General features: G+C 37.1%; 3 protein-coding genes across 3 annotated transcripts; 1 reads left to right on the forward strand and 2 right to left on the reverse strand.

The window, feature by feature from the left end:
- Nucleotides 1-33979: 33979 nt before the first annotated feature.
- Nucleotides 33980-38590, forward strand: LOC149153912 (uncharacterized). The gene is made up of 6 exons (XM_089443975.1): nt 33980-35266; nt 35477-35824; nt 36347-36421; nt 36596-36804; nt 36964-38341; nt 38477-38590. Exons 1-6 carry the CDS (start codon nt 33980-33982, stop codon nt 38588-38590), a joined length of 3411 nt encoding a protein of 1136 aa, XP_089300101.1.
- An 836-nt stretch (nt 38591-39426) lies between these two features.
- LOC149153913 (uncharacterized) lies at nt 39427-40336 on the reverse strand. Its single transcript, XM_089443976.1, has 5 exons — nt 40283-40336; nt 40006-40215; nt 39866-39922; nt 39739-39791; nt 39427-39629 (listed from the first exon to the last, which is right to left on the reverse strand). Exons 1-5 carry the CDS (start codon nt 40334-40336, stop codon nt 39539-39541), a joined length of 465 nt encoding a protein of 154 aa, XP_089300102.1. The 3' UTR covers nt 39427-39538.
- Nucleotides 40337-65616: 25280 nt separating this feature from the next.
- Nucleotides 65617-70806, reverse strand: LOC149153914 (uncharacterized). The gene is made up of 2 exons (XM_089443977.1): nt 70311-70806; nt 65617-65801 (listed from the first exon to the last, which is right to left on the reverse strand). Exons 1-2 carry the CDS (start codon nt 70804-70806, stop codon nt 65617-65619), a joined length of 681 nt encoding a protein of 226 aa, XP_089300103.1.
- Nucleotides 70807-72089: the final 1283 nt, after the last annotated feature.

Below are 72089 nucleotides of genomic sequence, written 5' to 3' on the forward strand. Positions count from 1 at the left end.
AGAGAGAGAAGAGAAACACTAAACACACAATAAATCACGTGTTATATTCTTTATTGATCACAATGGTTACATATAAAATATTTACATCACTAACTTTCACAAATCTAGATCCTAATAAAGTAAATCTAGATAGCTACTACAACTCACACATAGGAAAACAACTACTTCTAGATTGACACCTAGGGACTTACAATGACAACTCACGACAAGCTAAACCACATGGAAGAATTACTTCCAACACCCTCCATTAATGCTTACATGTAACAAATATATAGAATACACATTGCAACAAAAAGAATGAGCTTTGTCTCATTGGTCTTTATCAACACTCACATCCACTCTGGAATCTCACAAACACCACTCTTTCTTCACCACCACATCTTCGAGTTATTGCTTGACCTCCATTTAATACATAACTTCTTCAGGCCATCATTGTCGTACTTTGTAGAATTGATGCTTCTCAACCTCCCAGAGTGCTACGAGTCAATCTCGATACTGAACCATCCTATGGAGATGCCACCATATGTTGAAACCACGACCCTCCACAACCTTCATCAGTTATCTAGGAGAGAATTCTGGGTACATAATGTCTTCAGTAGACAATTTTACAACTTAACCTTATAAAACATCATGTATTGATGCTCCTGGAGCACGAAGGGTCACATCAGCTTGACCTTATTAAGAACTACCTGTGACTAATGCTCCCATAGCATGATGGATCATATTAGTCTATATAATAGTTTTCATGTTCTTTGTGGTTCTACATCATTTAGTTTTTTATTTTTTCTACACACCAAAATAATTTTGCAACCCACACCACACAATCTACAATTGATAAAACACTAATAAAACATCCACAAACATCAAAAAAAATTCACACACTATTTTCTCAACACAGTCAGTTGTCAGAATTATTAAAGGTCTCCTATGTAGCTCATAAAATAGTGAAACCGAACACTTTGTATGTCTTGGTGTGAATAGTGAAACATGTTATAAAACTCGCGCCCAATTAATTGAATGAGTCAAACCATTGGAATCAAAGGCTTGAATTTAAAAAAAAAAACACCTTATAAATAACTCCACCCAATTCCTATGGATGTCATGTGAAGAGTATAAAGTTTTTTATGAGCTTTCACGCCCCTCCTCACGATCCACAATTATATGCCACAAATAATCATAGCACTGGTCACCACTCTACAAGCATGGTCCAAGACTGATCAACCTACAAAATTTTGGGGCAACAACGGATCTCCTTATAATCAGAGTTGATTGACCCTGCAAATTTTTTGGGGAGCAGCAGATCTCCTTATAATCACAATTGATTGACATTTAGGGAAAGATACAAGAACGAGGGCCATAATATTTTTTCTACAAATCCAATTTTCGGGACATTTTCTTCCTCAATTGCAGGATTGAAGCCTACCCAGGGTAATGATGACAATGAGTTCTCTTTAAAAAAAAGGCAGGTAGGATAATGACAATCTTCAATTTATATTTTCTCTTAAATCTAAAATCAAATTCCACCATCTTTCCATTCTGAATGCTATTTTCACATTGGAATCAGATACCATGATCCATAAGTTAATAGTATTGTGGAGAACCGGTCATAAAACACCAAATAGAATACCAAAAAAAAACTATGCACTTTACACAAAGGACTATAATGACCATTGTAATGTTGCATCCATGATAGGAATGACCAACCCTCTAACTCCGATCTCATCTCGCACTCCTTGGATTTATTCATTAAAACCAATGATTGGTGAAGTAAGTTTTAGTACTTGGCCCCAATTATTGGATTACTTTGACAGAAGTAGGTGCACAATATTTAGGCAGCGATTTCACACTTCGTTTGCTTCTCACAATCAAGACCAACAATCTTTCTTGAACTCCAAATCTACACATAGAAATTAGATTTCCACAAGAAATAAATGTTCACATAGAAACACGGAAATCAAACACTAAAATAATCTATGTACAGAGGATTACCTCGGATCTCACATCTTCCTGGCCTTCCCATTAGGGAATCAAGCCAAAATAATCTCTGATACCATGTTAGAAAAATTGAGAGAGAGTAGAGAGAGAGAGATTAAACACAGAAAAAATCACACACTATATTATTTATTGATCACAATGGTTACATATATAGGATTTACATCACTAAGTTCAACAACTCTAGATCCTAAGAAAGTAGATCCAGATAACTAATGCAACTCACACATAGGAAATAACTACTTCTAGATTGACACCTAGGGACATACAATGACAACTCACAACAACCTAAAACACATGGGAGAATTACTTCCAACATCTTCCTAGAGGGTATCAAACTCATTGACTAGATTTTAGTTATCTTCTATCAAGCAACCCATTGTTCAGAAAACAAGCTTGTCCAAAAAACAAGCTTCTTTTCTTCAGGAAAAACCACAGGAATTTTGTGATCTAAACACTTAGGTTGAAGTGATCTGTCATTTGTCACACAAATCATAATTATTTTCTGTCTTGGTGAGTACCATTCAACATTTGTTTCCTTCACATCCCCGTCTAACGGTGATAATAGTTGTTCTGAAGAGGTTCTTCGCTCATGATCATGTACCAAAATCTTCTATGATTCAATTCTCACTCTATATTCCAAAAACTTAGCAGCTAATGAAAATATAAGTGGGAGACCACTCTCTCTTTCTATTACACCAAGGTTCAAAGTTTGTAGGCAATCTAGACATCCAAATTTTGGTGTTAGGAACCCTATAAGACCATGGTAGATTATAGGCACCAACAATAGGGAATTGATAGTACTGACAAATGTTGTTTCAATATTCTTGGTGATACTTCCACTAGGCATAAACTCTATTACGATACTTGGTGGTTTTGTGGAAGAACCTAATTTGGACTCTATTCCTGTGTTAAACCTTCCTCAAATTTAACATTTCTTCAATAACATCCTTACCCCTATAAGAACTAGGAGCCACTTTATAATAAGACTTTTCCTTAATTTCCTCAATTTGCATTGATTTTATGAAATAAGTGTCCAATGGATTGATAATATATCTACATATTATTTATTTCCTATGGGTGAAATTTTTCCTAGATCTTCTTTAATACTTTGATTATTGACTTCGTGTTCAACCTTTGTCTTACTTGCATTTTCACCATGGTTGAGAGGATTTTCTTCAACAGTGGTGCTAGTGAGGCTAATCATTTTATGTAGTAATTATTCCACAAACGTTGTATAAAAGAATAATCATTTGTCTGGCTTGCTCCATAAGAACTTGCAATAATTTAATGACTATTGCTACAATGCAATGCATATATTGTAGCATATGGGAAAAGAATATCATATAACCTGACCAAAATAACAATAAACGCATAGTTCATTCCTTATGTCAAAATACCCAGGTTGTGACTAGAGATTATGAGCTCCACCATTATGTAAAATAGTACCAAGAACACTAAAAGATACGCTTGGCCTACCAATTGCAGTTGTTTTATCACCACTAATAATACAATGCCTCCCATCATTACCTTTCTTTATCTTATGGAAATCATCAATAGGAAAAATGTTGGAAGTTAACTTCTCTGATGGAATAGACTAAGACGATTATGTTATGCGAGGAAGAATGTCCAAACCTTTTAGCCATGGATTTTCACCCCACGAACTCATTAATTGTGGTTGCAATATTCAGTGATTCAAAATCATCCCACAAGGTATATGCTAACTAATCCTTCAATGTTATGATTGTACATTAGTAATTAGTTGATAGTTTTACTTTTCCATTAATAAGTTACCAAGACAAAATTGTTTGGTACCTACATTACACATGTATAAGTGTATACTTTTAGTTTGAACGAATCAAGTTTCCATTGTGGATTTTATTTCTCCTTGTGTACAGTGGTATCAGAGCGCTAATGAAGACTTAAAGTCCATGTTTTTTAAGATTAGTTTGCATTTGTCAACAGTCCAGAAATTTTGTACAATTGCGTGGAGTGCTAAATGTTGTGTGAAAGAGGTTGAGAACTACGTGAAATATCCAATGAATCGAAGAATTGAGAGACAGGTTCCAAGTGTTAGGTAAGTTTAACTATTCATTAACTATTTTTTTTATTAAAGTGTGGGGGTTTATGGATCATTATAAGAAAGTTTGAATGGATCCACCATCTATCATTTGCTCTGTGAGGTCACCCTTTCAAGCATGACTTCCCATCACTTTTGTCATGCTCTTATGCCATGACATCCTTGTTTTATTGGTCACTCGAGTGGAAGTTCTAATTCAAGATATGTGAGGGAAGAACTCAAAAAATATGCATAGTCGCATTATCTACACAAATCTACACAAAACGTCAACCTTAAACAAAAATGTAACATTGATCAAGTATCCCTTGCCAAAGTGGTGTGTCAGATGGCATTGACAGGTCTTCTACCTTCAAATTCAAATTATCCACAACTGGGAAGTTTTTCCACTTAATCAATCTAGAAAGTAACGGTTGTTTGTCTTGAAGAAATTATTTGTGATTAGTGAAACCAATGTGTGTGGTCATGACTGTTTTCTGTCTACGCGTATTATTTATCATTGCATTCTATCTACGTGTAAGGATTTGGCTGATAGTTCTATCTTCGGTAAGACTTTCTCATGCGGTCTCTCATTACACATATTTGTTTTGTCCACAATAAAATGTTTGCATGCGAGTTTCAATAAATATGTTGTTTTCCTTCTCTGTGTTGTGCTGCTTGAATTGGTGATGTGGTTATAATTTTTTGATGATATTTTTTAAAAATTGAAGAAAAAGAAAAAGAGAAATAGTGGGGCTTGAACCTTGACTTCCACTGAGTTATTTTTGGAGCTAACCAATGAACCACTAAGCCAATATTTAAAATAAAAGGAAAAGCGGGCCTATTTATTTTTAAAGATTATTGTAGACAACTCATATTTTAAAGTTTGAAGAGGATTTGTTTCAAGAGATTTTTTGGTTGCAAAAAATCATGACTTAACTGATATCAATATATAGTTAGAGTTGTTCTTAACCGAAAGAAGAATTATCAAGAATGGATTATAAATATTAAAAGTGCATTTATTTTTAATGATTTGTGGGAAGGATTTTGTCAAGGAAAGAAAGACATATATGATAAAGAAATTACATCTGAGCCACATGATGACCAAAATCAATGTGTAATTTGGGAGACAAAATTAAGAAGGCATATGCATTAATTACTTCATCAATGATAGAGGAGGTAAGGATATTTGTTATTTCTTGTGATAATAAATTTGAAGCATTACAGAGGTTGAAGGAACTTTATGATTCACATTTAGAACTCTAAATTATTCAGTTGTTGTTGAATTTGTTTAATTTGGAGATGAAAGACAATGATCCTTTGAAGATGGCCTATGAAATAAAAGTTCTTTTTCATGACATAAAAGATACTAGTGTTGAAGTATATTTGCAACTTAATGCTTTTATTAAATCTATTCACACTACTTCGAATCTTTCCAAACTAGTGGATAATTGAAAGATATTACTTTAGATAAAATAGTGAACAAAATTGTTGAGAGAGAAAAGGTGTTTGGGAAGAAGCAACCTCCACAAAATTATATCGTAGAAACTTTATGCCTTGCACAGAAAGATCAGAAGTATCATGGTGAAGCTTCTATGGGTGATAAAAGTATTAGAGGTCGTGGTAGAAGAAATTATAGAGGGGGGGGGGGGGGGGGAATAATCAGGAAGACATACAACAAAATGATAGACAATAAAGAAATTTTAATGATAAACCAGTTATCAAATGTTTTAGATGTGGTAAAATTGGTCACATTGTTGCTAATTGTATAATTCCTTGGGAGAAAGTCAGTGAAAGGAGAGAAACGTTGAATGAAAAGAAAGACCAGCCACCACAAGACAAGGGAAAATCATCAGAGTTTGCACATTACATTGTTTCTCATTGCAATTTTAATATTAATGATGTTTCTAGTACTTCATTTTCTTCATTGAAAGATAGTTAGATTTTAGATTCAGGAGCTACATGTCATAAGGATTTTAGGATAGATTTTTTTGAAACATTCAGTGACCAAGTTGATGGAATAGTACATTTTTCTGATAAATCCCAAATTAAGACTTCATGAATTGGATCCATTTGGTTGAAGATACCAAAACTTGTAGATTATGTTGTACAGGATGTCCTTTGTATTCGACAATTTCAAAGAAATCTAATGTCTCTTATACATATTCGACAACAAGGGCACTCCATACATATCTTCGATGGAATTATTGACATATATAGAGCATCTGATCATGCAATCATTATTATTTATGTTGAAGAAGGTACACTTTTAGAACTGAATGGCACATCATCTACTATAAATTCTCATGGCAGTTCTACTCTTTTAGCAAAACGAAGTGACACTATATCTTCCAGTTTATTATGACGTACACATTTTTCTCACATTAATTATGACAACATGAAAATCATGAGATGGAAAGGTATCAAAGGATTTCCTACAATTATGTGAAATATGACACCATATGATGCTTGTATTTTTGGAAAACATTGTAAGCAACCTTTTCAGAGTTCTTCTTCTAGAGCTTGCAGAAAATTAGGTCTCATTCATTCAAATTTATGTGGACCTATGCTTTTAGCAACTAGCAATGGAAATAAATATGTGATGAGATTTATTGATGATTATTTTAAAATGTGTTGGGTGTATTTGTTGAAAGATAAGTCACAAGTATTTGATGGCATTAAAATTTTCCGTTTGATGATTAAAAATGAAACTCAACATAATCTAGACATTCTCAGAACTAATAATGTTGGTGAATATACTTCTAATGATTTTGCAAAATATTTAAAGGATAATGGAATCAAACATCAGAATACCATACCTTATAATCCACAATAGAATGGGTTGCAGAATGTATGAATAGAACTTTTCTTAATATGGTTATATCTATGATGTTTTTTAAGAATGTGAAGTTAATGTTTTGGGTAGAAGCAATGTTTTGTGCAGCATATATTAGAAATAATTGTCCTTCATATCTTATTTACAACAAAACTCCTTATGAACATTGGTATAATACACTCAAAACTATTCAACATTTCAGAGTTTTTGGATCTAAATATTATGCTTTAATTCCTAAGAAACAACAAAATAAATTAGGTGCAAGGAGTCGAAAATGCATATTTTTGGTTTATTCTAATACTTCCAATGCATACATATTGTATGATGAAGAAAATAAGAAGTTCATTCTTTCCATAGATGTTATTTTTCTTGAATTAGATAAAGATAATTCTACTGTTGACAGGCAGCTGACTCATTTGGAGAAATTTGCATCCAAAAAGTTATACTTTGAATTTGATAATGATGTTCCACATATTGAAGGGGGGGTTACCATTATGGATCAATCTATGGTTCTTCCATATGTGACTCATGAGAATGATACTGCTGAATAAAATTTGGATGATAGTAATGTTTCTGCACGATCATAAATTTCTCTTGAAGATCTTGTTCTTGAGCCTATCTTTCAAGATGAATTACCATCACAACCACTTGAACAACCTTTACAAATCTCCATAAGTGTTTCAAGATTTCCAACTAAGTATGATGAATTTGAAATAGGAATTTCTTCTAAAGGTGATGTTACTTTGAGTTGAAGTGGTGTTTCTCATGACTGCGAATTCAATCATTCTACTATTAGTGAACCCAATTGTTTTGAAGAAGTTGTTGATTATGATGAATGGAAGGTTGTAATGAAAAAGGAGTATGTTGCACTTATTTAGAATGAAACTTGGAGGTTAGTGGATCGTCCTACTGGAATCAAACCTATTGGTTGCAGATGGGTGTATAAGATCAAGTATAAGGCAGATGGTTTGCTTGATAAATGTAAGGAAAGGCTTGGAGAAAAAGGCTACGCTCTAAAGGAAGGTGTTGACTACACAGTGAAGTTTTCTCCTATAGAAAAATGGGGAAAAATTAGAACTTCATTTTCTCTTGTAGCTCAAAATAGCTGTAATATACACCATATGGATATAGAAACAACTTTTTTGAATGGCAATTTGAAGGAGGATGTTTGTATGTTTCAGTTAGAAGGTTTTGTTATCAAATGAAAAGAGAGAAAGGTATGTAAGTTGGTGAATGACTTGTATGGATTGAAATAGACGTATCACGCATTGTATGAAAAATTAATTGAACATCTTCTCAAGTTGAATTATAAGATATTTAATATGGATGATGCAACTAGTTTTGTTACAGGAAATATTGATGACTACAGGAAATATTGATTTGATGATTACAGGAAATATTGATGACTATATAGAATTCGTTAAAAGAGAGTTAATGAAAATTTTTGACTTGACAACATTATGTTTATTGCATTATTATTTAGGGATTGAAGTTGATCGTAAACCAAAATATATTTTTATTTTTCAGAAGAAGTATATTGGAAAACTATTGGACATATTTGGGATGTTAGATTTTAACCCTATTGCTACTCCAATGGAGCAAAATATGAAGCTTACTTCCACTGAAGGAAGTACGTTTAAAGATCTAACAAGGTACAGGTAAGTTGTTGGAAGTTTGAATTTTCTAACTACTACTCAACATAAGAGAACTTTTTTGTAGTGATACTTTCCAAATTTATGCATTAGCCATGTGAAGGTCATTGGAATACAAAAAAGTGAGTGCTCAACTATTTTAAAGACACTCAAACATATGGAATCAAATATTCGAAAGTTGCAGATTTCCATGTCACCGAGTATTCAAATTCTGATTTTGATGGAGATAAGGAGAATGGGGTCTCTACTTCTGGTTATTTGATGAATCTTAGATAAAAAAAACCATCAGTTGAATATCACACAATAAATGTGTTCTTACTGATTCTACTATCAAAGTTGAATATTTTGCAACAACTCAAGCTACAAAATAAATCAATTGGATTCGCAAAATACTTGAAGACTTGCAGGAGAAACAAAAGGCTTCAACTCCACTACTTAATGAAAACTCTTTTGCAATTGAATTTTCCAATCATCCTAAGTTTCATGATCAAATCAAGCATATTAACACCAAATATCAAGTAATTTGACATTACCTAGAGGCCAAAGTTATTCATATGACACATTGTCCCATTTCATAGCAGATCAAAAACATATTTACAGAGGCATTAGGACATGAAAGTTTGAAAATTTTAGAATGATACTTGGCATGTCAGATGTCCCTTCAGATTAAGGGGGGAATTTTAACTAATCCTTCAAAATTATTACTGCACATTAGTAATTAATTGATATTTTTACTTTTATGTTAACAAGTTACCGAGACAAAACTATCTCGTGCCTTCTTTACACATGTATAAATGTATACTTTAAGTTTGAATGAATCAAGTTTCCATTGTGGAATTTATTCAACGTTGTGTATAACATACAAGTGGATAGCACTAGAAAGAAACTTTTGGCTATGAAAAGGAGCATCTTTAGTCAATGATTTCCGAGAATCCTTTGAAATTCCTATGTTTGTACCTACTATTGATCCTAGAAGTTCATGATCGAATCAGAAATATCCCTTGATGAATTACTTAATGGGATTCATCATTCCATCAACCAGTTCCATCTCATTATCCAGATCTCGAAACTATGATACAACAAGTGCATACAATGTCCATGACATAGGGCTTTCCCAGTAATACCATCTCCACCATAGGAATTTTCAATCATGGAATCAAAACATTGAAGAAGAGGTTCCAAGCTGACAAAATAATAACAGATATGTTATGGTTGTGTATCAAAGACATGTTCAACATTCCATAATAAGTGAAATATAAGAAGGTGAAGAATGAAAAGAATGGATATGAGACGAATTTGGCCATGTCCCATTAAAAACCATCATGGCATACACCATGATGTTGTAAATATAAGATTGGAAGAACAAATATTGAATCTCTATGGTAGTCTATGAAAAGGCGTAAGGTAAAGTAGAATGCATTTTGATAACCTTCTATATGTTAAAAATAGTTCATTCAATTTCATTTCACCAAGGAGGAATAGTTTACCTCGATGAATAATATCTCCACATATATTGAACCCATTGCATTTAATATATGAAACTTCTGAGTTGTCTTATTACCACCATGAAAAAACACGATACTAAACATTAAGCCACAAACAAATGTAAAAAAGAACCACACAATAATATTCTATGGATTATGCCAGTAAGACAATCCCTATTTCTAGAATCATGCAGAACACCATGAAAAGAATGGCTAGTAATACAACATATGAAAGTAAAGGTTCATTTACCTTGGAGTAGGCATGCTCAATTCTTTTATGAGAGCTTTATTCCACTAGAGTAACCTTGGGTTTTTATAATTTTTTGAAAAATTGATTATTAGATGGTTTTCAGCTGTGACAAAAGAGACCTCTAACACCCATGTAGCAAGGTTGTACCCTTGAGTTATTTTAGGTACTCCATCACCTGAATCAAAGTATTCAACTACTTTATGAGTGACAAATCATATCACTCTTGCTAGATTCTTCTTCCATATCTAAGTCACCATTAACCTTAGGGCTCACTTCAATTTCTAATTTATGGTCTTTAGCTATTGCTTTATTGACTTCACAGAGCTTTCCCATTCATTGATTTAAGATCTCCATGATCTTTTGCACTATCATCCCTCTTCTTTTCATTAAAATCAATTGTTAGCTTAAGTTCCCATGCTTCAATCTGATCTATGATTCTTTTGAGGTTCATATTATATTCTTCAATTTTTTAAAATAATTGTGTGAATAATTACTCTTGTTGATTTGGAACCTTTTTCAAATAAACCCTTGAAGTTAGCAGGAAAACCAACTATGACACCACTATAATATTCCCTTATTTATTAAACTAAAAATTCAAAGAAATTAAATTCATAAATTGCAACATAATTTTCTTGCCAAGAACTTAAATGAAAATGCATCTCAAAATTGCAAAATCGTAGATAATAATTAATGCAAGAAATCCAATTTTTTATTAACAAATTTTAGGAGGATATTGCATGAAAATCATATAATATACACTAGGTTCCTGGCTCTTGGACTTCTATAATTTGATCCTTAGCAAGTCATCCCACCAATTGTACCCTTCTAAAGTATAGTAGTTTGTCCCTACTGAGATATTAATCCAACCCTCTTAAAAGCAAAACTACTCGAGCCTCTCCGTGGATGTATAAAATAACATGTTGCTATACTATTTCAATATACCTGTAAGAGTATTGATTGGCTGGGGTCATTTTACAATCACCAAAAGTAACGACCACCAGTTACAGTGACTTTACAACCACCAAAACAATAGCCACCAACTATGGTGTATACTTCAACACTAAACTTAAGAAATATATCGAGATTTTTTTGTCTCAAACTATAAGATACTAGAGCTCTCAAAATAACTATCAAAATACTAATACTAAACACATACCCTCAATGAACTCTCATCTTTATTTTTATCATATTTTTCACATCAAACACCATGGATCACTCAAATACCATGGTCAATACCATGGGTGATCAAAATACCATGGTATTTATCTTTATAACCCATTCTAATTTAATTATTCGTTTCACTTTTTTATGTTTCTTTTTCTATCCAAATGGAAAGGAACAAATAAAGTAATCTTCTTGGAAAGGGATATTACATATACTCGACAAAACTTGAAGTATAAAAGGGTTGGAATATTTATAAATCAAGACATTATTCCAAAAGATAGAGTTGATTGAAGGAAATAATTTCTTAAAGTATAGGAAGCCAATAAGGGAAGAAAATGGACAATAATTAGGAAAAAAAACTATTTTGAAGGGTTAGAAACCAAAAAAATAAAATAAATAGGAATTTGGGACACTCTAGATGCTTTGTTAGAATTTTTATTGATTTCCATGGAGAAAATTGTGGTGTCTTAACTTGGATATTGAGTGACATTGAGATTATATTACTTATTGAAACTTGGGAACATGAAGAATCTAAGGTCCCTAACATATAATATTTTAATATTTGGTTGGTATGGAGCAAGAGATCCTACCATAGAAGACCATACAGGGGTTGAAGACAAAGCTTGTTACATAAAAAAGAGTTTTCCTCTTTACATTACGATCCATAAACAAAAATATTTCAATCAACACATATGGGTGGAGATATTAGCTATTGATATAAAGAAGGTTTACATGGAGATATTTTATTTGGTTCCTATTAATTATACCTTCTATAAGAAATTCTAGAAAGAAAATACATTACAATATCTTAGAGTAAGATATATATGGTATGAGAAATGATGGTAGTATCCTCTTTTTAGGATACTTTCCCAGTAAAATGTTAATTAATAAACTCTCATTTTAAGAAATTATTCTAATTCTATTCCTCTATGGTTAAATGAAGATCTTGTTTTAGCTAGTAATTATAAAATAAACTCTAAAGACATGGATAAGAAATTATTTGGCACTGATCCAATCAATCTCTATCGTTCTTGTTCTATCGCCAAGTTGTCCCATTATTCATGATTCTAAATAACCATTTTCAGTCGTTTTATCGCACTTCATCATCCATCTGTTACCCCTCTTGTTGTGTTTCTTCATGAATGTTCCACAATAATCTTACAAAGTTAATGTAGTTAATTATCATTATTTTATTTTATTTTTGTAAATTATAAATGATTATTGTTGGTTTTGTTGATGATGGTTTTCTTAGAGTTGTTCCGATGATTCCCATGCAGTAACTGTAACAAGCACTCATGATTGGCATATCTAAATATCTCTAGGAGGAATTACGGAAACTGCATCTTATTACCAGGGATGTTGACATGGATTTAAATTACCTAACTCATATCCAAGTTAAATTCATTAGGTTCAAGCTCATGATTTATATTTTAAACAACTCATGTTAGGCACAATGAGGTGACCAAATTTGGACATGATATGTGGACAAATCACTTGGTAGTCCGAAACTTTGGGTTCATAAAACTCTATAATAGGTCATTCCTCCTCTATTTAAAAAAAATCAAGACAAATCTGAAAAGTATATGACATGGGTTTTTCTTAGACCATCCCGATTAGGCGACTGTTAATCAGTTTCTCTAAAACATTCGTATATTTACATATACATGTGGTTATTACAAAATGTTCTTTCTTGTTGCGGTCATTGACAGACTACGTCCGAAATAGAGAAACCGATTATCGAATGTAATAGCTTCAGCCTATTCTAATATGATTATGTGTTATAGTAATCTAATGTAATCATATAACAAGTTGTTTTCCAAAAAATATCTTCCAAGGAAAGTCAAGCATAATATCTAGTAAATCTGTCCATGACTTTAACAGCCTAGATTTGGGGAAATTGGTTCTAAATCGCCCCCTTCTCTTTTCTTGTATAAATAAATGGAGAGAGAGAAGGTTAGAAGAAAATATAGTGTTATAAGTTAGGTTAGAAGGGAGAGGCATCATCATTATTATACTATGCATATTGTAATTCCATTTCCAAAGCTAATGCAATCTCTCGAAGTTTGAGGCTTATCTTTGAGTTTCTAGTTTGTGAGATGTGAATCAATAACCCCCTTCTAGTGAGGAAGGGTCCTCCTCTTTAAGAAGGGTTTTTATGTCAGTCGAGGTAGATAATAATTTCATATTAATTTATCTGTAGGTTATGATAATTCAGTTCTTATTATATTTCATTCATCATTGTTATAGATTCTTGTTGTTATATTGATGTTACTATTGGATAATTTAGCTTGCAAAATATTAATGTAGATTAGTCAAGTGTTAGCATATTTACTCCCAGGTTGATACCTACTAATTATCTATTACTACCTTTCAATTATTCCTATAGATTTGTAATTCATTGCTGATACATAATAGTATTTAATTGTCATTACATCTGATACAATGGGTTATGAAAATTGATTTTGATTAACTTGATTATTTTGTGGTTGTGATTGAATGGTTTTTCGCAATTGATTCAATGTGTGCTTTTTATTTTCAATGCAAGTGTGATTTCATTTCTAGAATTGTGTCCAGAGTGTTATTCTTATGCAAGTGAGGGTTTGACAACAATATTGATTTCCATTCCTACAAGTGTGAAGAGTGATAGCTTTGATTTGATTGTGTGTTAGTTCTTGTAGGAGAAATCGTAGCATTGGGAATTAGCCAATGCAAGTTAGCACTTGTTACCTACATATACTTTTCACAATAACCTTGAAATAAGAAGAATTACCCTAGTCATTCATTTATGTCTAATATAATTCATTGGTTTTATCAAGACAATCAATTTTCCCAATAGTTCTCAAGATCTAATGATTTCCAATGGTTTGGTGAAGTGGCTAGAATCCAACTACATGACCTATATTTATTGGCTTGGTAGATATGTTGTATACTATATGATATATAATATCTCCATATACAACCAAATTTTGAATTTTTACCTCTTACATGAGAATGAGCATGAATTTGGTCGTAGACTTTTAATCCTAACCCTAATCTTTTGATGAAAAAATTCCCCTTTAAAGAGAATTATGATAACCAATGTACTTGATTGTTAACAAAAATAAAAGATGTTCTTTTTATATAGTATTTAAATAATTAACTAAATATCCTACCAAAAAATAGCACCATTGATGATCTATCATAATTTTCTAATGATCATATTTATTCCCATAAATAGGTACTTTGTCAAGGTGTGCGTAAAAATGAAAATATGATGACCAACCCTCGATATCATAAAGAATGTAAGGTTGTTATAAAATATATTAGGGATGCTTCTAATGAGTTCTTAAATTATGGAAAGGTAAATATATACAAACTCCTAATGAAAAAGAAAAATAAATGGTACTATATGAATATAAAACAACAAAAGCATTTACACCGACCTAACCTAAATCCTAATAAATTCTAGGGAAAAAATCAAACATATAAAATTAAAGAAATTAATATGATTCCATTAAGAGATTGGAATTTCTATCTTAGAAGTATTTATGAGTCCCTTAATGTCATGGACAACATTCAAATGATTTTTGCAATGGAAGAAGATTTCCCAATAGATGAAATAGACTTTCAAGTTTAGCAATTTCTCAAAGGGAAAGCTATGTATGTAAAAAGTTACCAAGAATAAATCCTAAAAAGTACAGGCCATGTCCTCATTCTTCAAAAATCTACAACTGCTTCTATTTAGCACTAAATAAATTATTCCATAGATGCTAAACTCAAAGCATTATTTTACCTATTTTTAAAAATTGATATAAAAACAATCCATCTAACTATAAGACCATTATTATTAACCTCCTTTTAACCAAATCATATGGAATTATTTTTGAGTAGAATATTAGAATACGGGTAGAACATCATGAAAATAACACTAAACGATAAGCTAGATTTAGGATTTGTCTTTCATTTTTGCACCACCTTGTTCCGCTTAGGATTGTTGCATATGGCTGTTGCAATAAAAAAACTAGTCTACTATGTTTTTTCCTTAAATTTAAAAAAAAAAGTCTAAACAAAGTACCTATGAAAAACATTTGGAATAGGTTAGAAGAGCTAAAATTTCATTTCTAATTGAGATATTTTGTGATAAGGTTATATGAGAATGCTATTTCCATGCTTCAGAACATTGAGGGGTGGTTAGAACAAAATAAATATAATATAAATGTTTAGAAAAAAATTCCCCATCCCCTGCCTATTTTGGTATACACGGTGACAAGAAATATGATTTTAAATTCCGAATACAGAAGTTTATGTTTCACAACTCTCACTAGTATAATCATTGCCTTTCAACTTTACATTCAAAATATTGTTCTTATGTAAAGGAGTCCCTTTGATCATGATAAGAAACTCAAAATTCTCAATAATTTATGCTCTACTATTGTTGTGATAATTATTGCTAATAAAATGAAGGTTATGATGATTAAATCCAAGGATATCACTTATTCTAATTTCATTTATGAAAACAATAGCTTGGAGGAAATGAATCAACAAAAATATCTTGGAATCAACCTTTAATACAAGCTTAACTACAACTATAACATTCAAACAAAAATAAAATGAGGGTTGAAAGGTTATTATAGATTTTTAAACAACTCTAAATAAATGGACCCTTAGATATATGATCAGAAGAAACTCCTCTTTGAAACTATCTCCATTTCTATTATCTTACATGTATGTGAAGTTTAGGGTTGCAATGTCTCTAGATAATCATGGAGAAAGATAGAGAAAATCTAGAATTGTTTTATAAATTATAATACAAAAATAATGTAAATAGGCCATATTCAATACTAAGCATAGAAGCAATCATTTCATCCACTGAGAAAATGACTATGATTAGATAAGTACAAGAACAAGATATAAATCCTGGCAAACAAGAGGCCTCCTGAGATTGCTTCTAACTCTAGTCAAAACCACCTACAACTCAAGGAGGGGTTCCATAAAGATATCAATTCTTGGCTAAATCATCAGTGAATAACGAAAGAGGTTACTGTATCGAATAAGGATCATATAAATAATATTATTACATATGGAGTTAAGGAGAAATTGTGATGCAATAAAGAGTTAGAAAATAAAATAAAATAAAATGAAGATACTATAAGGATTTGATCAACCTTAATTTAGAGGAATAATAGTATCTACCTATTATGATTAGCACAAGGAAGAAAATCCTCATTGCTAAAATAAAAACAAACTCTTTTAGTTTACATAGTGAAGCAAGGCAATGGAATATTCCTAAAATGTCACGGGCCAGAAAAAATTGTCATCTTTACAACACTAAGACGGCTAAAGATGAAAATAACTCTCTTACAATTTCCTCCATACAAACAAATTACATCTAAATTTCAAAACACAATATCAACCTTCCCAATCTTTTAGATCATCACAATTATGATGATTTAGGGATAGTTGTTTTAAATATTTTCAAGCAAAAATAAAATTCTAAAGTAAATAATGCAATTCATTTTTTAAAGTTTGACCAATCAAGCTTAATCATTATAAATGTTAACCATTATCAATAGAATTACTTAACATACTAAATTAATTATTATGCAATATTACTTTTAAAAATATGCTTATTTATATTGGACACAATTTCTAATGACCTGTCTATAGAATATCAATATGCATTTCACATTTGACAAATCCCTTCATTCCCATTATAGATGTCTAATCACCCATGAAGAAGAATATATCACTTCTCTTCAAATTCACTTAACCTCTAATATCATGTGAATTGATAAATTGAAGGGAAACTTTTTGAGGAGGATGAATGCTTCACATACTTTAAAATATGAAAAATAAGGTTGTATAGCTAGCGCTCCTGCCGCTTAGTTTAATTATTGAATTTTGAAAAGTATGAACCAAGTCTCACATTTGAACAAGGGCTACAGTGTAGCTACTCTGGCTTAGTTTCAATATAGTTAAATTAGTGTAAAAAACAATAAAGACATACAATTTTATATTAATAAAAATTACAATTAAAATAGCAAGATAATTGATGATTGCATTGTCTCTAGGCACACAGATATGATAATAACTCTATTTTTGGATGGTTTTTTTAATAAACTTTAATATCGTATTTGTTTATTTTAATCTATTATTTGTATAGATTTGTCTGGAAAATCCATAATTTTTTAGACAAATTCCATCCATGCACGTGAATGGAAGATTATGCAAAGATGGAGACGAACTTTTATAACAACCATGCGAGGCTATTGGTATTGAATGGTATTGTAAATAAATTCAAGCAAAAGATACATTAATGCCTCAAACACAATCATAATATACATATTACATTAACATAAATTTAAATCATAATAATCTTGGTCCGATTTGAAACGTCCATCATCAAATTATGATGATGTGATTATTCCTATACAAACAATTAAGTGAATCAAGGTTGTAGTTTTTATGCGGTACATAGATCACTAGATGTTGTACGAGTTTTTGTGAACTAACAAGGATTGTACAATGATTATCATTGCAGAATACCAATCAAAATTTAAATAAAATAAATTATCATATTAAAAAAATAATTTATTTCCTTTTAATAATGTAAACTTTGTACATTGCAACCTATTTTTTTGTTAAAATGTCAATTAATTGAGAGTCAATGCAATATCCAATGTGCTATACCTGCTAGTTACAGGATAATAACAAAGACCCATATTTCCAATATTTTTAGTAAAATTTAATAATTCACATGGAAAAAATAAATGAATAAAAATGAAATAAATGAATAAGAATGAATTTTTTGTTTTTTGTTTTTTTTAGAATGAAACATTGGTTAAAAATATTCAAAACTACCCACCCACATCAAAATCAAGAACAATAATTTTAGTCACATTTTATATAATATTAATGATTAATATATTTATTTTTTTAAAATACTAATGATTAACATATTTATTATACATTTACTCTAATAAAATTATTTCTAATTATAATAAAAATGAGATGAAATAATAATTTCAAAAAAGAAAATAGAAATTATTAATATAAAATATGATTGAAATTATTTTCAAAAAAATATATATTTATTTTATATTTTTTTTTTTGGATAAAGACTATTCTATTAAAAAAGATAAAAATATTTACAGAGAGGATTAAACCTCTGAGGGGGCCGTAGCCTGCCCATCACCAAAGAGACTTATGCATATAGCAAACTTCAGTCCTTTTACATAATTGAGAGTTTTTGAAGCAAGAATTGAAGTAAGCTTGAGAGACAAAAAACTAGACTGTCCTATAGTTGATCTATGCTTCAGAGGTAGCTGTTCACTTACAGAAATACTATCTTTTAAAGCTTCTATTACAAAAAGATCCAAAACCAGGCTTCTGACCTGAAGACTGTAACAATTCATGCTGATATCAAAAAGAAGCCTGAGACATGCACAGATAGGACAAAAGAGAACCATGGAAGCATAACTTGAGTACCATATATCAGAAGAGGGACTGCTGTCATGGCATTTAAGCCAGAAGTCTTTAATCATGCGGAGGAGAGCCTGTCGCGTCCACGTTTGCCTGGTTGGGGGAGCCAATCCAGGTCACCATTTCATTATCTTCAGCGCCCATCATACTGCCATCTGGGGGAATAACGAGATTCAGAACGCTTCCAGAAAAGCGCACTGGTTCACAAGCAAGAATTTGCTCTTGTGAAGATGCTGGCTGGGGTTGAGGGGCTTCCTGAAGTCCATCCTCATTCTGCTTGAAGTTGTCATTGAGTACTACTCCAGCCATCTCACCCTGAAATTCGCTCGTATTCTGAGACTGAGACTGAGCCCTGGAGATGTCGTCCGAGCTCGTAAGCTCATCTTCCTCCTCCGAAAAAATTACAGTGATAGTGGCAGAGATTAAAGGCTTATTGAGCCTACTCCTGAACCTGAACCGGGTAGTTTGAAAGGAACTATTCAGAGAGGGCCGAGAATGATCAGAAGGCGGAGAGGATGGAGAGGCAGAGGCTAAAGGAGTGATGTTCTGAGGGGCAGAGCCACCACGACGCCGAGAAACGCCACGAGTACCAGAATTGCTTCCACGACGGGGGACGCCGCGACGTCGAGCCATAGCAGGGTGCACAGGGAGCTTAGGTAAATAGGATGACCGGAACTGGAGGGAAGGCGACCAGACACAGGCGGAATAAACCAAATTAAGAAACCAGAGGGGCTTCCATACACCCTGAACAGAGCATGGGTGCGGAAAGCATAGCGAGCAGAGGAGGACAGGATTGCGAATATCAGCTGCAAACACCAGAGAGCGCGCCATGGTTAAATCGCTTGGCTGAGGATCTCGAACCGGATGCACATTGAATGCTATAACCAGAGCCTTAATTCCACATTCTTCTCCTTTCATATCAACTGATGACGAAGTGTGTGGACTGCCGGATCCGTCCAAGTGTTTAGACAGCTGCCGCGGTTGCATGCAATTTGATTAACAGGCAATAATTGCACCCGCATCCGGGGATATATTTATTTTATATTAAAATATAATTATTATTTTATTATTTTTACAATGTAAAATAAACATTAATTTATTTTTTATATTTTTTATAATAAATACAAATTTATTAATATTTGTTTTCTTTAAGTGTCGTTACATACCTTTTAAGAAATATCATTTAAAACAAAATCATTACCAAGGATGTCAAACATTGATCTTCATTGAAACGTTTACGTCAGAAATTGTACAAATGTATTCCACATATTGCACAAATAAGTGAATAAGGCTGTAGTTTTTATGCATAGATCTATCGATTTTGTGCGACTTTTTATGAACTAACCAGTACTATACACTCCTATCGTGGCATAATAAAAACAAAACTAATTAAACCAATCAAAACACTATACACTCTTATCCTGGCATAATAAAAACAAAACTAATTAAACCAATCAAAATGTAAATAATTAAAATTATTATATTAAAAAAAATTAAGTAATATAAACTTTATAGGCTGCAATTCAATTTTTTATCAAAATGCCAATTAATTGATAATCAACGCCTTATCCCTGCAAGTGGCAATTAATTGAGAATCAACGCCTTCTACCTGCAAGTGGCAGGGTAATAAATCGAATATCATTTGCAACAAATTTAGCAACAAGGTTTGTCACATCGAATAAAAAAGCAATAGAAAGAAGAGTAACGAAGGCCCACTTCGGCTAGGAGTCTTGTTTATGGCACTTCGGATGGGAATCGCAATATTACAATATTTAAGTTCTGGTCTAATATTTAGTTCTTGTAATTTTGTTAAGGATTATAGCATTTATTTCATGTTCAATTTTTTGTGATTGAGTTTTTATGATGTTTTTTTTAGTAATTTTAATTGAAGTTTTGGGAAAATGCTAAATATTTTTATTTTTATATAAATTAAAAAATAATTTTGTAATTGTTGGAAATCTTATTTCTAATAATTTATTGGTCGAGCAAACCTTGATATGACATAATTTTTTCTAGTTGAATGAAATTTATTTTCAATGACATAATTCCTTTGGTTGAAGGAAGTTTATATTCGGTATTTGTCAGTGCATAACAAATATATATATATATATATATATATATATATATATATAAGTGGTCATTGCATCTATGAGTGCTTTAACACTAACAATGACGCTATTATGCCTTACACTACTATTAATTTTCCAAATAATATAAGAACTAATGAGATGGGTCTTAACTACTATTAGTCTTCCCAATAATACTAAAACTAATAGGGTGGTAGGTCCCTTACAGGGATAGAGGAAATGGGAAGGGCTAAAAAAATAGAAAACCCTGAACAAAATGCATAACAAGTAAAACATTATCCAATCACAGAAATAGATATATGGAATAATAAGTGTATAAAAATAAAAATATATTCCACATTTTTCAAAAATGATCTCCTTCTATACCTCCACATCCCTGCACCTGTACACTCTGGTAGCTCTACTATCACGCCCCCAACTCTTTTTCCACGAGTTAAGGTACGTGCAGAACCAGCCAAACACTTAAACATTTTCTTTTCTAAGTTATTTCCCGAACTACGCCTAACATTCACATAATTCACCATTTTACTTTATTAATGTGTGGAATAACATTAATACACTTTAAACCATGCAAGAGACAAAATTACACAAGTATGCATATAAATCTTTTATATTTGTTGTTTTTATAAAAGTCCCCGAGAGTAATCACTCAACCGAGTTTAGAGATTTTTACAATGGATAGTTGTCGTGCAGTTCAGCTGGTCGACCTGACTCGGCCGCTGCACCGTGCAAGCTTGCCCGACCCAACACACACCACCGTATTTCAAACTCATCACTGTCCATTCTGTTCATCGAACACCGTTCAATAGTGTCGCGGGTGCACTGCCCACCTAGGTCGCCTACCTGGCTCGTGCACATTTTCTGCGGGTGCACCGCCCACTGGGGCCGCCCTTCCCAGCTCGCCACTACACTGTCCACCCGCTACACATCTCCGTCGTGCTGACCGCCCTGCATGCCTGCCTTAGCTCATTCGCCCGCCCGTCAAGCTACCCGCAGGTCGTCCACCCACTTGTCAAGCTACCCGCGGGTCGTCTGCCGGCCTACCTTCTGCCTGCGGCTCACATGGCCATCTGCCTATTTGTAGCTCGTCCGCCTACCTGTCAACCTGTGGTGCGATGACCCAACTCGTTCACACTGCTGCACTGTTCTGCCCGATCTAGGGTCGCATTCCCTGCACCTCGCTTGGGATGTTTGCCCCTTAACTAAGGACTCCCTTGCTTGGATGTATGGAGAATGACTTGCCTCCTTCCAACACCAATCTGTCATTCCTTTATATGCTATCTCACCCATGGGTGGGGGCTTGCTTGTAACCAAGCCGATCCCTCCATTTGACACTTGACCATTTTCAAGCGTTGACCCAAGTGTAGGGCGCCCACATATGAGGTCGCCTGCCCATATAAAATCACCAACATCGCCCCTTCCACACTTAGTTGATTTTTCATCATGACTTCGTGAGAGTGCCCTTGGCTCGCTCGATTGGTCCAAATCGTTGTTCAGGCGCGCCCTCCAACTCGCCCGTTAAACACGACCAACTCGTCTCGCCCATCGCGTGCCCATCCGGACTTGTGCCAACTCATTGGTTCAAAGCACCCGCCTGACATGCTCGACTCGCCAACGTGTGATGATGACTCGGGGGCTTTACATCCTCCCCTAACTAAAGTCATTGTCATCCTCGACAATCCGCCTATCATCCGTAGCTTCCTGTCGTACTTCGCAATCTTTTTCTTCCACCTCCACAGTGAGTCCTCCGTCTCCCAGCTATCCTCCTCCAGTGCATCCTTCCATCTAATGAGGAATTCTCATCGCATGTTACTTCTAAGGCCTATCGTTCGAAGATCCAGGATCTTCTCCAAAACAAGGTTCGGTCTGTCAACAATCATGGGCGGTCCTCTCGGTGGATCTGTCGTATCTGGATGGTCTGCATCAACTTGACACTTCTTCAACTGATAGATATGAAAAACAAGATGTTTTGAATGCATGTGGTTTGGAAGCTCCAACTCATATGCAACTTCTCCCACTCGCTTCTTCACTCGAAATGGCTCTTCATACTTCCTCGTTAAAGATCTCTCAGTCCCCTTAGGTGGATGGAACTCATCTCCGGTAATCCTAAGAAAAACCATATCTCCCACACTAAAATGTGCATCCTACCTATCCTTATCTACCCATTTCTTCATCCTCCTTGCAGCCTCATGCAAGTGCAACCATGCCAACTCCAAGGTCTCCTCCCATGTTGTCATGAATCTCTTCGCATGAGGACTCCTCATGAAACCTCTCATCAATAAGGCATGAGGAGCAACTGGAAACTGCCCATTCACCAGCGCAAATGGGCTATACCCCGTTGCAGAACTCTTCTGCATGTTGTGTCTAAACTGAGCTACATCCAAGAGGTCAGGCCAATTCTTCTGATCAGCCATCACATAATGTCTCAAGTAGTCCTCCAGCAATGCAGTGATTCATTTAGTTTGCCCATTGTCTATGGATGGTAACTCAAACTCATCAACAATTCGGTCCCAAATAGCTTGAACAATGTGGTCCAAAATCTGCCTGTAAATCACAGATCTCGGTCTGACAAAATTATCAATGGAATTCCCCAATACTTCACTATGTTCTTGAAGAACAACTCCGCAGTCTTATCGGCTCCACAAGGTATCTTCATTGGAATGAAGACAACATACTTGGAAAAATGATCAACCACGACCATAATCCCGTTATACCTGTGCACCTGCGGTAACTGAATAATGAAGTCCATCAAAACACTCATCCAAGGTCTCTCTGGAATCGATAAAGGCTGTAACAATCCTCCCTGCCTCTGGGTGTCTAATTTGTCCTGCTAAAAAATAACACGTGTGCACATACTCCTCTACCTCCTCCCTCATCTTCTCCCAAAAGAATCCTCTCTCCAACAATGCCAAAAAACGATGCTGCCCTGGGTAGCCAGCCCATGGAGAACATGGCACTCCTTCAAAGGGTGTCTCCTAAGTCCAAATGTCTTCAGAACATAGAGTCGGTTCCCAAAGAATAAGAGCCCATCTCGGAGAAAAAACTTCTGTGTCTTCCCCTCCTTTATCTGCTTCACAATACTCTACGCCTGAGTATTGGTCTCAATACTCTCCTTAAGCTTATTTTCCATCCCCTCGGTCATCAGTACTTGACTCCTACTTCGTGCTACCCGATCTTCCTCCTCCTCCAATGCTACTAACTATCCCTTCCTACTAAGGGAATCTACAATTGCATTGAGTCTACCCGGCCTGTACTCAATAGTCATGTCAAACTCTGCCAAGAAGTCTTGCCAATGAGCTTGCTTCACTGACAGCTTTGATTGTGATGCAAAATAACTCGCTGCAATGTTGTCAGTCTTGACAAAAAAAGCCTTCCCAATCAAGTAATGCCTCCATACCTGTAAACAGTGGACTATTGCAGTCATCTCCTTCTCATGAACCAGATACCTTTGTTCTCTATCCTGCAACTTATGAACTCTCATACGCCACTGGATATCTATCCTGCATAAGAACTCCTCCTATCACAAAATCCAAAGCATCCATGTGTACCTCAAACGGTCTCTCAAAGTCGGGCAACTTCAGTATCGATATTGAAACCATCCTCTTCTTCAAGTCTTCAAATGCCATCTGACATTTCTCCATCCAATTCCATCGTTTATCCTTCTTCAAAAGGTTTGTCAGTGACGAGGTTACTTTGGAGTACCCCTCTACAAACTTCAGTTGGTAGTTGGTCATTCCCAAAAACACCCTCATATCATGGACATTCTTCGGTTTTTCCCAATCCTCTATCGCCTTCACCCTGTTCGGCTCCATCCGTCTGTTCCCTTGGCCCACAATGTGCCCAAGGAACGAAATCTCGGTCTGGGCAAACATACACTTCGACTCCTTAATGTACAACTGACTCTTCTTTAATGCCTCAAACACCAAATCCAAGTGTTTCTTATGATCTTCCATGTTATCACTGTACACCATGATGTCGTCCAAGTATACTACTATGAACGAATCCAAGTATGGACGTAGTACATCATTCATCAAAGTGAAAAATGTGGCAGGAGCATTGCACAACCCAAATGGCATAACAAGGAATTCAAAACTTCCATACCTTGTCACAATCATGGTATTCCTCTCATCTCCTTCTGCTATCTACACCTGATAATACCCATGCCTCAAATCTAGCTTGGAAAACACTTGGGCTTTTGCAAGCTTATCGAAGCAATCTACAGCTAATGGCAAAGGATACCTGTTCTTTATCATTTGCTTGTTGAGAGCACGATAATCACAACACATCCATAGCTCATTTGTGTCTTTCTTCTTCTGGAACAATACTGGAGCTCCATATGGGGACCTTGAAGGTCTTATGAAACCTGCATCAATCAACTCCTTCAACTGTCGTTTCAATTCCTCCAACTCTAGTCCTGACAACCGATAAGGAGCTTTTGCCGAAGGTTGCTTCCCTAGCTCTAGCTCAATGCTATGGTCCACCACACACCTTGGTGGAAGCTTCTTTGGTAGCTCATCGGGCATCAAATCTGCATACTTGGCCAACACCTTGGAAATTTCAGCTGGAACAGGCGTCCCCACTCCATCATCGCTAGCAACTTCTCTGATGACTGTCGCATATGTCTCTACATCCGACTCTTGCATAGCCTTCTCCAAACTTAGTGCAGAAAGATGTTGCACCTTCACCTCCTTCTTTTGCTTATGAGTAGGCAAAGTCCAAGTTCGTGAACCTCTAATCAACATAATCTCATTGCAGAAGGGAACAATAACCACCCTATTTCTCTTGAAGAAATCCTACCCCAATATCATGTCAAAGTCGTTCATCTCCATCGTCGTGAAGTCCAACTAACCCTGCCAATCTTCAATTCGAATTGGCACCTCGTGTGCCAATCTAGCCCCTTTAGCCCTTGAGTTCACTGTCTTGACCTCCACATCTAATGAGATAATCTATAGCCCAACTTCTTTTGTTAACCGTGTAGTCATGAAGTTATGTGTGGCACCTGTGTCCACCAACGTTTGGATGGTTTTTCCATGAACCACAAAGTCCAAGAACCCCAAACTATGAATTCAAGATTTCCTGTTCAAAACTTCAGACTGCATACATACCTGGTCTCTACAATTTCCTCCGATACCATCTATCACGACCCCAACTCCTTTTTCCCGAGTTAAGCTACGTGCGGCACCGACCAAACACTTAAACATTTTCTTTTCTATGTTACTTCCCGGACTACATCTAAGATTCACATAATTCACCATTTTACTTTATTAATGTGCGGAATAACATTAATACACTTTATACCATTCAAGAGACAAGATTACACAAGTATGCATATAAATCTTTTATATTTGTTGTTTTTATAAAAATCCTCGGGAGTAAACACTCAACCGAGTTTATATACTTTTACAATGCACAAATGTCGTGCAGCTCGGCCAATCAACCCAACTCGGTCGCTGCACCATGCAAGCTTGCCTAACGCAACACACACCACGATATGTCAAACTCGTTGTTGCCCGTTCTGTTCACCGAACACCATTCAGAAGTTCCATGGGCGCACTGCCCACTCAAGTCACCTACCTGGTTCGTGCACATTTTCCGCTGGTGCACTGCCCACCCGGGCCGCCCTGCTCAGCTCGTCGCTACACCGTCCACCCGTTACACAGCTCCATCATGTCGACCGCCCTGACTGCCTGCCTTAGCTCGTCCACCCACTCGTCAAGCTATGTGTGGGTCATCCGCCTGCATGCCTTCCACCTGCGGCTCATTCGCACGCCCGCATGTCCACAAGTCGTCCACCTACCCGTCGACCTGTGGTGCGATGACACAACTCATTCACACTGCTGCACTGTTTCACCTGACCTGCGGGCGCATTCCCTGCACCTCGCTTGGGATGTCCACCCCTTGCCTAAGTACTCCCTCGCTTGGATGTATGGAGAATGACTTGCCCCTTCCAACACCAATCTGCCATTCCTTGATATGCTAGCTTTCCCATGGGTGGGTGCATGCTTGTAACCAAGCCGACAACTCCATTTGACACTTAGCCATTTTCAAGCGTCATCCCAAGTGTAGGGCGTCCACATATGAGGTCGCCCTCCCATATAAACTCACCAACATCGCTCCTTCAACAGTTAGTCGATTTTTCATCATGACTTCGTGAGAGCGCCTTTGGCTCACTCGGTTGGTCCAACTCGTCATTCGAGTGAGCCCTCCAACTCACCGATTAAATGCGACCGAATCGTCACGCCCACCGCACGCCCATGCCAACTCGTGCCAACTCATGGGTTAAACGTGCATGCCCGACTGGCCAACATGCGCTGATGACGTGCGGGCTTTACATCTAAACTTCCACATTTCCATATATTTGGAATTGATTGTCTGTCTTAATCTAACCTTCATCTTTTGACAACATCACCTGCTAACAACGTCGTCACTTCTAACATGTCCATATTTAATACAACTGGTCTTTACATTTCCCCAATTTAACAAATTTGTCATTTTACTATAGTATTTTTTCAAAAGAGTTTTATAAATAATATAAATCATTACAATTATGTATTCACAAATTTTATATTTCATAAAGATTTTTCAGGGGGATAATTAGATAATCTATCGTCATGATTGAAGCCAGTAGAAGATCCAACACTTGTGGGCTTAACATGTCGGGCGTGAAGTCAAAACCAGACTCCATAAACCCAAGTAGAAGTAACTGTGTGCAACAAAGGATGTGTTGGAGAACGAGCATTTGCCACACTTCTGCATTCCTACACCTTCACACTCTCATGCCTCTGCTATTCAAATTCTTCGGTCATTCATATTATTCTTCTTTGCGATAGAACATTTTTAAAAGCAGAATTAACTATGTGGAACAAAGGATGTGTTGGAGAACGAGCACTTGCCACACTTCTGCTTTCCTGCACCTTCACACTTTCGTACCTCTCCACATTCAAATTCTTCGCTTATTCATATTCTTCTTCTTTGTGACAGAACATTTTTCTTTTAATTCCATGCCGTCAAAGATGAATCTCATTCATCTTTTGTTTTGTTGGTGGTGTCCGCATAGGCTATTTCAGTCCTTGCAATAGATTTTAACAGAGTGATGAGGGTAGAGAATATACATACTATGTAACTAAATAAACACATAATTCCTCAGCTAATATTGAATGATAATAATCATCCTACAACTGATGACTTTTGTAGGGTCCTTGAAAGGAAATCAACATACCAAACATCTTGCAGTTTCCACGCCTCTCTATTTTATATGGTTGTATGTACCAGGTCTTTCATTGTGTATCTTCTTAAATATGTGAAGACATAGTGCAATTGAAAGTGATTTCCGTGGTTTTGTTGTGGCCAAAGCACCTGGAAAAGCTTCTGCAAATTTTCTGGATTTTGCAGCTCTGATTTTCTTTATTCTGTCTTTCGGTTGGAAAACGGCCACAAATTCTTTCTTCATAATGACGATGGTTTAATACGTGCATTAGTGCTGCTCCTTGCAACATATAATTTTGGTGTCACACTTGACTTTATCATGGGCAGAAGCATAATGTAGTTGAAAGCCGAAAAAACTATGGATAACTAACGAATCCATTAATAAATTCGATCAATAATTTTTTACACAAAACTGCACATGCACCCAACACTATATACATATTCACAAGTTCATAAAAGGATATAAACAAGGCTTTCACGGACGCTTATTTGTGTATAAATATGCAAAAAAGTGCCCTACGTTTACTCTCGACCACTGAGAAAAGAAGAAGCATAGCAGAGCATTACCCATGAGCACCCATTTCATCTCTGGTACAAACAAAAGCGAGCAAATGATAATTGAAAGAAGGATTCAAATGGATAAAGGCTAACAACCGCGTAATTAGGCCGAAACCTTCTACTCTCCCATAATACCGAAAATTTTATGCATTAAGCATGGCTAGTTCAGAGATGATCAGAGAATGGCAGCCGTAAGGGCCATAGATTTTAAATGAGGGGCTATAATGATACTGAATTGTTATATAGAGGGGTTTTAAGACAATATTTGTAGAAGGTTTTTTATTTCAATTTAAGGTGGATAAGGATTTGTTGATTTTTTTATTTTTTTAATTGACCATCTAGATTGATTTTCAAGAGAATATACTTAGTATATGATTGGTCTTAATGCTTAACAATGGTTGCGCTATGTTACAGATCTTGTTAGGTTGCATTGACTTTTAATAAATGTTTTTAGGGATTTGAGATTATTCCAATTCTAATAAGTTCATATTCTAATAAGATGGGGAAATTAATATATAAGAAAATTTTATTTAGCAAAACGATCTATTATACAATAAGATGTGTAATTGTCTTTCTTTTTCAAATTAGATTAAATTAGTGCCACATGGCTCCTAGCCCACCAATTTCCTAGGGATTTGAGATTATTCCAATTCTAATAAGTTCCTCCATAATAAATTCCTCATTATTATTTATAACATTTATTTATATATAAGAAAATTTTATTCAACAAAATGGTCTATTACTTTTAATAAATTTAAAAAATTATATTAGTAAATGGCTCCCCACCCACCAATTTCCTAGGGATTTGAGATTATCCCAATACTAAAAAGTTCCTCCATGATAAGTTCTTCATCATTATTTATAATATTCATTTATATATAAGCAAATTTTATTTAGAAAAATGGTCTATCTTACAATAAGATGCGTAATTTTTTTGTTTTCTTAAGTTAAAGTTGACTCATAACTTTTTTATACATGGTTAATCAAGTAAATGTGTGCATTAGTAAGGCATTTTTAGTGTTACAGTAACTTTTTTTTTTATATTTTGAGTAAATTGTCTTAACTTTAAACAAAAAAAATATTGTAAATTGTCTTGAGTATTGTCTTTAAGCGAGTGTCTTAAAATGTTGTCTTTATAAAGATACTATAGAATACAAGTTTTATGGTCTCTTAACAGACAATCCATTTTTGTCTCTCAAGAGACTATAGCTACAATTAAGGACATATTTTCTATATAGAGACCGTATGTCTTTAATCCCAGTTATTGTCTCTATAGAGATAATATATTTTTAATCACAGTTATTGTCTCTCTAGAGACAATAAATTTTTTTCTTTACAAACAAATTATAGAATCTGGATATGTTTGTTTCTTGAGTGATTAATTCATGTTATGGCATGATGGAATCAAACCACCAATCTCCTGCGTGCAAGGTAGGTGCTATTCCATTAAGCTAGCACCCTTTAAACAAATGTGTTATCTCAATAAAAAAAAATAAAAATCTACAAGAAAAAAAGTACCATGTTCATATAGTGAAAAGAAATTATGTTAGTTGTTCCTACATGACAAATTTTAGACAAAATGAAAAAAATTGTATATGTTAAAGTGAGAAAGTAAGTGGAAAATGTATGTTAGAATAAGAATATTCAGGATTGAAAACTAGGTGCAGGTGGTAAAGACTTCAATCTATTGTATGTGGTTTTCACATAATCAAAACTAACCTTTAAGACTCAAAGGCTAAAGAAATGAAAACAGACATTCCCACAAGAAACCCTTCAAAAATTCAGGAAAGGGATGATAATTGATTTAGCCCCCTTAGGACTATAATAATTATGTGAAACATCGACCATGAATAATAATAAGAGATGCCCCAAACTTCCAAGGAAAGATTCAGTGCTAACACTAAATAGAAAAACATCAAGGAAAGTTGCAGGCAATAAAACAAAAATTAACCAACCCATCCAACTTCGAACCAAAGAGTTCTATCTCCCACACAGAAGGAAGGAAGTTGAAAAGAGAGGTGTAGGAAAAAAGAAATCACAAACAAGAAAGTCTTGGATAAACAAACCTTGTTGGAATAAGCACATAGAGGAGGCCCCACTATGAATTGTAGGGTGTTGGTAAGTATGAAAAAATAGAGCATCTTTAAGATAGTTAATCAACATAGAAAATTCATCCGTTGTTCATCAAGAAACTAAACTTGAGGAAATTATTAATGTAAACAAAATATTCTTTAGAAATATATTTTAGGTACTCGTATAAATCATAAGGTATTCTCAAGAGGTTTGGTTACTATTTGGGACCATGCTGCCCTTTAGGAAATATTTTGTTGGAAAATCAATGGCCAACCATCGAGATTATGTTGAAAGTACAAGCCAAATGCTAAAACTAATTAGCATTCATGATCCACACTTGGTCTGTGAAAACATCCTGCTAGGAAAAAGTAAAACTCAAAGGATTTGTTGATCATATGCCCTTATATGTTAGACTTGTAGCAGGATATTTCATCTCGGCATGGAATGCTAAAGAAAAAAGTGAGGTTTCTATATGAGGTAACCTTGTCGTGAGACAGTAGATGACCTGAGTTGTAAATGGAAGTTTAAAGATATAAGGCATAGCAAAGGAAAGTACAGTTGGACAAACAAAACATTACGTAGTCAACTTCATTGTTGAAAAATTTGAGAGGTTTATGTTTCTTATCACCAAGAAACACCCTAAGGCTCTCCTTAAGAACTATTCTCAGTTTTAGGTCACAACCACAAGCTATGATAGAAACTAAATCCTGATTAATTTTGGATATAATCCTACTTAAATCAGACAAGATGGTTTTGAGCATCTCATGAATAAATCCTAGGCCATCTCCACAATAGGCTTCACCAAATACATATTGGAGCATAAGAATGCACCTAAAGATGTAGACACACAAAAATAGTAAGAAAAGATCTTGAGGCTTAAATTTAGAGGAATGTGCCTGAATGCAGGATAGAAAATTACAAAGAATTTTCATTACCACATTTTAGGAAGTTTCTCTCCTTAGTGAAAACAAATTAAATAAATCTTTAATTCAACAACATTTTAATTTTTTCTTTTCCGAGGAAGTCGATAGGATGAACTTGAAGGTCCATTATCGAAGATGGATTCAGAAAAAGCATGGTGAAAGAAAGTATGGAACATTGTAATTAAGAATACGTTGAATAAACTAAATCGTGTTGATCTTCTAATTAGAGATCTGTACATTATTATCTTTCCCTTTAGGCAATAATTTTCTAGAATTTTATCTTTGGCTTCAAAGTGATGCAGGAGCATCCAGCTCCGAGGAGACAAAAGGTGGTTGACTGTCTCGAAAAAAAAAACAAACCGAAGATTTCATGTATTGTTGGACAGGTTATTAAACTTGTCATTTTTTTTTGTTATTTGTTTCATTTTCCAGAAGTCCGTTAAAGACAGTAGGATTAAGGTTATGAACTGTTTTAGTTTAGGAAATAATTAGCAGTTGGTTATTATTTTTATTTTTTTTTTTAAAAGAAAAAGAACTGGCTAACAGTTGGACAGATTCTGGTTGAACAGTTCAACCGAAAGCAAGAAGCAGTTACACCTTGCAGGTATTTAAACAAAGGAAAAATAGTTGGAAGGGGTGGAATCTCCAGCGAAAAGAAACAAATAGAAAGACAGTTTTCTGTAATAAAGAAAAATCATTTTCTTTGCCAACTTAAATCCACTGCCAATTATTCCATGCATTGAGTTCCTATGTTCGTTTCATAATTTCTTTTACTGGTGAGTAGAAATGCATCTGTAATCAATAGAACAACAAGTTGTATTTATTCCAACAGGGTCTACACAAGCCGAAAGGGAGAAACATTGCACACAGGGAACCATTTTCAGCGAAAGGGAAAGGGAGATCCATTCAGCATACAAAACAGTCACCAACGAAATACCAGGTAACGCATATGATACCATCAACCCATTTGAAAAATAATACAAGTACTGAAAGCAAATAAGAAACGGTTTAATTCGATTAATCTGTTTAACCACCGTCCATTACAAGAAAGAGTGCACAGAAGGGTTTGCGAGCCAGACAACGCTCAAACAAAAACAAGTTGATTTAAAAAAAAAAACCTTTTAAACTAAATACAACATATCAAGGGCTATTCGTGCCATGGAGTGACAGAGTGGAACACGGACCCAACAACAACCCAAGTGACTGTAATCACAGAAGGAGCGAGAACCAAGAGTAGCAAAACCCCATCACAAAGCTAACAATCGAATCGTGGTCGGAATGACCCTACCCGGTTGTTTGAGTCTGGCCGGCTTTGTCCTGCTTCCCGGAAATTGCAGAGAGAGCAAGCCCTCGGCGACCAGCAACTTTAAGTAACCTGCATAACAGAGGAGGAAGCGGGTTAGCTGTTGGAAGTGCAGAACCCGGAAGGAGGGGACAAGGTAACATAGAAAACAAAACGAAACCACAAGCATATTGGCGTGTACCTGTGGTTGATAAGGTGGCGTTGCGAGTGAAGGCCGAAATCGACAACCAGAACCTAATAACAAGGAACGAGTCCATAAGAACCTAAGAAAAGTGCAAAGCAAATTATGGCATAGAACAATTGTATACCTCGGAGGTGGCAAGGTCGAACGAATCAAGCCAGAAGTGTGGAGCTGAAGGGCTACCCTGTCACAACTAAAAACAACAGTTACCAAACCAGAGAAACGAACCCATAAGACTAAAACAATCCAGAGTAACAGCAATCATACCATAGCACAGAGCAGGGAACTGATAGTGTTGTCGCCCTCAGAGAAAAGCCCAACGCACAGAACAGAAAAAGCCTGGGAGTCACCAACATACCTCGGCAGAGCAGAGCGGAGAGCCACAGCACAATGAACAAATGAGAATGACAGCCAAACGAGGGTAGGGTTTGTCAAAAGGCGGGAGCGACCAGATCGAGGAGACCGACAGATGGCGTTCTATGACCGGTGAAAAGGGACTGTAATAAATACATGAAGATTGCAAAGTGGATCCAAATCCACGGACCTCTGAAGCGTGTTTAATATCGCCGCACCGCAACGTGACATGTGACATAACCATAGTTTAAAAACGAAGAGACAAGAGGGACCTGTAACCTAGCGCGGTTACCAACTAGGTTCGAGTTAATATACACACGGTTGAAATAACCCTTACGCATCGTTGGAGGGCTGGGCCATCAAAAGTGGTATCAGAGCAGGTTTGCTGAATAGAAACAAATGGAGGTTGGCAGAAGAGGAAGAGGAAGAGGAAGAGCAGTCCGAAGAATAGCAGAAGAGGGACTACGTGAGGAGATTCACGTTTTGCGTGAAAGATTGGCAGTAGTAGAAGCTGGGGGAAGGAGAGACCCAGCAGATGATAGTGATGAAGATGTGGCAGAATTAGAAGATGAGTTTGAAGGGGTGACACCTGAACTCCGGTTATTAAAGTCAGTTTTGCTGTCCAGTCATAAGCCAAAGCACGAGCTTCCCACTTATGACGGAAGTTTGTCTGCAGATGTGTTACTGGATTGGTTGAGTGAAGTAAACAAGTATTTTGAGTTTGAGGAAACCAGTGAGGACAAGCAGGTGAAGTTCGCCGCCACAAAATTGAAAGGACATGCATCCTTGTGGTGGGACAGCATTCAGGCGGAAAGGAAAAGGCTACACAAACAGCCTATAAAGAAGTGGACCAGGATGGAAGCAAAACTGAAGGAGAAGTTTCTGCCGAAAGACTATCAGATCATGTTGTATAGGCAGGTACAGAACTTGAAGCAAAGAGGGATGACTGTTAAAGAATATATAGAAGAGTTCTATAAGCTGAATCTGAGGGCAGGGTATATGGAAGATACCCCAGAAAAGACAGCCAGATTCGTGAATGGGTTGAGAGGGGAAATATTGGATGAAATCGGTATCCTCTCACCCAGAACTTTGGATGAAGCATACCAGTTTGCTCTAAAGGCGGAGGAGAAAATCAACAGGAAACAGAATGCCAGGAGAGGAGGCGGAACTGGCAGGGGAAAAGGAAAGGTTTTTGGCAGAGGCAGAGGTGCAGGTTCAAGTGAAGAAGGCAGCAGTTCTAAATCTGCAGGAACAACAGAGAAGGACAATAGCACTAGAGGAGGACGACCGGCCCAGCGAGGGCGAGGAAATGGTCGGGGCAGGGGAACTGTCCAGTGCTATCGTTGCCACAAGTGGGGGCACAAGTCGTATGACTGTCCTGAAGGTGAACCAGTAGGTGGGAGAGGAGCTTATGTTGCCCAGCCGGAGGATGCTGAGGCATTACCTCAGGAAGTGGAGAACGCACCAGAGACGGGTGAAGCTTTGGTGTTGAATAAGGTGCTGTTGAAACCAGCAAAAGAAATTGCAGAACCTGACCAGCAAAAGGCTTTGTTCCGAATAGTTTGCAAGTCACAGGGTAAGTGCTGCAAGCTGATCATCGACAGTGGAAGTACCGACAATTTAGTGGCTGTAGAGATGGTGGAGAAGCTGGGATTGAAAAAGCTGAAGCACCCCACTCCCTACAAAGTGTCATGGCTGCAAAAAGGACATCAACTGTTAGTTGATGAACAGTGTGAGGTGGAGTTCCAGATAGGCAGGTATAAGGATAAAATTATCTGCGATGTTATGCCAATGGATGTCTGTCATATACTGCTAGGACGACCCTGGCAGTTTGACAGAAGCGCAGTTCATGACGGGAAAACTAACTGTTATAAGTTTGTCAAAGATGGGATCAAGCACACGCTTGTACCCATTAAAGAGGAGAGTGCAGCCGAGACCAGTGGGGTAAAAGCACTATTGATGGGCGGAAAAGAATTTCTAAAACAGATTGAAGACAGTGATGTAAATTTTGCTGTCGTAAGAAGGCCAAAGGCAGTGATACTGCACACACAGATTTCAGGCTTGCCCGAGGGAATCCAAAATATGTTGCAGGAATTTGGAGACATCGTGGTGGATGATCTTCCGGATGAACTACCCCCCAGGAGAGGTATCAGTCACTGTATTGACTTTATACCAGGGGCCAGTCTGCCAAATAAAGCAGCCTATCGTATGAGCCCTAAGGACCACGAAGAAATTAGGAAGCAGGTCCAGGAGTTGTTGGATAAGGGATTGATTAGAGAAAGCATGAGCCCCTGTGCAGTACCGACCGTTTTGGCTCCAAAGAAAGGAGGAGAGTGGCGAATGTGCACGGATTCTAGAGCCATTAACAAAATTACTGTTAGGTACAGATTTCCATTGCCGAGAATGGACGATATGATGGACTGTTTGAGTGGGGTGGCTTATTTCTCGAAGATTGATTTGAAGAGTGGATATCACCAGATCCGAATCCGGGAAGGAGATGAGTGGAAGACAACTTTCAAGACAAATGAAGGGTTGTATGAGTGGCTGGTGATGCCATTTGGGCTGAGCAATGCTCCCAGTACTTTCATGCTCCTGATGAATGAGGTGCTGAAGGAATTCATTGGGAAGTTCGTAATAGTTTACTTGGATGACATTCTGATTTTCAGTAAAACCAAGGAAGAACATTTCAGGCATGTTCGAAGTGTGTTGAGGAAGCTGCAGCAAAACAAGTTGCTGATCAATCTGAAAAAGTGTACCTTTTTTCAGCGGGAGTTAGTGTACCTGGGTTTTGTAATTGCAGAGAATGAACTGAAGATGGACCCAGAAAAGGTGGCAGCTATAGTTAGCTGGCCTTCTCCAAGAAGTTTATTTGAAGTCTGAAGTTTTCACGGACTAGCAAGTTTTTACAGGAAATTCATCAGGAATTTTAGTGAGATCTGCACACCCATGCTGGATACAACCAAGAAGGCAAATCAACTTTTCCACTAGACCGAATCAGCGGAAAATAGTTTTCAGACTTTGAAAAGGAAGATTACCGAAAGGCCGATATTGAGGCTGCCTGACTTCAACAAACTTTTTCAAGTTCGTTGTGATGCCAGTGGTACAGCCATTGGGGCAGTGCTTAGTCAGGAGGATAGACCAGTCGCGTATTTCAGTGAAAAGCTAAACGAGAGTAGACAGAAGTACTCAACCTATGACAAGGAGTTCTACGCAATTATACAAGCGTTAAAGCATTGGAGACATTACCTGTTGGGTAATGAGTTTGTTTTATTTACGGATAATTCTGCATTACAGTACATCATGCAGCAACATAAATTGAACCATAAGCATGCAGCATGGGTTGAGTATCTTCAGAATTTCACGTTTGTATTGAAACATATTAGTGGGCAAGCGAACAAGGTGGCAGATGCACTGAGTAGGAGGACCCTACTCTTACAGGAAAGTACAATGCAAGTTTTAGGCTTTGAGCACCTGAGGGAACTGTATCAAACAGATGCAGATTTTAAGGAGGCCTATGAGGCCTGCCAAAACCCTCTGTTGAGAAATAATAGTCCATGGTTGGACTACAATTTACAGGAAGGATTATTATTTAAGGGAGGACAGTTATGTATTCCCAACTGTTCTATGCGAGAGAACATTATTCAGGAAAAACACAGTGGGGGTCTGGCCGGACATTTTGGTATAGACAAGACATTTTCACAGGTAGGGCATTTCTATTTTTGGCCAAAGTTGCAACGGGACGTACAGAGGTACGTAAGTAGGTGCAAGATTTGTCAACTAGCAAAGGGTCACAGTCAGAATACAGGTCTTTATTTACCATTACCCATTCCGAGCAGACCGTGGGACTCCGTCAGCTTGGATTTTGTTCTGGGTTTGCCTAAGACACAGCGGGGTTTCGATTCAGTAATGGTAGTGGTAGATCAATTTTCAAAGATGGAGCACTTTATACCTTGCAAGAAAACCAGTGATGCTACTTATGTAGCACATTTGTTTTTTACTGAGATCGTTAGACTGCATGGTCTCCCAAGGTCCATCATCTCCGACAGGGACGTAAAGTTCACCGGACATTTTTGGCGAACCCTGTGGAAAAAGTTGGACACCCAGTTACAGTTCAGCTCCGCTTACCACCCGCAGACCGATGGACAAACTGAAGTGGTAAACAGGAGTCTGGGGAATTTGCTACGGAGCTTAATAGGCGAAAATTCACGGATGTGGGACCATGTACTTGCTCAGGCGGAATTCGCATATAACGATTCACCTAATCGCAGCACCGGTTATAGTCCCTTCCAGATCTTATACGGCATGCATCCACGCGGAGTGCATGAATTACGAGATTTGGGAAAGCTCGAAAAACGAAGTGCTGATGGGGAAGATTTCGCCCAAGCAATGAGCGACTTACATGAGCAGGTAAAGCTGAAATTGCAGGACAGTAGTCAAAAGTATAAGCAGCGAGCTGATTCAAAGCGACGGGAAGTTCAGTTTAACGTTGGAGATGAAGTCCTTGCGTATTTACGCAAGGAACGGTTTCCAAAACGGGAATACAACAAGTTGAAGTATAAAAAGATTGGTCCTTGCAAAATCATTCACAAGTTTTCTGCAAATGCCTATGAGCTACAGTTGCCACCAGGGATCGGTATTTGTCCCATCTTTAACGTGGCAGACCTGTTCCCCTATGTCGCTGATCCGGAAGACAGCGCATCAGCAAAGCCACCGCGGAACACCAGTTGTGAGGAAAGATCATGGATGAGACAGATGCCAATGGCACAGCCCCTTGAGATCGAGAGGATCCTCGACACACAGGTAGCCAGGCGCACATGCAGGAAGGAATATCTGCGGTACTTGGTCAAGTGGAAGGACCGTCCGATAGAGGACAGTTCGTGGGTCGACGCAACGCAGATACAGAAAGCAGGTTATTCTGTCGATGACCTCATGGAACGGAGCCATGAATTTTTGCCACCCCGAAAGCCTAATGCAGGAGCATCCAGCTCCGAGGAGACAGAAGGTGGTTGACTGTCTCGAAAAAAAAACAAACCGAAGATTTCATGTATTGCTGGACAGGTTATTAAACTTGTCATTTTTGTTTCTTTTTGTTATTTGTTTCATTTTCCAGAAGTCCGTTAAAGACAGTAGGATTACGGTTATGAACTGTTTTAGTTTAGGAAATAATTAGCAGTTGGTTATTATTTAAAAAAAAAAGAAAAAGAAAAAGAACTGGCTAACAGTTGGACAGATTCTGGTTAAACAGTGCAACCGAAAGCAAGAAGCAGTTACACCTTACAGGTATTAAAACAAAGGAAAAATAGTTGGAAGGGGTTGAATCTCCAGCGAAAAGAAACAAATAGAAAGACAGTTTTCTGTAATAAAGAAAAATCATTTTCTTTGCCAACTTAAATCCACTGCCAATTATTCCATGCATTGAGTTCCTATGTTCATTTCATAATTTCTTTTACTGGTGAGTAGAAATGCATCTGTAATCAATAGAACAACGAGCTGTATTTACTCCAACAGGGTCTACACAAGCCGAAAGGGAGAAACATTGCACACAAGGAACCATTTTCAGCGAAAGGGAAAGGGAGATCCATTCAGCATACAAAACAGTCACCAACGAATTACCAGGTAACGCATACGATACCATCAACCCATTTGAAAAATAATACAAGTACTGAAAGCAAATAAGAAACGGTTTAATTCGATTAATCTGTTTAACCACCGTCCATTACAAGCAAGAGTGCACAGAAGGGTTTCTGAGCCAGACAACGCTCAAACAAAAACAAGTTGATTTAAAAAAAAACCTTTTAAACTAAATACAACATATCAAGGGCTATTCGTGCCATGGAGTGACAGAGTGGAACACGGACCCAACAACAACCCAAGTGACTGTAATCACAAAAGGAGCGAGAACCAGGAGTAGCAAAACCCCATCACAAAGCTAACAATCGAATCGTGGTCGGAATGACCCTACCCGGTTGTTTGAGTCTGGTCAGCTTTGTCCTGCTTCCCGGAAATTGCAGATAGAGCAAGCCCTCGGCGACCAGCAACTTTAAGTAACCTGCATAACAGAGGAGGAAGCGGGTTAGATGTTGGAAGTGCAGAACCCGGAAGGAGGGGACAAGGTAACATAGAAAACAAAACGAAACCACAAGCATATTGGCGTGTACCTGTGGTTGATAAGGCGGCGTTGCGAGTGAAGGCCGAAACCGACAACCAGAACCTAATAACAAGGAACGAGTCCATAAGAACCTGAGAAAAGTGCAAAGCAAATTATGGCATAGAACAATTGTATACCTCGGAGGCGGCAAGGTCGAACGAATCAAGCCAGAAGCGTGGAGCTGAAGGGCTACCCTGTCACAACTAAAAACAACAGTTACCAAACCAGAGAAACGAACCCATAAGACTAAAACAGTCCAGAGTAACAGCAATCATACCATAGCACAGAGCAGGGAACTGACAGTGTTGTCGCTCTCAGAGAAAAGCCCAACGCACAGAACAGAAAAAGCCCGGGAGGCACCAACATACCTCGGCAGAGCAGAGCGGAGAGCCACAGCACAATGAACAAATGAGAATGACAGCCAAACGAGGGTAGGGTTTGTCAAAAGGCGGGAGCGACCAGATCGAGGAGACCGACAGATGGCGTTCTATGACCGATGAAAAGGAACTGTAATAAATACATGAAGAAAACAAAGTGGATCCAAATCCACAGACCTCTGAAGCGTGTTTAATATCGTCGCACCGCAACGTGACATGTGACATAACCATAGTTTAAAAATGAATAGACAAGAGGGACCTATAACCTAGCGCGGTTACCAACTAGGTTCGAGTTAATATACACACGGTTGAAATAACCCTTACGCATCGTTGGAGGGCTGGGCCATCACAAAGAGGCTTCAAATTTATAGAAAATACTTCCCTCATAGTTGATCGAGGAGTTACATGGATTGAATTTCAAAATGTGGGGGTTATTCTACCAAGAGTATCAATAGTTGGATCTTAATACAACTATCCTAAAGTTGGCAATGAGCGTCTTCAAAGATCATCTACAACACCACAAATGTTGTAATTTAGATAGGCGTGAGGGGGAAAGAGTACATTGTCATGTTAGAGACTACTTAGAGTTAATTTTGGTGATACTAATAATTTCAATTATGCAATCCAAGGGTACCAACTATATGATTATGTTTCCCTATTTTGCAATATTTTGGTGATACTAATAATTTCAATTATGCAATCCAAGGGTACTAACTATATGATTATGTTTCCCTATTTTGCAATTGTATGACCTCAAATGAAAAAAATCTATATATGATCTATGGTGTATGCTTGTCTATCAAATGCATTAACGTTCTAATTTCATTATATTAAAAAATTCAAATATTCGTATCCATATTTTATTTATATAATTTGAATGTACTCATTTACATAATCCGCTCTTGTGCACATAGAAATAAATATCCATGCTCTAGTGTCCCTTCGCACACAACTGTTTGGAATATCTTTTGTAAGGGTAATGAAGTCACCAAAGTCCGTTGATCATCCAATCAATTAATCAACATTTATCAAGGGTTATGTAAACAAAATTAAACCAAAATTCAGAGGAAATTTTATGTCGTGTGACACACCACAAAGGAGGAAATTTTATGTCATGCAGAAAGGTATCTTTTATATGCATCCTCAATGTCCCTACAACTCACTTTTTTATAAATATATCAATATAAATTGTATTAAAATAGGAAAAAACCATTGAGGAAACATTGTGTGGGAAATTTTCCTAACAATGCGGCAGAACTCTAACTTTTGACAAAGTCCTTACTAGATTTCACATCAAAGCTTTCGATACATAAAGGCATATAACATAAAGTTTCATGGTGAACATACAACATTTTTTTATTCAATCAACATGTCAACCCAAGTTTAAAAGAGATGTTATACAAACAAAATCAAAGGTTTTTTTTAATGTGATGTGAATAGACGAAAAGTTAAAAAGAATACAACATGAAAGACAAGTTCTTTGAAGTATCCACATGAGGCAAATACTCAACACCTAAATTTTTTTTAAATGTTTCACACAACATATCACACTCAAAATAACTTTTATTATGATATAGTGTTTCACACTCAAAAAAATATGTGTTTGACATATCCTAGCAGGTCTTGTTCATGTGACACATTGCGATTTCTAAAACATTACTACATCCACAATAAAAGGGAACTTGGGGAAATTAAACTTCCTGAGGGACATCTGAGTTCAACCCTGCCTCAAACAATCCTAGTGATAAGCATCCCATTCTGAGTGGATTGATCTTCTTCAATCCAATAATTAAGCTAGCCCCAACCAAAGCTGGACCTAGGCATAAAAAAAAGAAAATTCTTAAATTTTCTTTCCTACTATCAATATATTCTTAATTTACTCAACGAATTTTAAAAATAAATCTTTTCACTTTTTACACTTTAAAACTACATTTTACACCTTCAAGAAACAAGCACTAATTATAATAATCTATGCATACAAAAAGTTATTTATTCATTATTAAAAAATAGCATTATTGAGTTTTTCAAATTTCTCTTTATTAAAAAAACCAAAAAAAACCACCTCCATGTAAAGAATGAATTATTTCCAAACTTTTAACTTTTATTATAATTTATTAATGGGAAAAACTATTTTTGCATTATTATTAATGTTTTCAAACTTTCGGTTAGAAATAAAATAGAGAGTTTTAAAAGACACCACTAATTGTGGAAACGATAAAATGGTCAGATACATGGATCCGATCATTTCAAATTGACTTTTATGGCAGAAGGTATTCAATGTGTCCAGTTGATAGCTATTATGCCAGTGTGTTAGTCTCTGTACGCTTAATAATTTATTACAACGAAAGGCGGATTTCCTTGCGAACCCATCTACATCATCCATCAGGCACACTGGAACGTAATAATCTTTAATAATAACTTCATCCATCAGGAACGCTGGAACGTAGTAATCTTGTAAGTCTAATCTTGAATAAGTAGACTGGAATGTAATAATCTTGAATAATAACTTCATCCATCAGAACGCTGGAACGTAGTAATCTTGAATTATTACATTCCTCGAAATCGACATTTTTTCATTTTTTCCATTTATAATGAAACATAAAATCTCATTAGTAGAAGTTTAGAATCCAATATGTCAAGTTGAGCGTGATTAAATGATATCACCATCCCACCATATCTCTGGACTATTAATGCATAATGGTTGAAAACCAAGGCCGATGTGGTTTTGTGCATGGGTCAACTAGAAGTTCACCATAAACCTTCAAACATTGAATTTTTAGAAATGAATCTAGATTGTGGATATATGTTTCCAAGTGTAGGATCTTGGAAAATTTTCAAGGTCATAGCTACAAAGTCACACAACCAAATCACAAGTATGAGATTTGTAATTGCAATTATCAAATATATCAATTGTTAATGGTATTGTATTGACAAAATTTGGTTAATGATTGTTCAAAAATAAAATAAAAGAAGATGGTATTTGGAAAAAGTTTCTACGAGATTATGAGTGGTATTTTAATTGGGTGAAGGGATTGCCTCTACTAGAATTGAAGTTAAAGTGAAGAGATGTTTTACTTATTATTCAAAAGCATATCACATGTGAAGGAAGGTATATAATTGTTTTCTTTTAGTATATTAAGTTATTGTTACACTTTCAAGTCAATAAGAAAAGTAATTCACACTTTTACTTAATGAATAGCTTGAAGAAAATCGCAAGGGTATTGAAGGAAACCTTAGGAAGATGGAACAAAGGATGCATCATTAGAGCTTAATAAAAATAATTGTTGAAGAATAATTAATGAAAACGAATGATACTTGGGGAAAATTTGTCTCAAAACAAGTTTTAAGAAGCTCTCAAGGAGTATGAAATTAATGTTGAGAACCTTTGGCTCTCTTAGAGCCAAATCTAATCCAGGCATATCGAGGGTTTGCAAGGTAAGGGTTTGAAATTTGAACCTAACACATCAAAAATAGAAGTCTCATGTTTGAAACGCTCGTCTATTATTCCAAATGTGAAAACATCAAAATTTAAGAAGAGAAAGGTGGCTCTTGATGTGAGTCCTCTTCTTAAGCATGGACATACAGGGAGAATGACTAGACACATTAGTAATGCAATAGAGAAAGGAGTCAATGAGGTGGAAGATTCATATGAAATGTAAAGCAACAGTCGTCAGGATGATGACGTCTTTGAAAACCTACCAAAGAAGAAAAGGATTAAATTCACTCTAAGTCTCGTTCTAAGCCTTGAAGTTGAAAATAAGATACTTGAATTCAATGAATTTGATAAATTTGATGATTATGTAGCTACAGGGTCAATTGAGAAAGAGCTAGCTCCATACCTTATATAAGTTGCCTCAAAGATACAGAAAAGAAACAAAAAGATATAAAACTCTAAGGTATATTTTAAATACATTAAGTTATTGAATAAATATATTAAGAATGAAAATGAAGTATTAAAATGTCAAGTTGTCATGCTTCAAAGAGAAAATGAGAATCTTGAGGATGGGAAGAGATTGTTGATAAATAAAGCAATGAAATGGTATAAGAGGAGCTAACAAGCCAGTGGACCAAATAAAAGGATGAGAATTAAAGTTATGACATAGTAAAGGGAGAAGGAAGCCCCAACCTCTACATCTAAACTAGAAATTTGATCATTGCTGCAACATACAATTCAAGGCTAGAATCAAAACTGATTTTTGAAAGTAACTAGCCTTCCAACCTTTTATTGTTCTTGGGTCTGAGCTTTCCTTCTTTTCTCTATTGACAACCATGACTTATGTGCTACACTTTAGCTCCTCGAGGACTAAGAGATATGGTTGCATTGCTCATTCTAGTTAAGGTGTGGACTTGGTTAGCCATAATTGGCACCCCGAGTCCTAATTCCTTTAGTCCTTTCTTAAGCATTTGGTTCCTAATTTACGGGAAGGAAGATATTTTATTTCTAGACATGAATGGGAAGACCTGTATACATGAATATTTTCATTTCTTTTGAAATTTAAACAACTTTTTTGCATAGGGACTAGCAAAATCTTCCATGTATGGGAGTGTTGGGTTCTTTTTTTATACTTTTGTCATTTCTAGTCACATTTTTCAACCATTAATCCTTTACTATGTTCCTCATTATTACTTCTTTCCACATAATTATTCTCATTTCTTATATGATATGCATATAAAAAAGGATTCCAATGTACACTTTGTATAAATCACACATTTTACATTTTTTGATGTGCAGATAAGCTTGACATAGTTTACTAACTCATTGTTATAGGAATCATAGATTATGTAGCAACTATCGAGTATATGTAGCAGTTTTAATGTTTTATATGCTTGTGTGAGATTTAATAGGAAACCACCACATGGAGATGATTGCTAACCTTTTGATTGTGGTAATGTATCACTCAACCAAATTTTATATTAAACAGGGAAAGCAATAAAGTGTGGAAAGATAGGTCAATGTAGCCTAATAGAACATTCGTAGCCATATTAGCACCAAATCAACTCAACATTAGTATTGTGTGCTTATTATCATGAATTTGTTAGAAGTTAATGGTTTAAATAGGTGATGATCAAGGCAATTAGATCCCCTATTTTGATTTTTGAATTAGAATACCATGGACTATGTGTACTGGTATCCCCATAGCTAATGTGGATTCTAAATAATAGTGTTAATATAACACTATCGATTTTCTAGTTCATGTGATGATATCTTGACATAATTAATTTTATTTTAGTTTTATAATTCCTTTATAAAATTGCTTGATTCAGGAAGGATCCCTTTTGGATTGGCATGTCTTGTACTATTGCTATTAGATTATCTCTTCATCGATGAAGTAATTGGATTCTAGTATCATCCATTTCCTATTATTAAATTTCCATGAATTATATGTTATGAACATGGTTAATAAATGGGATTTCCAAGTACGCTGATACATCAATTATCATTAATCATATTTCTTAATTAATTGATCACAACAACATTCAACACATTGATGAATGAAAAACCATGATATGAGATTATAGGAATGTGATACAATAAATGGCAATCCTAAGTGATCGGAGTTATGCCTCTAGCATTTGGTTAATTTTATTTTTGATATTTATAAGCATTTGAAAGTTATATCTTTAAGATAAAGTTATTTTCGTTAGTAATATTCTTCTTCTAAATCAATATTTAATATTTAAATAAATGCTACATATACAATTTAAATACGTCACAAAACATCCTAGTTAACAAGTTAATCTAATAAAATTTATATATATAAAATATCTTATAACAACATTTTCTCAATACACCACATTATCACATTCTAGAGCAACATTGTCACATTCCATATAGTAGTATTTATCATCGTGGCCTTATTTTCCATTACTAATTACTTCTAAATGACATATTTGAGAATAAGTTGATTGTTTCTGCACCCAAAAACAAGTAAAATCTCTCAAATGAAAAGAAATTAGTGATATGGTGGAATTCAAGAAAAATAGGTTACTTTCTATTTTTCACTTAGTTATCCTTCTTCATTATATAACACAACGATGAATGGCATTAGCTCTAGTAAACCTCTTTCCTATGAGTTGATCATTATTAATATGGATAGATGTTTTTCTATGGTAACGGAAATTAGTGATACGGTGGAATTCAAGGAAAATGGGTTACTTCTATTTTTCACTTAGTTATCCTTCCAAAAGAAATTAGTGATATGGTGGAATTCAAGAAAAATGGGTTATCTTCTATTTTTCACTTAGCTATCCTTCTTCATCATAGAACACAACGATGAATGGCATTAGCTCTAGTAAACCTCTTTCCTATGAGTTGATCATTATTAATATGGATAGTTGTTTTTCTATGGTAACGGACAATAATGTTATTTGTTTAATAACCATATAATATATGTTTAAGTAAATATTTATTAATATTATTGAAAAAATTAAAATAATTAGCACAATTATATTAAAAAATTAATCTGGTTAATATAGCCGAAGGCTTCATAAATATAATAAAAAAAGATTACAACCTGAAAAATACTTTATTAATACATACATTTACTTGATTAACCATGTATAAAAAAGTTATGGGTCAATTTTAACTTAAGAAAAAAATGAATTACACATCTTATTGCAAAATGCACTGTTTTTCTAAATAAAATTTGCTTATATAGAAATGAATGTTATAAATAATAATGAGGAACTTATTAGAATTGGAATAATCTCAAATTCCTAAGAAATTGGTGGGTGGGGAGCTGTTGGCTATGTGGGGCCTGACTCAAGTTCAGCATTAGTTAGCCAAACAAATCCCTACACTACGAGTCCTTTCAACATCAACCCCCAGAGCGCGAACCGAAGTCTCACCCGAAGTAGTATGGGGGGATTTTGGAACCAAGTTTTTGCACCCTGAGATGGTCGTGATGTTAGTTTATACCTTTTGTTCCTACTTTTGCATAGGCCACTAATTTTTAGGGCTCTGTCAGTCTATCCCTTTATTATACCCTTCAGTACATCTGCGAAGGTGTACGATTGACCTTCGCGTATCCCTAACCCGCCATCCTGATACTTTCGTGTTCTTATGACAACGTATTATACAGGTTCTCAAGTTATCTTAAGTGTTTTACTTATCTTACTAAACAATCACAATTAGTACCATGTAAACTGATATTCTTACTTGTGTTTAATTAACCCATATGATCCATATATTCGCGCATCACATAAACATTGTAAATTAAACCCAAAATGCAATATAACCAGAGGCATTAACAAGAGATAAATACATAGAATTTGCAGAATAGTTGTCTTTATTGATATCTTCAAGTTAATACAGACTCTATCCGCCTTGCGCACACAGCTGCAGGGGTCTGTGCACTCGTTTGTGGACTTCCACCCTAGGCCTTTGCGCACTCAGTTGCATAGCTTCTACCTATGATAAGACCCTTAAAAGGTTAGACTTCTCTACCAAGACTCTTCACTTCATTCTTCACTATCTTCTCTAAGACTTAAGACTTCCTAGAGCTTACTTACTTGTCTCCTTTTTATACAATCCAACTTTACACTTTACAAAATAAGTGCGGACAACCCTTATGACTCATGACACTTTCGCACTCCGCGACCACAAAATGCTGAGACCTTACAACTTTATTACAAAATTGACTCAAAACATTGGCTTTTAGCCCCAAAACTATCCTTGGGGGATCCCATTCCCAACAGCCCCCCAACACAAACATGATGACTCGCCCTCGAGTCACTCTGTTGGTGTGAAGACCTCCCAGCTCAACCTATATGACCCCAACTTCGGTAGTGCACTGTGTGACCGCATGCTTAGCTTCTTCAACCATCTGCTCGATCACTGCTCCTAAACTGTCAGCCTAAAGATTTTGCTGAGTTGCTTGCAGGTTAGTAAACTTGCCTTCAATAGAGGCTGTGATTGAATAAGCCTCATCCAACCAGGGCTTCAAGCGCGCCTTTAGCACTGCCTCCTTGTGCTGTGCCGCATCTACCTGTTCTTTCAACTGCTTGGCCTCCTACAACATTTCCAAACGCTGCGTGAAAGCGATGGTTCGGGCTGTACCTTTTACTTTGTCATGGTGCTACTACAGTTCTCGCACTTCTGTCTCCAACTATTATACATTAGGTTCCTCCTGCAGGCTCGTCAAGACCTCGAACGACTATTCAAAAAGTTGTGTGTAGTCTACTACTGCACTATCTACCACCACTATCACCTCTGTGACAGCGGTTGCGCACTGCTCCTTGACTTTTGGCGGAGTTGAAGGATGGGCCTTCAACTGTAGATCTATAATCTGTAGGGTCAACTCCAGCTGAACCCTAGCCATCTCTGTGCAAGCGTCGCGCACCCTTATAGCAAGCTTGTGAATGCGCACCTTGACCAGCTTTTCCTCAGAAATGGCCAACTCCGGGACCATTCAGCATGCCTCCTCCACGACCTAAACTATATGCTTGTTGTAGTCAGTTACCTTGGTCATGGAAGCGATGGCAAAGTCTCGCTATAGGGCCATCTGTTCATTATTAATCCTCTTCTTATTGATCACTTATAAAGTGCAGTGTTCGCAGGCCCTTAACTCCGCGATCACTCCATCCTGCAATAGGTGGAGCGCCTCATCGGGGAGAGCTGCCAAGTTCAACCCAACTCCCTTGAGGGAACTGACAGTAGGCCTATCAGCTTCATTCTTTGTGGTCAGTGCCCCATTTTGCAGCACTATCACACTGTAGAACTTCGCACTCAGCATCTCGGCAGCTTCTGAAGTGTCGATAGCAAGGCTAGTAGACATTGTGCCAGCCTGTAATGTGTGGGCCTGCAGCTCCTGCAGACCTGTTTGGATGGCCCCCAGTAGTAGTTGTTGCTACTGCTCAAACTATTGTAGGGCCTCCGTGGTGACATCCCGCACCGTGTCTCCAATGTCATGCAAATCGCCCTCTGTGAGGGTGATTGGGTCCAGTGATGGCTTAGTGTCCTTAGATTTCTTCCTCCACCCTTATTTCTCTTGTTCCCTTCGACGCTTGATGTAGGCCAACGTCTCCTACAGGGTTGCACTATGCTGCTTTTTTTTCTCGTACGTTTATTCCTCTATCTCGGGCGAAGGCGACCTCGCGCCTTTGTTAGAGCCATGCTCTATCCTGCCTATCTGCTTTTCTGTCTGCTGGGTGGCATCGCGCTCCTCCTGGGCCTTGTCAACAACCTCCTTCTTCCTCTTCTTGGCCAGCTACACCATCTTGAGCTTGGCCTCCTCATTTTTGCATTTTACGTTGGACTTGCTCTCCCCCACCACAAGGTCAGATGTAGTATGCCACTCTGCCGGCCAACGATCAAGAACTGCATGAATTGCGTCGTCCGTTGCCAAGTAAGGCAATTCATACCATGTCTGTGCAGGGTCCTTCCACACCCTGATCAACACATGGTGAAAGTCTTCCTTAAACTTTGCGTACCCCTGCAGGTTGGCAAACACAGTAGGCAGCAACCGCAGTTTGCGATTGATGGCCATGCAGATGTTCATCTCCATCCAGATCCAGAAGGTCTTGCTATATTTGATGTGCCGAGCATCTTTAGTCTCCCACAGCGAAGCATACTTCGCTCCTTCTAGTAGGTCCGATGCGACAAAGGGGAATTGACTATCTTCTGATAGCTCCCATACTACCAACACAATAGAGAGAAAGAGCCACGCATAGTGGGAGGTATTTCTGAGCCCCTGTGCCTCGTGGTAGTTCACAAGGAACTCACCACGGAGAGAGTGCGCTGAACTGAATTGGACTCCTTCGGCGCATTGGGCTACAAGAGCAACGACTAGTGCTGACACTTCATCTGCACGACACTTCCTCAAAACCTTTCCTGCCAAAATCTGTGTAGCCACCTTGACTGCAGGGTCACTGATACTTGAGATGGCATAACCTTGCGGCTTCTTTACGAGCTTGAATTTCTCCTTCATGGGCTCCACGAGAGCCTGCTCGCCACCTTTTCCACCAAACATCACGGCCGGATTTTCTCCTGTGTATGGTAGCCGCGTGATCCTATGGATCAATCTGTCAGTGACGGGTATTAGCTCCTCCAACCACAGACACCCATCCTGCACCAAGCATAGTAGTTGCTTGATGACCAATATCGTAATGGGGGCATGGTTGTAGTGCAGCACCCATAGCAGGTTGAGAAAACCTACCTTGTCTACTCCTTTGAGCCACTTCCGTAGTTCCAATGCGGTCATCCTGATGGTTGTGTCAATAATGCGGATCATTAGCTGTGCTGTCACTAAGTATGGGAACTTTTCATTATCAGCTAAGTCCCAATATTCTAGTTTTAACAGAGGAACTCACCCCAAGAGTGGACCTTCAAAGACAATCTCATCTGGAAACAAAGGGGTTTGCAAGGGGACCTTGTTCTCGTTAATGTCCTTTGGCACCTTGGTCTTGCCCTTGCGCGAAGGGATGTAATCGGGCAACTTAGTGATAGGGTCAGCACCCTGGACTTCAAATTCCTCCACTTCTACCCCCAAGTCCTCATCATTCATCGGGATGTCTTTAATTTCTTCCTCCTCTAGCTCTAGATTGATGGTTTTTCCCTTTTCCTGTGTGGTGGGCTTATTCTTCCGTGGGTTTCTTCTCAGCGACGCACGCACCAGTATTGCAACCTGATTTCCCTTTTTGTCCTTTGCACTCTCCTTGGTTGGGGTCGACTTCGGTCTAGGTGTCTGTGGTGATTTGGGGACTTCAGCTAATACCTCTACAACCTCCAAGGCAACTCCCTCTGCCTCCCCAACAACCTCCGACATAGCTCCCTTGACTGCCACTGCTTCCGTGTCTATAGCTTCTGCAGTTGTCAACATGACGCTATTCAACAGTTTTTGTGTCACCTCTAGTAATTTGTCAAACGTCAAACTCGCTATCAGAGCTTCAAAGAATTCTCGGTTCATATGCGCCTCAGAGCTCAACAACTGAGTTCTCAAAATGCCAAGTGTTTTTCACTGGGCAACCCCCTGTAATTTATAGGGCATTTTGAATTCAAATCCGACCGCTCCCCCCACATTCGGTTCATTAATGTTGGATTGGCGATAGATTTCCAAGGATCTTACCCATAAAGTTCATCTTAAATGTCGGCTGCCTGCTCCATTTGGCTACATTTCTAGCATCAAATCATGAATAGTGACTTTAGCAATCACTTTCTAGCTAACTTGCATGATTTCTCCCTAGGTAGCGCAACTCCCTTTGCACTCTCACGAACCCTGTGACACTTCCTTGCTCTGCACAATCCTCCAATCGTGTAGTCCCCTAACTCAGGCAGTTTAGTTTATAGTCTCACGTCTCCTTTCAGCTTCCTGGAGCACTAAGCCTATGCCACCCTCATATAGTCACCTGGCCGAATCACCGATGTATGGATTCAATCAGCTACCATTCACCTTTCTTGGGAAGGGATCCCCATTTAATTTAACCAACAGAATTGCTCCACTGTAGGTAATCTCCTTAATGACATAGGGCCCTAACCAGTGGATTTTGAATTTCCCTGGAAAATTTTAAAACTTACTGTCATATAAAAAAACTATATCATTTACCTTAAAGGTGTGCAATTTAATGTGCCAATCATGCCATGCTTTTTCGCACTTCTTTTAGACTTGTCAGTGAAATCCAGCTAGAAATCTCTCTTCTTGAAGCTCAGCCAATTTTGCGAGACTCTTCTCCAAGGCTCCATGATCCATCATACCTATGAGTGCCGCTATGTGCAAACTAGGCACAATGTATTCCATCCGCATCACTGCTTCAACACCATATACAAGCCTAAAGGGTGTTTGTCCAGTCAACTTTTTGCATGTCGTTCGATAGGCCCATAGAATTGCGGGTATGCGTAGGTCTCAATCACTTCGCTGAGCATTGCAAACATTGGTCAGCACATTCTCTAGCACCTTATTGAATGCTTCCACCGTCTCGTTAGCATGTGGGTGATAAGGCGTGCTCTTCTTGTGATATATCTGAAATTCCTCCGTCAGCGCGTTGATCGTCTCATTTAGAAAGTGCGGACCATGATCACTCATTAGAATCTTTGGACACCCAAATCGCGTCAGTACATACTCAAAGAGGAACTTCGCAATGGTCATGCCTATACAATCCTTCACAAGTTATGCCTCCACCCATCAAGTCAAATACTCCATCGCGGTGATAATGTACTGCGCTCCTGTCTTCTTTCATTGGGGCTGAATGGGTCCCTCAAAATCTATCGCCCATTTCTAAAACGGTTGTAATGTAATCTGTGGATTCAGAGGCAGCTCTCTCTCTGTGATGGCCTACCAATCCTTTGACATGCATCACATGCCTTGCAGTAAGCTTTTGAATCTTGATGGAGAGTCCGCCACCACAACCCTGCGCGTAGAATCTTCTGCACAGTTGCCCTTCCTACATAATGGCCTCCCATGGTACCTTCATGAGTGTCCATGAGGATACTGCTCCTTTCAAACTCTGGTACATATTGTCGCAATACTTCATCAAACCCCATTTTGTACAGATTTCCGACAATGACAGAAAAGTCTACCACGCGTACCACTAACTCCTTTGTTTGCTCGACAATGTAGCCTTCCAGGGCAGTTCCTATCATTAGGAAGTGTATGATATCTTCAAAGTGACCATCCGCGATAGGCACTGCAAATAGTTGCACGTCAGGCAATCCTTCCTCCAAATTAGTGGGTTCTTCCCCTATTGCGATGCACGAAAAATGGTTTGGTCCCGCGTTTAGTCATTTAGGTTTCACAATAACCTCAAAATCATACTCCTGGAACAATAACAACCACCTACAGATTCTCCCCCCCAACACAGGCTTATTGACCAGGTATTTCAACGCGGAATGATCTGTATACATCTTAAAATGTCCACCCAGCAAATAGTGTTTAAACTTCTGGAACGTGTATACCATGGCTAACCCTTCGTGCTCAGTGATGGAATAGTTCTTCTTAGCCTTGGATAACCTCTTGCTTGCAAATGCTATAGGATGGTCCAATTCTCCTCTGCCAGCCTGTGTTAGTACTACTCCCAGTGCTATACATGATGCATCTACATGTACGTGAAACTCCTTCTTCCAATCCGGGAAGACTAAAATCGGCGTGGTAACTATTTTTTATTTTAATACATCCAAACTTTTCTTACAGTCCTCGTTCCAACAGAACGTGACATCCTTTTTCAACAACATCTCCATAGGCACGGTGATATGGGCATAGCCCTTGATAAAATTCCTGTAATACCCAATATGTTCTAAGGTTGTGCACAGCTGTTTCACACAACATGACACCTCTAAGTTAAGTATCATTGCGATCTTCGCGGGATCTACCATCAGTCCCTGCTGAAAAACCACATGACCCAGTAGAGTCCCAAAAGGAACATAAAACAGGGATTTATTTAGATTGAGCGCAATCTGTTACCTTCGACAAGTATCTAGCATTAGGCGCAAACTTGTCACATGGCATTTCACTAGCCCAAACATAGTCCAGTCATCAAAGTACACCTCCAGAAACTTATGAATGAATTGTTTGAATGCAGCAATGACTACGAGCGAAAAAAGCACAAGCGCATTCTTCAATCCGAAAGGCATGACAGTGTACTGAAAACATCCCCATTCAATCGCAAAGTTCATCTTGCTTCTATCCTCCGACGCGATTTTGATATGATGGTACCCAGAGAATGCACCAATGAAGGAATACGCTTCCTAGCCACCTACATTATCCAGTACCTCATCAGTGAACGGAGTTGGGAAAGGATCATGTACACAAGCGTCATTCAACTTCCTAATATCTATGCATTTCCTAATTTCATCCTTCTGCTTCTTTTCTTGTACCACCATTGGGCTCACCCAATCAGATTCTTCAATGGGCTCAATAATGCCTGCCACGAGCATCTTGTCTAGCTCTAAGTGGACCTTCTTCTTATACTTTGGATTGAGATGATAAGGTCTTTGCTTAACTAGCATGGCGTCGGGCTTTAATGTGATCTCCATAACACCTCGGTCTCCTATTATCCCCTTTAGCTCCATAAACTTGGTAGGGAACAAATCTTGGTATTCGCGAATAAATTCAATGACCTTATCTACCGTTGTCATCCTAGTAATCTCCAATCTTTGCGAATTTGGGCTCTGCCTCTGTAAAAATATTCACCTGTTTCGTTTTCAGTGGAGTGGTTATATCAAGATTCTCAATCTGCAGTCCTTCGACCTTGCGGTGACCCTCTATTTCAGGGATATTAATTTTTGGTGGATCCTCGTATTCTTCTTTAGCAGTTACATTATATCATTCCAGCACGTGGCTCAATTGAGTAGTCCAATCGGGTTGAATCAGGTCCAAAGGATTCTGTGATATCCTAAATATTGTTGCTTTAACTTCTTGTAACGCTTCATCAATACAGTCAAACCCGTCTTTGAAGTTGAACATCATTATGAATCCTTCACGCAGAATATCCCATTCACCTATTCCATGGCGGAGCTCTGTTTCCAAGTACCAGTTCATTAGATTACATCCAAGGTATGATAGAACAAGTGCACCCATTCAGGTTGGGGCTTCACTCCATAAGCCTTAGTCCATTTGGCCAAGTGTGCACACGGGTCATCCTTCGCGTCATATTTATTTGTCATTTGTACCTTCGGCTTCCCAAAGTGTGTTGTCATCATCCTCCTACACTCACGCCAATCATCAAAGCTGCCCTTGTGCATACCCCAGCATCTTGTGGGCGTAGCGCGCAGTGCCCAGTCCAAAGCCTGGAAGCGCTGCTTCTCTGGTACTTCCCTCTCAAATGCATCCAAAAATACATATACATCATTCAAGCCATCATAAGTGGGCAGATCTCTTATCTCTGATGATACACAACGTAGCAACTGGGTCATCATGTTACAGTTTAGCCTGGTTAATTCATGTACGCGACTCTTCCAGCGCTCTAATTCTTCATCAGAGTCTAAGGTGTAGGAACTCTCGCAATCCCATGTAATTCATCCATCCACTGTCGGATTCACCCAATCTTGATCTCGCGCTGTTATCTTATATATGTAGTCCAAATCATCATCGCTCTCATAATCACGAACTAGTTCAGTATAGCGTGATCCTTCAGCAGGATCTAGGGGTACTATTACACAATGCTATTTCTTCTCAAATATCATCTTTTACTTCTTTAGGTTGATTACCACATTCATGTCAGTAGCCCAATCAATGCCAAGGAGCACAAGGTAGGGGTTGTTATCATCCACAATTTCTATCACTTCAAATTCAGCCAACGCGCTCTCGCCTTCAATATCTACAGTCACTCCTTGCAGTCGCCCCATGGGGATGATCTTCTGTTGATTTTACATCCTTAACTGAATCGGATACCACTGTAGCACGGGTCTTCCCATCCGCTCCCAAGTCTTCGTTGGTAACACATTCGTGTTTGACCCGAGATCTAAAATAACCTGATCCATTTCATATTCTCTTATCTGTGTGGTTAGTCTCATCTCTTGTCCTATCCTTACGTTATGCTTACCAATCTTTTGTACCACACACAGTTCACATGGAGTGTTTCTACTGCATCTATTTATAAGTTCATGTAACCCCTTCATATCCCTTCTATCGTGCAACAGCTTCATGCAAGTTTCTAGAAAGGTCATAAGCATAGAAGGGTCCATTTACTAATCAGGCTTATCCCTTCTCCCTGAGGTAGAGGCCTTAACAAAGCTCCTCTTTGCTTCCATGAACGTTTCGTGTGCGCGCTCCAAATCAAATTGAGCTTCCTTTGCTAGAGCTTTGCAAACCCATGCACTATCTTTGGGTTATTTCTCCTTATCATCACCCATTACAATTCCACTTCGGAGCACTATATTCACATTCAGATCCTCTTCGCGATGCTTAGACCTCATCATCTACAGGTTCTGAGTTGGCTAAGGTGGTAGCACGCCTTTGTCGCATATCATCTCTATCATCATAGGACAATCCTCTGTTTCATGATCAAACTGAGTACAATATTGCAAGACGGACACATTGGGTTAGTGCATTCACAGGCATAGTGTCCTGGTCCTCTGCAATTGTAGCAAATTAGCTATCCCTGACCTCTGCCAGGTCCTCCTCCACCTCGGCCTCATCCGCGCCCCTGAAAGCCTGTTCGTGCCATCCCTACATCTGGTCAAGGGGTTGCATTTCTGCCTGAACCCTATAGGTGGGTGTTTTGTCCATTATCAATTCATAACTTCTACAGTTGAGCTCATAATGTCGTACCGACCAGTAGAGGTTGCATAACGGTTGTTGCGATGTTTGTACAAACTTCTTCTGCAAATGACAATTATTCGTCGTATGTTTCCCTGCTACCTAACATATAGCACACCACAATGGAGGCCCCGCACTTGGTCCTGCTTGGGCTTCCGACCTCAAAGGCATCGGCCCTCCTCCTACAATATAGTTGGCAAAGACCAGGTAGTGGTCTTTGTCATGCCCCTGACCTTTACATTTCAGGCACCATATTTCTTCGCGCACCTTCGGTCGAACGGTTATGTCTTGCTTCAAACTTTGCATTTCAAGGCAAAGATTTTGCAACAGTGCATGGATCTGTTGAACCCCTAGATTCAGATCTTGCACCAGTGTTTAATCCAGTCTCATTGCAATATCCAAGGCCTCTGCCTGAGTCGTAATCTTCTATTTTGATAGTGCAACCCTTATGTGTGGCAGGAGTGAAGCCATGAACCACTCGTGGTGTTGTCCATCTGTTAAGTTCATATTAGCTTCACATATTTTACACTTCAACCTCTGATCCAATTCCCAAGGTGTCTCGCCTGGTTTCATCGCGAATTCCTTGAACCCCACAATCAACTGTGCCTCGTATTTATGCCTACTGAACTCTTTATTCAGTGCGGTCTGGATGTATGCCACTCTAGCATTTGGCTTATCATTAGAGTACTTGATGTACCAAGTCAACGCACAATCTTGCAAAGCACTAACCAATATTGCCTTCTTGATATGATCATTTGTGGCGCCCTGAACTTCCCATACAGCTTTCACAACGAACCAAAACTAGTTTGGGTCCTCATTTCCCAAACCTTTAAACATAATCAGCTTCACCAAATTTTCTATGTTGAACTGCGGTGGAGGTGACGGTGGCATGAGTGAAGTCACAGGTGATGGTGGTGAAGTTGGAGGTGGTGTGGGTGGAGGTGGTAGTTGTGGGAATCCCTGTCTTATTATCTAAATTTCACTTTACGGAGAATCCTGCGCTACTCCCTCTTCATCACCCAACGACGGTGAGATCAATGGGCTATATTCAGGACCCTTTCTTCCTTCATTTCTGTAAGCCTTTCCACTTCGTGTAGCTTTGAACATCAAGGTAATTTCATAACCCGTCTTTTGCACAATAACATCTTAATCCAGGTATTCAAAGAGTTCAAGTACTTACCTCGCGGACCTTTGAGAAAGTGTCACTCTACCTCACTGTACCTAACCGAGGTATCAACCGCGAATTCAGTCACAAATCCTCCTATGATGTGATCGAGCCAATGATTGACAGTGTAGATGATCTTATCCTCAGAGGCTTCTAGTCTCTGTACTAACTCTTGGGTCTAGACAATAGGATCATTAAATCTCCACCTTCCTTGGCTATCCGCTAGCTTCACGATGCGCTCATATAACTCAACTTGAAAGGAACAAAAAAATATATCATGGATTTCTATATACAGCAACCTGTCCAGCCACTGTCCCGCACCGTGAATTCGTGGATCTTCGTGTCCAACCAATCTTCGATCTCTTTCTTAGCTGCGGTCACAGCAATGGAACCATTTGTTGGTTGTGTGGGGCCTGACCAAGGTTCAGCATTAGTTAGCCAAACCAATCCCTACACTACTGGCCCTTTCTGCATCAACCCGTGGAGTGTGGACCGAAGTCTCACCCAAATCAGTATGGGGGGGTTCTAGAACCAAGTTTCTGCACCCTGAGATGGTCGTGATGTCAGTTTATACCCTTTGTTCCTACTCTCCCGCAGGTCACTAATTTTTAGGGCTCTATCAATCTAGCCCTTTATTCCACCATTCAGTACCTCCGCAAAGGTGTATGATTGACCTTCGCGCAGCTCTAACGCGCGATCCAGATACTTTCGCATTGTTATGACAGTGTATTATATAGGTTCCCAAGTTATCTTAAGTGTTTTACTTATCTTACTAAACAATCACAATTAGCGTTGTGTAAACTAACATTCTTACTTCCGTTTAATTAACCAATATAATCACATATATTCGCGCATCACATAAACATTGTAAATTAAACCCAAAAATGCAATATAACCAGAAGCATTAACAGGAGATAAATACACAAAATTTGTAGAATACTTCTCTTTATTGATATCTTCAAGTTAATACATACTCTATCTGCCCTACGCACACAACTACAGGGGTCTGTGTGCTCAACTGCAGACTTCCACCCTAGGCCTCTACGCACTCAGTTGCAGAGCCTCTACCTATACTAAGACCCTAAAAAACTTTATACTTATCTACCAAGACTCTTCACTTCATTCTTTGCTATCTTCTCCAAGACTTAAGACCTCCTAGAGCTTACTTACTTAGCGAATCTTTACAGCCGACTTTACACTTTACAAAATAAGGGCGGACAACCCTTTATGTCTCATGACACCTTCGCGCTCCATGACCAGAAAATGCGGAGACTTTACAACTTTATTACAAAATTGACCCAAAACATGGGCTTTTAACCCCAAAACTGTCCATGGGGGATCCCGTTCCCAGCAGGAGCCACGTGGCACGAATGAATTTTTAAATGTATTTAAAGTAATGGACTATTTTGCTAAATAAATGAATGTTATAAATAATAATGAGGAACTTATCATGCACGGACATATTATAATTAGAATAATCTCAAATCCCTAGGAAATTGGTGGGCTGAGCATGAATCTATTTTTTTAATTTATTAAAAGTCAATGCAACCTAACAAACTCTATAATAGACTACATCCATTGATAAACATTCCCTTGATAATCTATCTAGAGACTTAATTAAAAAAATTAAAAAAGACCAACAAATCCTCATCTATGTTAAATTGAAATAAAAAACCTTCAACAAATATAATACATTCTCAATATATTAACATTTAAGTAGATTATTTAAATAATTTTTATATAAAATTGTTTATTAATCATTATTAAAAATCAAAATAAATAAATTACATTTAATTAATGTAAATCAACGAAATCCAAATCTACCCCTTTTTAACATACCAACTTATAAATAATTCAATTTTCAACATTAATATTTTAACTCTTATTATATGTATGTTTATTTTATTTTTATTTTTTTAACAAGATCGGGGAGTTGTTATATTACCAAAAAAGGACATGGAGCAAGCTTCTATTACATTACACTATATTGAGATAATAACCTAAGCAGTGAGATGAGAACACAGTCCCATCTCCTATGCTTGGCTTCAAAACTTCATATTTTCTTCTAACTATTCTAGAATATTGCTTGACAAATTGACCTTCTAAGAAAACATATTTACATAACATAAATTCACTGGAATTTATGCCTTATTTACTGAATATTCCAAGGCTGCTTGACTGGTGTTGTTATTGGCTAAATTCTCTCCTTCGCTGCTCGTAGTTTTGTTTTTGTAGTAGTCCACTGCTTCTTCCAGATGCTTGCACTTAGTTTTCAGTGCCATTATCTCTTCGTTATGCACTGACATATTTTTCTTATAAAAGATAAATTCCATCCTCATCTCACTTCTTAGATCTTTGAGAGATTGTTGCAACTGATGTATCATTACCTTGTTCCCTTTGCATGCTGGGCATGAGTCGTTCCTAGTTGCCTTTTCAATGGGATTGAACTCCATTTGATTTTTTTCTTCTCTTACTTTGTTGTTACTATCTGCACCTCTTTGATCCTACAATGCACTTCTTTGTTGATTGTTGTCTTGATTTTTGTGTAGAGATGTTCCTACCAAACTTATGCAACTGTGAGGGACAACGCGGATTTGAAGGGGCTGGTGATAATCGACAGAGAATTTGGCGAGCTGCTGTAGATGCTGAGTGGTGGTTTGAAGATTGGTAGTGAACAGAGGGCTAGAGCTAAGAAGAGCTTGCTGGCTTGGAGAGATTGAAGGGTAGAGCATGTTGTAGGGGATACTGTAAGGCGGCTTGAGGATTGACAGAGTGCAGAACGCTGTATAGCAAGTGTGGGGATAAAGAGGGGATGAAGTAGGACAGAGAATGATTGCACTAAGGGGAGGCTGGACTGATTGACTTGAAACAAATGTCAGGGAGTTGATCGTAGAGCTCGAGTGATCTAGAGATGTGAGGGAGGGACCTAAACCAGGCAAAATTCGTTTTCTCTCAATGAAGACCACTCTACTAATGCAAGTTTGCTTGAAGTTTTTTAGCCTACCAATATTCTTATAGCCACAACGATCACCCCATATGATGCACTTGGCAGCCACTTGAGTGCGATCATCCTGAATGCATCGATTTTCTTCTGAGCATAGATATGCAGTCTCATTTACCTTGTGATCAAGATTGTCTTCTCTGACATTGCTCATGTGAAGCTCCCGATTGCCATGATTTTTCCTCTGCCTACCCATGCTTTTCTGATTTTCCTTTGCGCTGTGTCCTTTGATGTGCTATGTTTTTTGTTTTTTTATTTTTTTTCCTTATATTTCTTGCTTTGTGCCTTGATTTTCCAGAACATTAATCTTATCATCTTTAATTTGAGCTTATGGCACTGAGTGGTAGTATTCTTCTTTGTTCTCCTGAACTCTTCCTTCCTTCTTTTCCACTGCTTGATTTGCATGGTAATCTTCTTGCTGGTTGTGTATTCTCAATATATGTTTGAAGGTTACATTGCCAGAGCCTTCTAAATTCATTCTGATCCTTTTGATGATTATACTCATAAATTCATTTCTTGGGCTTTTTGTTCTCATCCTTGCCTCGATTATGATGGTTGAATCTCCTAAGATTATTGGATTTTGTATTCCTCTTTTTCTAATCAGTTTTGTCCCCATCAGCAAGCTATAGGCTTCAACCTTGTTACTTGAAATTTGTCCGAATCCCCATTCATAAGTAACAATTTCTTTCCCATTCAGATCAAGGATTATTCCACCTGCTCCTGCCTTCCCCAGATTATTTTTGGAGGCACCATCAAATTGCAGACAATGTCTATTTTGGAGTTTTTTCCAACTTTCAATTTCTTCTTCAGTCATTCTTAATTTCCAGTTCTTCCCTGAGCTTTCTTTTCTCTGTCCCTTTTTTCCATTGTTGTTTATTATGGTTTTGCTGAGCCAGTCTCTTTCTTCTTGTTGGAGTATACTATAATCTGTTGTTGTAGTTCCTTTTTCATTGAGGATTTCAGAAGTTAGTCCCTAGGCTTTTGATAATGTTTTCCCAATTCTTGGGTTTTGATTTTTGAAAATGCACTTATTTCAAGCCAGCCAGATTTGCCAACATAGAACTATTGGGATGCATCTCCATATTCTTATAATTGTGACTTTCTTCTTTGTTGCATATGGATAGGCTTTCTCTAGTGGTCTGAGGAACTCTGGCAATGGTTTTCCATAGTCTATATTCACTTTCAGCGGGCTCATAAGCTGCTCCCAGCATTCTCTTGAGAATTTACACTCCTGAAACAGGTGTTGAATGCTTTCTTCAGCCTGCTAACATAATGGGCATCGTGATGGCCCTTGGAATCCTCTTTTTTTTTAAATTTTTGCTAGTCAGGATCTTTCCTTTTAATAGAGTCCAAATGAAAATTTTTATTTTAGGCAAACTTTCAGATTTCCATACAATTTTCCAAGCATCCCAGTCCTGTTGATTGGCTTGGCCTTGGAGAACTTTATACCTAGTTTTGATTGTATATTGCCCATTACTTGGATCCCAGAGGTAATTATCTTCCTCATCATAATGGATTGGTGCTGCCCCTTTTAAGTGCTGCCAGATTTTGTTCCATTTTCCTTCTAGGTTTGTACGAAGTGTTGGCATTTTCCATTCTTTCCATTCCTGATGATTCCACACGGAGATTGAATGTATAGTGTTAAATCCTTTTCCTTTCATCCACTCTTTAATGTCTTCTAGTTCTGTATACTCCTGTAATGGGTCTTTTCCCATGATTTTGTCTTCCCAAATTGATGTTTTTTTTCCATTTCCTGGGATTTTGGATATGTGGCTACTCATTATAGGGATGACTTTTTTAACTAGCTTCCATACTTGGGTGCTTTGTCTTATAGGAATGTTTCCATTTAACAATTTTTCCTTGGAACCATCCATGTATTTGTTCATGAGGGCTTTTTTCCACTAGCTCTCTTTACCTGTTATGAGTCTCCAAGCTATTTTCATTCCCAGAGCTGTGTTCATAAGCCCTGGTAACCGAATGGACAGGCCTCCATGTTCATATGGTTGCACTACTTGTTCCCACTTGACCAAGCTGAACTTTTTGTTTTCTTGCTTCCCACTCTACCATAAAAAGCATATTAGAATTAACTCCATTTTTTTGTGAGTGCTTGCTAGTGCCATGATTATTGCATATTGGTAGATTGGTAGTGAAACAAGGAGGCGTTTAATTAATATCACCCTTCCAGCCATATTTAGCCACATCATCCCCCAATTCTTAATCCTGTCCTACATTTTTTCAATTTGTTTTTTCTATATTTCTGCATTCATGCTCTCTTTTGCTATTGGTAATCCCAAGTAAAAGAAGTGGTTCCAGATTCCTTGTGCTGGAATTTCCATAACTTGTGAGATCCTTTGCATCGTTCTTGGTGGAATGTTCCAACCATAAATCCTTCATTTTGTATTATTTTAAAGTCCACCTGACACCTGTAGAAATGCATCAAGAATTTTTTTGAATCTTCTTGCTATTATTGTTGATGCTCCTCCCAGAAACAATGTATCATCCACAAACAAGGAATGGTTTATGGTTTTTATTCCTTTTGCAGTTCTCATCCTTGTGATTGTTCTTTCTTTCCTCTGAGTTTCCAGTGCTATGCTTAGTGTCTCTGCCATTATTATGTAGAGGAATGGGGACAGCGGGCAGCCTTGCCTGAGACCTCTAGTGCTTTGGAAAAAATCACTGGGTTTTCCATTAATGAGGGGGGCGATCCAAGGAGTAGAGATGCATTCTTGTATAGCTTTTGTTATTTCTTTTGAGAAGCCCAGTTTCTGGAGCACTGCTATTAAATAAGGGTCGTTGACTCTATCGAAGGCATTAGCCATATCCAGTTTGATTATCATACCTTTTTCTTGCTTTAGAATACTGGAGTGGATAATTTCTTGAACTATTACAACATTGTCAATGATTTGTATGTTTGGGACAAACCCTCCTTGATTTTCTGAGATGATTAGGGGCAGCACTTTCTTGATTCTATTTGCCGCTATTTTTGTTATTATCTTATAAGAAGAGTTGCATAAGGAAATGGGGCGGAACCTGTTGAAGGTTGAGGGGTTTGCTTCCTTTGGGACCAAAGCAAGATATGAGGATTTTGTGTTACTTCCCATTCTTTTTTTTTTTTTGAAAACATTCTTCACCATTCTTAGAAAATCCTTTCTAATTGTATGCCAGTGGTTTCTGTAGAAGGCTATTGTGAATCCGTCCGGCCCGGGTGCTTTGTCCGGGTGCAGACTCCATATTGCCTCCACTATCTCTTCTTCTGTTAAATCCTTGCACATATCCTTGTTTTGTTCTCTTTTGATTTTCTTCTTTGTATGCTGCAAAATGTCTTCATAATTAGCTGTTTCTTCCGTAGCTGAAAGTAAACTTTTGAAGTGCTTGTATGCTGCTTTTTTTATTTCTTCCGCCCCTTTGACTTCTTGGTTTCCCACTTGTATTTTTTCTATATGGTTTCTTGCTCTTCTGATTTTCATGTTATTGTGGAAAAAGGAGGTGTTCTTGTCCCCTGCCTTGAGCCATAAGCTTATTGGTTTTAGTCTGACCTCTTCCTCTTCTTTCCTATTCTCTCGATAGATTTCCCAAAAGATTTTTTTATCTTTCAGATAATCTTGCTTGCTTTCTTCTTTGCATTCTTTTTCAACCTGTATGCTGTCAATTTTCTGTTGTAGCTCTTTTTTCTTTTCTTTTTTGTTAATTTCATTTAATCTTGGCCAGTCCTTTAACTTGGATCTTACATTTTTTAATTTCGTCTCCCAAATGTACTGTGGTGATCTTGTTTTTCTTGGTTCCCATGCTGATTTGACTAATTCGTTGGTTTTTGTGCTGCTATCCCAGGTTGAGTTGTACCTGAAAGGGAGAGGACCTTGATTTTCCATTTTGCCCAGTACTATTGCAACTAGTTTATGATCAGAAGTTGTGGTGTGAATTATTTTTGATTTGCTAGAGCTGTACACTGCCGCTATGTTTTCTTGGATCAGTATTCTATCCAACCTTTCTTTTATGTGACTTTTTCCTACCCTCTTGTTGTTCCAGGTGTATTTTCCATTATTTGGAGGTATGTCCAGAAGGCTGTGCTACTCCATTATTTCTTCTAAAGAGTTCCTGGATGGATCCGCTTAATATTTTCCTCCAAATGTTTTCTCTATACTTCTGACCAGATTTAAATTCCCTCCTAAAATTATTTTCCCGGCTTGTGTTTCTTGTAATGCTTCCTTTAGTGTTGCCCAACACTATTCTTTTTCCTTATAGTGATTGGGGGCATATATATTTATGACCCTGTATCTCTCTTTTGTACTGACCTGCCTTAAATCCGTTATTATCCAATGCTGGTCTATTTTTTTTAATTAATTCCCATATTCCTTTTTTCTAGATTGTGCAAATACCCCCTGATGCTCTTGCAGCCTGGATTGCTTCCCCTTCATAATGTCTGATTTTTTTTTTTTTTTATATTTTCAGATTCCTGGTTGTTTGCTTTTGTCTCCTGGATCATAAGGATATCCGGGTTTTCCTTTGCCAGAATGTCTCTTGTTGTATTTTCTTTAAAAGATGTCCCCATTCCTCTGCAATTCCAGGAGACTATTATCATTATTTACTTGTTGGGTGGTGCATGGTTCCTTTCCCCTTGTGCTGGCTTTTTTCCATATTTCCTGTGCTTTTCCCTAGGTAAGTATCCATAGGTTGTTGCGTTCCTAGAGCCATTTCTTTTGTTGCTGCTTCATCCCTTAATTCTTTATTTGTCTTTCTTCCAACTTTTTTTTGGTTTTCTGCTTTTGGAAATGCTTCCTTTGATTTCTTCCTAGTTAATATTCGATCTACTGAAGGGGGAGGGGAGAGGGGAGTTGACCCTCTAGGGGAATGGGGAGATTGAGGGGGGTTGGGAAAGCGAGGGGTTCTAGATCTGGATCTAGATTTGGGTCCAGGGGATGGGGGCGCTGAATGGAGCAATGGATCAAAGGCATTATGGCTGACAAAGTCTGCTTTTAGCGACGGGAGGGCTTCAATGGATGTTATGGGTTGGGAAGAGGCCAGAGCTGGTTGTTTATTAGCTGTCTTTTTTCGTTTGACTTGTTCCAATTTATCAGCAGCAGATGACCGATGTGGGCCCTACGATCTGGGGGCAGAGATGCCTATTGGCACTGCGTATTCTCCTTCCGATGCCTATTTATCTAACCTCGACAGCAGGGTCGCTCAGGCGCAATAGGGGCTGCTTCTCGCTGGGAGTTGCAGCAGCAACTAGGGTTGCACGCGATCCTCCGCCGCGGCTCTCATCCTTTCTCGAGACTAGCCCTCCACTATCTCTTGGAATCAAGCTTTTTGCAACGAATTCCTTCACTTTAGCTTCAATATCTATGTATGTTTATTATGGATAGATAAACATACATTTATTAATTAATGTAAATCAACGAAATCCAAATCTACGACTTTTTAACATACCAACTTATAAATAATTCAATTTTCAACAATAATATTTTAACTCTTATTATATTTATGTTTATTATGGATAGATAAACATATATTTATTAATTAAAAATATTTTTGATATTTTGATCTATTTTTTCTCATTATTTATAATAACAAAAAAAATTCTTTTAACACCGAATATTTTTATGTTATATATTTATTTATAAATAATTATCTATTTATTAATATTTTATTTAATTTTTGTTATATTACTTATTTTTATTTTAAATTTATTCATTATATTTATTTTTTATTTTTATTATTATTCATTAATTATTTTTTTAATAAATAAATTCTCAGGAGTTTCTTTGAAATTCAAAATATTATTAAATTATTTATTTTATATTTGATGGAATTTAATTGTTGTATTTCTACATTATTTATTTATATTCTTAAATCAGACTTTCTAACTCAGTCTTAAATGATGAACCACATTGTGCCATTCCAAAAATATTGATTATAAAATTATCAATGTGATTTATCTGATTTTTTTTATAAATATTAAGAATGACAAAAACTTGCACATAAATTTTTTCAAATAATCCGATTTTCAGAATTGGATATTTCCAAATAATTAATTTTTAAATATTTTTAATAAATAATTTTAAATAATTATTTTTTTTTGTTATGGAAAAGTTATTTAAAAACTCATTATTATTTTTGAAATTGATAAATATTTCTTTTCCTTCTAAAAATGTTTGGTAAATTTACAATATTTTTTTTTTCAAGGAAATTTAAAAAATTACTTATAAGGACTGGACCCCTTTTCGAAGGGCGAAAAATGTCTCAATTTTGATCCCTAAATGCCAACACTATGAAATATGAAGGATAATCACTATGTTTTTAATGCATTTTTAAAGACCATGTATTAGAAGAAGTAATGGATATCAAATTGTCAGTGTTAGCTATGTCTAAATTTGAGATTCAAGGTGATTATGTTGCTTCATTTGAATTTGGGGTTAATATCATATTTATTTAAGAAAACATGAATAACTAACTTTTAATATTTCAAGTTAATATTTGAAATATTATAGTAATTCTTGAAATTAATGAATTAAATGGTGAGCGACTAACTTTTAATATTTCAAGTTAATATTTGAAATATTATAGTAATTCTTGAAATTAATGAATTAAATGGTGAGCGACTATTTTACACAACGTAGGTTTAAGGGACGGTGTCTATTATTTTTGAACATTTTCATTTAAGTTATAAATGTATCTTTTTATGTCAATTTAATTTCATATATTCTAATAAGGTGACATTTTGTCTTTTTATATTATTTTTGGGATGGTTTTGTTTAAAATTTAATTAGAAATCACAGAAATGGTAGTTTAAAGTTGTTGAGTTTTTATAATTTAAAACGAGTAAATTCAATTTTATATATTTCAAAATGTAAACAAAGTTTACATTATTTTAAATATAACTCACTTAAATTAAAAAACAATAAATACAAAAATAGAATAACTAATAAAATATTGTATTGTTGAATGTTGTCACTCAAAATTAGGAAATATGATTAATTAATATTATATATATTAACATATATATACTTTAATTTATATATGTTTATTATATATGTGTGTTTTATTTTTTATTAATATAGATAATTTTTAATATATACTTGCTGGTTCCAAACGTGTCCATGAAATTCTTTTGATGTGATTTTTCCAAAAATATTTTTATCATACAGATTATGGATCACAAAGAATATATAATTTTTTTATAATTAAATTTATTAAAATATGTTTTTAATATAATAATAAGCATAAGTCATGAAAATGGAAATAATAAAAATACGAAAGTTAAATAAAAAGGAAATAAAATAAAAATGAAAAATTAGTAACTAAACAAAATAGAAGTTACTAAACAACATATAATAAGATACAACATATAATAAAATCTAAACCAATCACCTCACAAATAAATAAATTTAAATAATAATAAAAATAACAAAAAATAAATTTATAATGTTAAATTATAAGTAAACAACATAATTTTTTTTTTGAAAATAACCTAATATAAAAACAAAATTAAATACTTAATACAATACCTATTACAACTATAATAAATAATAAAACAATTATATCTGAAACATGACCTCATTAGAATACGCCATTTGAGAAATACTTTAACAGTGGTCCTCCAAAACGAATTGAAACGAATTCGGTAGAATGTTGAGTAAACATCAAAATGGCGTTAAGTACATTTATTTTCCAAAATCAAGAGAGAGCTGGTGTTAGAGATTGTTTTACATCAATATGAAGACTAAACATGTTTTCGGAATATTGATAGAAATTTTGTACACACCATTTATAAAAAACTATTTTAATTTGAATGTATATTTAACTAATTTAAGTAATATGTTGCAAATATCGATAACAACATGTTAACTATTTATAAAATTTTTTTCAATTTGAATGTAACTAATTTGACTAATATGTTGTAAATATTGTAAATATTGTTTGTTTTTTGTTTTTTTTGTTTTTCCTTTTGGAAAAGTCGTAATTTTCATTATGTAAAAAAAAAATGCAGAAGCATATGTTGTATGTGAGGCATAGAGCCTATTGAGTATGTAGAATCAAAACATGGTGTAATCCACGCAGGGAGACACTGAACTGTCACTGTAGATTCAAAATATGTCTATGCAAAGAGTATTTTAACTGTCATATATATGTTTGATAACATTATGCATAAATAAAAATTATATAAACAACAAAAAATATAGACAGGTTCCTTCAGAGCTAGTTAATCTGTAAGGTTTATATAAGGTCTATGGTAGTGCCGATGGAAGGTACCATCCCTCTGCTCCTGGATCATCCAAGTCCCAACGGGCCTATGCGCTGCTTCCTTGGATAGGAGGTCGACAGCTGTGTTTCGTTCCCTATATATATGATGACAAACAAAAGTGTCAAAAAGATTGATGAGTCAATGAATCTCATCCATAATATGTCTGAGAGAATATGCATTGCAGTTCGCAGTTTTGTTTATCCAATTGCACACAATTTTTGAGTCCCCATATAATTGTAAGTTCCTGCATTGTTTTTCCAAAGCATATTGTATGGTATATTTTCCGTGATAAGTTCGGAAAAATTGTTTGTACCCCTCCCCAAGCCCATCTGTATTTTGAAGGAATGAGATTCTGAAAGGTGTAGTATGGCTCCCCCCACAGCCAATATCTTGTGCTGAGCCATCAAAGTAAGCCCAAGGATGTGTGTAATTTATGATTTTAGGGGTAATATGTCTGGGGGTGGGGTTTGTTACTTCCTCGGGAATGATATGGTAATCTGATAGGATGCGGACTGAGATAGTAGACCAATGGGGGGGAGAACTCTGAAAAATGTATCGGTTGCAGGAAGTGAGAACAAGAATATTTCTAACCTTTGGCAGGGAGGCAGCAGACCACCAAGAGCCCCATGCTTCTCGAACTGACGAACCCTACCAATGTGTGAGAGAGGGTAGGTGTGAGCGAATAGTAACCCATAGATCTTTGACAGCCAGGCACATGAGGAAGAGATGATCAATGGTTTCGCTACTGGTCTTGCATAGATAACACCATAAGGGTCCATGGAAATATCTTTTGTTTAAGTTTTCTCTTGTGGGTATCTTGTTCCTCAAAATTGTCCACATGAGGAGCCTCGTCCTGGGTGGCACTTTTAACTTCCATATACTGATCCACCAGGATTCACAAATTGGTGGTTTTTTAGAGTCCATTAATACTAGATAGCCTTCTTTTGGTGAATATCTCTTGTGCTTTGATGGTGCCCATATTAGCTCATCCTCTCCTTCCAGAATTCTGATGTGTGATTCAGTAAGAGCATCTGTATATTCCTTCCATTGTTGTTGCCATGGTTGTGGAATCTGAAGTACCTGCCCAAATTTCTAGGCTTGTTGCGTGAAAGTAGAGTGTTCTCTGACCTCAATATGAATGATATGAGTGATTCCCATGGCTGTGAGGTGGGTCCTTAGCTCATCAGGAAGCATGTGTGTGTTTCCACATTCGATCTAAGGATCTACCCCTAATCTTACTGATGCTCCCGAATGTATTCTCTAGGTGAGTCCATCCCGAATAAGATACATTGATTGCAAAACTGCCTTCCAGATGATTGATATGCCTACAAAATTCCACTGTGGTTGACGGAGCCAATCCATGAGACTTTGTGGAGCAATATATTTAGATGTGGAAACCTTTGTCTACAAACTGTGAGAGGTGATTAGCTGCCATCCTACTTTGGCCGCCAAGGCAGTGGAGAAATTTTCTAGCCTTTTGATTCCCCACCCCGCCCATTTCTTTGGGAGACCAAGAGATTCCCATTTTTCCCATGCAAATATTTTCCTCAGCTACTTTCCTTTCCATAAGAATCTACAACAAAGATTTTGTATTCTAGATAAGATACCCCTTGGTATCCATGCCCACGACATCCAATACACCAGTGTGGCCTCCAACACTGCTTTGATGAGTATCAATCTGCCTGCTCGTGATAAGTATTTATGGTACCATATGTTGAGCCACTTTTCCATCTTGGTAATAAGCCATATCCACTTTGCAATTTTGTAACCATGAGGCTTTAATCTATAGCCTAGATATTTTAGTCCCTCCTCCAGTTGCAAAAGTGTGTAAGGGAATCTGATCAGGGAAAACTGTATCTCATGTGCGAAGCACACAGCGGACGTTATGGTGGACTTTGCTTCATTGATGGTCATGCCTGTGGCCAATAGGAAAATAGAGAAATTATTTTGTAGTGAGGTCAAGTCACCAATACTCCCATTGAGGAAGAGCAAAACATCGTCTACAAAGAGTAAGTGTGTCAAGGTGCACCTGTCTGTGATCTTGATACCCCTTATCCTTCCCCTTCGATGTTCCTCTTTTATGAGTCCGTTGAGCCCCTCCATGATGACTAAAAAGAGTAACAATGATAGATGGCATCCCTGCCTGAGACCTCTCTTGAAATGAAAGAAAGGCGATGCTGCCCCATTTACAAGGACACTGAATGTTACATTAGTAATGCAACACATAATCCATTTTATAAACTCGTAGGGAAAGCCTAGATGAGTTAGAAGCATTCTAATGTAGATCCAGTTTACTCTGTCAAGTCTTTCGAGAGATCTACTTTTAATATCATACATTTTAATTTCTTTGACTGGATGGAGTGCAACATTTCTTGTGCGGTCCCAACAGCCTCATGGATTTGTCTGTCTTGTAGGAAGGCGAATTGTTCAGCTAAGATGTGGGTGGACAGAATCGGCCGGAGGCGGTTGGCTATGATCTTGGATATGATCTTGTAATTGAAATTGCACAAGGAGATGGGACGGAAGTCATCGAAGGTGGTGGGATTATCAGATTTCGGAATGAGGGCGATGAAGGTGGAGTTGAAAGCCTCGTACATATTACCATTTGTTCGACAGTCCTCTATAACTTTTAAGAGGTCCTCTTTGAGAGTATAAAACAAAGCCAAGTAGAATTCCAAATTCCATCCATCTGGGCATGGACTTTTGTCATGTTTGAACCATTTTAAAATGGCTTCAAGCTCCCTCGGTGTGACTTCCTTTGTCAGTTCCAATGCATCATCCTGGTCGACGAACTTGGGAAACAGTTGAGTTGTGCGCATGACTTCCGCTAGAGTAGCAGTTTGAGCGACCTTGTAAATATGCTTGAAGTGAGATGTACCCAGAGTGTCTAATCTTGGAAAGGTATTAACTGTTTCTCCCTACTCATTTGCTAGCTGTCAGATTATATTGATAGCTTTGCGCCTGTTCGCAAATTTGTGGTAGAATTTTGTATTATCGTCCCCCTCCATAAGCCATATGTCTCTACTTCTTAGGCGCCAACTTTCTTCTCGATCCTTTAGTATATGACTCCTCTTGGCCAATAGGGATTTAATCTTGTCCTTGTGTTCTAGGGAGGAGTAGATCCCTCCATGTTCATTCTCGAAGACCTCTATCTCCTCTTTAGTAGTCTTGAGGATAAGGTCCTCTAGTGTTCACTTCTTGTGCACCCATATTTTGGATATTTTCTTTAGTTCTCTCATGTTATGAGCGAAACCTTATGTGATGTTCCCTCTGCCCTCTGGGGGCTGGGCCTTCCAAAATTCAGTGACTAACCTGGTGTAGTTTGCATCTCTTAGCCATGCAGAGCTAAATTTGAAGGGGGCTCTAGGTTTGGTCGTTTCTCCACT

This window comes from Pinus tabuliformis, chromosome 9 (genome assembly GCF_031772625.1).
Source record: "Pinus tabuliformis cultivar Carrire ecotype Pingquan chromosome 9, CPIR1, whole genome shotgun sequence".
In the NCBI taxonomy this organism is placed as follows: Eukaryota; Viridiplantae; Streptophyta; class Pinopsida; order Pinales; family Pinaceae; genus Pinus; species Pinus tabuliformis.

Excerpts from the sequence above, each read along its gene's own strand:
- LOC149153912 (XM_089443975.1), top strand. The coding sequence starts at position 33,980 with ATGGAGGTTGGCAGAAGAGGAAGAGGAAGAGGAAGAGCAGTCCGAAGA. Across the intron at positions 35,825-36,346 it reads ACGAAGAAATTAGGAAGCAG|CGGGAGTTAGTGTACCTGGG; the intron begins GTCCAGGAGTTG and ends ACCTTTTTTCAG. Across the intron at positions 36,422-36,595 it reads CAGAAAAGGTGGCAGCTATA|ACTTTGAAAAGGAAGATTAC; the intron begins GTTAGCTGGCCT and ends AATAGTTTTCAG.
- LOC149153913 (XM_089443976.1), bottom strand. The coding sequence starts at position 40,336 with ATGGTTATGTCACATGTCACGTTGCGGTGCGACGATATTAAACACGCT. Across the intron at positions 39,792-39,865 it reads TCGACCTTGCCGCCTCCGAG|GTTCTGGTTGTCGGTTTCGG; the intron begins GTATACAATTGT and ends CCTTGTTATTAG. Across the intron at positions 39,630-39,738 it reads CGCCGCCTTATCAACCACAG|GTTACTTAAAGTTGCTGGTC; the intron begins GTACACGCCAAT and ends TCTGTTATGCAG.
- LOC149153914 (XM_089443977.1), bottom strand. The coding sequence starts at position 70,806 with ATGGAGGGGCTCAACGGACTCATAAAAGAGGAACATCGAAGGGGAAGG. Across the intron at positions 65,802-70,310 it reads GTGGGCATGGATACCAAGGG|ATATTGAAGCTAAAGTGAAG; the intron begins GTATCTTATCTA and ends AAACATACATAG.